This window comes from Trachypithecus francoisi, unplaced genomic scaffold, assembly GCF_009764315.1.
Source record: "Trachypithecus francoisi isolate TF-2019V2 unplaced genomic scaffold, Tfra_2.0 Contig00030, whole genome shotgun sequence".
NCBI classification, from domain to species: Eukaryota; Metazoa; Chordata; class Mammalia; order Primates; family Cercopithecidae; genus Trachypithecus; species Trachypithecus francoisi.
Window position 1 is genome coordinate 26,642 of NW_022680463.1, and position 72,089 is coordinate 98,730.

Consider the following 72,089-nt stretch of genomic DNA (forward strand, 5'->3'; position numbering starts at 1 on the left):
GTGAGGGAGGCTCCGTGGGCGTGGGACCCTCCCGGCCAGGTGTGGGATATATTCTCCTGGTGTGCCTGTTTCCTTAAAGCGCAGTATTGGGGTGGGAGTTACCCGATTTTCCAGGTGTTGTGTGTCTCATTTCCCCTGGCTAGGAAAACGGATTTCCTTCCCCCTTGCGCTTCCAGGTGAGGCGATGTCTCGCTCTGCTTCAGCTCTCGCTGGTCAGGCTGCAGCAGCTGACCCGCACCGATTGTCCGGCACTCCCTAATGAGATGACCCCAGTACCTCAGTTGAAAATGCAGAAATCACCGGTCTTCTGTGTCGCTGGCGCTGGGAGTTGGAGACTGGAGCTGTTCCTATTCGGCTATCTTGCTCCGCCCCCTTTTTTGGGGTCTTGACTCTTTATCCAGTTTGCCAGTCTGTGTCTTTTAATTGGAGCATTTAGTGCATTAACATTTAAGGTTAATATTTTTATGTGTGAACTTGATCTTGCCGTTATGATATTAACTGGTTATTTTGCCCGTTAGTTGATGCAGTTTCTTCCTAGCCTCGATGGTCTTTACATTTTGGCGTGTTTTTGCAATGGCTGGTACCAGTTTTTCCTTTCCATGTTTAGGGCTTCCTTCAGGGTCTCTTGTAAGGCAGGCCTGGTGGTGACAAAATCTCTAAGCATTTGCTTATCTGTAAAGGATTTTATTTCTCCTTCACTGATGAAACTTAGTTTGGCTGGATATGAAATTCTGGGTTGAAAATTCTTTGCTTTAAGAATGTTGAATATTGGCCCCCACTCTCTTCTGGCTTGTGGAGTTTCTGCTGAGAGGTCTGCTGTTAGTCTGATAGGCTTCCCTTTGTGGGTAACCCGACCTTTCTCTCTGGCTGCCCTTAAGATTTTTTCCTTCATTTCAACTTTGGTGAATCTGGCAATTATGTGTCTTGGAGTTGCTCTTCTGGAGGAGTATCTTTGTGGCGTTCTCTGTATTTCCTGAATTTGAATGTTGGCCTGCCCTACTAGGTTGGGGAATTTCTCCTGGATGATATCTTGAAGAGTGTTTTCCAACTTGGTTCCATTTTCCCCCTCACTTTCAGGCACCCCAATCAGACGTAGATTTGGTGTTTTTACATAATCCCATACTTCTTGCAGGCTTTGTTCATTTCTTTTTCTTCTTTTTTCTTTTGGTTTCTCTTCGTGCTTCATTTCATTCATTTGATCCTCAATCGCTGATACTCTTTCTTCCAGTTGATCGAGTCGGTTACTGAAGCTTGTGCATTTGTCACGTATTTCTCGTGTCATGGTTTTCATCTCTGTCATTTCATTTATGACCTTCTCTGCATTAATTATTCTAGCTATCAATTCTTCCATTCTTTTTTTCAAGATTTTTAGTTTCTTTGCGCTGGGTACGTAATTCCTCCTTTCGCTCTGAGAAGTTTGATGGACTGAAGCCTTCTTCTCTCATCTCGTCAAAGTCATTCTCTGACCAGCTTTGATCCATTGCTGGCGATGAGCTGCGCTCCTTTGCAGGGGGAGATGCGCTCTTATTTTTTGAATTTCCAGCTATTCTGCCCTGCTTCTTCCCCATCTTTGTAGTTTTACCTGCCTCTGGTCTTTGATGATGGTGACGTACTGATGGGGTTTTGGTATAGGTGTTCTTCCTGTTTGATAGTTTTCCTTCTAACAGTCAGGACCCTCCACTGTAGGTCTGTTGGCGATTGCTTGAGGTCCACTCCAGACCCTGTTTGCCTGGGTATCAGCAACAGAAGTTGCAGATGATAGAAAATTGCTGAACAGCGAGTGTACCTGTCTGATTCTTACTTTGGAAGCTTCCTCTCAGGGGTGTACTCTACCCTGTGAGGTGTGGGGTGTCAGACTGCCCCTATTGGGGGATGTCTCCCAGTTAGGCTACTCGGGGATCAGGGACCCACTTGAGCAGGCAGTCTGTCCGTTCTCAGATCTCAACCTCCGTGTTGGGAGATCCACTGCTCTCTTCAAGGCTGTCAGACAGAGTCGTTCGCATCTGCACAGGCCTCTGCTGCTTCCCCTGTTGTTGTTTAGCTGTGCCCTGTCCCCAGAGGTGGAGTCTACAGAGACAGGCAGGTTTCCTTGAGCTGCTGTGAGCTCCACCCAGTTCGATCTTCCCAGCGGCTTTGTTTACCTACTTAAGCCTCAGCAATGGTGGGCGCCTTTCCCCCAGCCTCGCTGCTGCCTTGCGGATAGATCACAGACTGCTGTGCTAGCAATGAGGGAGGCTCCGTGGCCGTGGGACCCTCCCGGCCAGGTGTGCGTATAATCTCCTGGTGTGCCCATTTGCTTAAAGCGCAGTATTGGGGTGGGAATTACCCGATTTTCCAGGTGTTGTGTGTCTCAGTTCCCCTGGCTAGGAAAAGGGATTCCCTTCCCCCTTGCACTTCCCAGGCGAGGCAATGCCTTGCCCTGCTTTAGCTCTCGCTGGTCGGGCTGCAGCAGCTGACCAGCACAGATTGTCCGGCACTCCCCAGTGAGATGACCCCAGTACCTCAGTTGAAAATGCAGAAACCACCAGTCTTCTGTGTCGCTCACGCTGGGCGTTGGAGACTAGAGCTGTTCCTATTCGGTCATCTTGCTCCCGATAGTATATATTCTTATTTAAGGCATAAAGTATAAGAATGACTTGTTTATAAATCCATATATATATATAAAACAACTATAGGATCAAAGCTGAGAAGTGTTGTCAGTGTACCTATATTATTGCAAAATTTCTATATTATATTAAAAGGATTACAATAATAGCTCTAGTCTTTTTTTTTTTTTTTTTTTTTTTTGAGACAGAGTCTCGCTCTATCACCAGGCTGGAGTGCAGTGGCATGATCTCGGCTCACTGCAAGCTCCGCCTCCCGGGTTCCGGCCATTTTCCTGCCTCAGCCTCCCAAGTAGCTGGGAGTACAGGCGCTGCCACCTCACCCGGCTAGTTTTTCGTATTTTTTAGTAGAGACGGGGTTTCACCCTGTTAGCCAGGATGGTCTCGATCTTCTGACCTCGTGATCCACCCGTCTTGGCCTCCCAAAGTGCTGGGACTACAGGCTTGAGCCACCGCGCCCGGCCAATAGCTCTAGTCTTTTGGATTTCTTCTGTGCACCTACAAATAAAGGCAAATTTTGTCGTTTTCTTTTTATTTTTCATACTTATTATTTATTTTTCATGTCCTATTGAATTGAGTAGGGCATTCAAGGTAATGTTAAATACAAATTGTGGTAACTGGAAACTAAAAAGTTCTTGACTTGGATAAAAATTTTCTAAATTTCAAACCGAAGTGCAACATTTATGTAAGTATGTGGGGAGGTATTTTACTTTAAGAATTTTCCTATTCCTATCTAGTTTTCAAACATATTTGAATAATGAAAAGATGTTGAATTTCACTTAGTAATTTTATTTTTTTCTGAGATGGAGTCTCTGTCACCCAGGACAGAGTGCAGTGGCATGATCTTGGCTCACTGCAACCTCTGCCTTCCAGGTTCAAGCTATTCACCTGCCTCAGCCTCCTGAGTAGCTGGGATTACAGGCGCATGCCACTATGCCTGGCTAATTTTTGTATTTTTAGTAGAGGTGGGGTTTCACTATGTTGGCCAGACTGGTTTGGAACTCCTGATCTCAGGTGATCCACCCGCCTTGGCCTCTGAAAGTGCTGGGATTACAGGCATGAGCCACCACACCCGGCCCATCTAGTGTTCTTTCTCCATTTATTGACAGTTTGATTTTTTTTCCCTTCAGTCTCTGACTATGCTGTATTATATTAATAGATTTTTTTCTGATTGAAATATTGTTAAAATCCTTATATATTTTACTTGGTCTTGGTCATGATGGTTACATGGTGTATTACTTTTACAAACATCTAAATTTGATTTGCTTTTTAAAAATTAATTTTTAAGGATTTTTCATGTATGTACACACACAAGATTTATCTATAACTTTCTTCTATGGCATTGATCCTGTCTCTTTTGGATAGCAAGGTTTTAACTAATACGCCAAAATGAGTACCTTTTTCTTCTCTTCCAACTCAGAAATAGTTCAAGAGAAATTATCTATTCTACCAATGTTTGGTAAAACTTTCCTTTAAAATGCTCTCAGTCTGATGACTCTTGGAGATGAAGATTTGACTACTTATTTAATTTTAAAATGGATTATTAATTTATTCAGTTATCTATTTCTTCTATAGTCAATATTGGTAATATGGTTTGGATTTGTGTCCCCATCAATCTCATGCTTAAATGTAATCTCCAGTGTTGGAGGTGGGGCCTGGTGGGAGGTGGGGCCTGGTGGGAGGTGATTGGCTCCTGGGGGAAGAGTTCTCATGAATGATTTAGTCTCAGGTGTTTATAGCAATGTAAGAACAGCAGAATACAATTGGTAACTTTATTTTCTAAAAAGTTATTTTATCAAGTTTTAAAATTTATTTTTGTAAAATTTTTTGTTGAATTCTCTCAATTGAAAATTTTATGCCTATAATCATGGCTTTCTTTTATTCTCAATATTATTAATATGTGTTTTCTAATTTTTTCTTAACCAGTCTTGCAAGTGATTTGTCATTATCATTTTCAAATAATCAGCTTTGCATTACCTTATGTTAATTTTTGCTTTGATTTTATTTCTTTCTTATTTTTATTATTTCTCTCCTTCTTATATATATTCTTCCCACCAAGCATCTAAATTAAATGCTTAACCCATCTATATTTCATTTTACATGTTTTATATATTAATACATTTAACATTATAATTTTATACTTAAATACTTTTATGGCTTCATGTCATAATGTTTTATATGTAGTTAATTCATTATTATTGTTTAGTTCTAAACAGTGTTAGTTTTTATTGTGAATTTCTGTTTTACTTATGAGTTAATTTTGGGCACTTAATGTCTCTAATCACACATTTTTTGGTGCTATCTTTGTATATTTTTACAAAATTTGATTACATTTTGATAAGAAAATGTGGTTTATATTATACTAAATCTTTGATCTCATTGAGATTTCCTTTGTGACCTAAAATATCACTATTAAAAAATATTTGATATTAAAAGAATGTCTATTTCCAGTTCTTTGAGTGCAGAATTATATACAGCCATTCCTTTCTATCCCCCTTCTATTTCTTCTTACTCATTTTTTCTTAATTCATGTTTTGCCTGGTATTAACATTGCTGTATTAGGTTTATCTTTAACATATGTGTTTGCCTGGCATATTATTTCTCTTTTATTTTTAATCCTGTAGGGTCTTTTGTTTTAGATATTCTCATACAAGTAGCATATAGCAGGAGTTTTTATTTTATTTTATTTTTAAAAATAGGGTCTTACCATTTGCCCAGGTTGGAGTGCAGTGCTGTGATCATAGCTCACAGTATCCTCTATCTCCTGGGCTCAAGCTATCCTCCTGCCTCATCCTCCTGAACAGCTGGGACACAGCTGTGCACCACCAGATCCAATAAATTTTTAATTTTTTATAGAGACAGGAGTCTTGCTATGTCTCCTAGTCTGGTCTTGAACTCCTGGCCTCAAGGGATCCTCCTGCTTTGGCTTCCTAAAGTGCTGGGATTGTAGGTGTGAGCCGCCACCCCTGACCTATTTTTACAATCATTAGATGATCTCTATCTTTGAATATATGGATAAATCTGTTTACATTTAATGTACTTACTGATACATTTTTTACCAACCTACTTTGAATTTTCATTTTCGTTTTCTATTTTTTTTTTTTTTTGAGACAGAGTCTTGTTATGTAGCCCAGGCTGGAGTGCACTGATGCAATCTTGACTCACTGCAACCTCTGCCTCCCAGGTTCAAGTGATTTTTCTGCTTCAGCCTCCTGAGTATCTGGGATTACAGATACATACCACCATGCCTGGCTAATTTTTGTATTTTTAGTAGAGACAGGGTTTCACCATGTTAGCCAGGCTGGTCTCGAATTCCTGACATCAAGTGATCCACCCGCCTCTGCCTCCCAAAGTGTTGAGATTACAGGCGTGAGCCACCATGCCCACCTTGAATTTTCCTTATACCATCTTCATCTGCCTTTTCGTTTTCACTTTTCTGTTCTCTATTGGATGGACAAAGTTTTCTAGAGTCCCCCCTTTTAATCTGTACTGATTTGGAAGCTACACATCGTGTTTCCATTTTTCGGTTTTTTTAAACTTTTTAACCAACACCCTTAGCTGTACATTTTTCTAACATATTATTTCCTTCCTGCCCCTGAATGTGACATGGGCACATATCAACCATCCATGGAATATTGTATCCATCTTAGCATTGGTTTTAGTTTCTTTTAAAAAAAAGATTTTTTTCACTTAATAGTTAAATATGTTTACTAAAACGGTTTACCTTTTTCCTGATCACTTTTACTTTTAAAATTCTATATACCTATATCTCTGAGTTTACTATTTTCCCCCCTGAAATAATCCTTTAATTATTTTCTTAGTGAGGGTCTATGGGTATTTAACTCTTGCTTTTTCTAAACACAGATTTCCCCCCCATGAGTCTTGAGTTGATAGTTTATCTGTGTATAAAACTTCAGGTTGAGAGTTACAAATTTTTCTTATCAAGTTGAAGATATAATTTCATTGTCTTCCATCATTTATTGTTGCTCATGAGAAGTTCCAATGTTGTTCTAACTGTAATTCTTTTGCAGATAATCTATCTTTTCTCTCCGGTAGCTGTAAACATTTTCTTTTTATTCCTCATGTTCTGCAGTTTTACTGTGACAATTCTGGGAATGGCTTTACCAGTATTTATCCTGATGGGTACTTGGGGTGTACTATCTATTTGAGGATTCATGTCTGTCTTCAAATCCGGAAAATTTTAAATTCTGAATAATGCTTCTTCACCATTTTGTCTGTTTCCTTGTTGGAGAATTCCTGTTGGGCCCTTAGATGGTCTCAGTAATTCTCTGTGGCTGTTAATGCAGATAATCTTTCCGCACTGCGTTCCGGGCAGATTCCTACTAGTTCTTCGCTTCTCTCTGGGTCAGATCTGGGCACGTATCATTCCTTAAGTTTTTTTTTTTTTAACTCAATGCCTTCATTTTTTTTTTTTTTTTCATTTACATCTGCTTTTATTTTAATTTCTCACACTTTTAAAATGGAAGTTATTCATTTATCTCATTGGGCAACTGAACATATCTATTTTAAAGTTTTGCCAGCTGGATCCACACACTTAATTTCCTCTGGGGCATATTCATGTTTTGAAGGTTGATTTTGTTGGCTGTCTTTCTCAGTATTAGATTTCTTCCTCTGTTTTGGAATTTTGCTTTACAGGCTTATTTTGAGTGGGAGGCTTTTGTTTTTGTTTTTCTTCTTTCTGTTTCCTTCTGTGTTCACCCCTGCTGGGCCGGGGGTTTTGTGGTCACCTTTGTGCAGCTGTTCAGGCCTCCTTGCCCTAAACCTGGCGGTGCCACAGTGCTCCTGTCCCACAGTGGCTTTGGGGATATACTGTGGCTTCTTTCCTGTCTTGATCGGACACTGTGTTTCTGTCTTCTTTTTCCTTCCTAGGTTTGTAGCTTATTCAAAACTCTAGCTCCCAGGGGAGAGTTAGCCACAACTTTTAGTTTCTTTTCTGGGTGGGTATTGGGAGCGGGGGTGGGAGTTGGTAAGTGATGCTAGTCCCATACTCTTGAGTGGAGTGTTTGTATCCTTTTTACCCCACTGGAACTAAACTGCAGACTGCCACAGCCTCCTTCCAGAAAAGCCGTCTAGTAGTCCCCCAGCTCCAGCAGAGCCCACTGACTTGCGTTTCTCTTCTGTTTCTGGTTCATGGGGAGATTTATTTTGTTATTTGAGTTTCACTATGCCTTCAGTGCTCTGTGTTTCTACTTAATCTATTTTTTTCCTCTGTATTTGGACTGGGGGAGGCATCTCCCATAAATAGGTCTTAATTAGGAAATGTCATAAATTGAATTATGTTTTAGAAAGAGCTATCTGGGCTGGGTGCTGTGGCTCACTCCTGTAATTCCAACACTTTGGGAGGCTGAGGTGGTAGGATTGATTGAGGTCAGGAGTTTGAGACCAGCCTGGGTAACATAGTGAGACCCCCAACTCTACAAAAATGTTTAAAGAAATAGCTGGGCGTGGTGGCATGCACCTGTCCCAGCTACTCAGGAAGCTGAGGTGGGAGGATCGCTTGAGCTGAGGAGTTCACGAATACAGTGAGTGACGTTTGTGCCACTGCACTTCAGCCTGGGCAACAGAGTGAGACCCTCTCTCTAAATTAAAAAAAAAAAAAATGGTGGCAGGACAGTTTCCCCTCTAATTTACTGCAAAATCCCAAATCTTTACCAGCTGAGAGACAATTACTACTACCCCAGGGTAGGAATTTGCATTTGCAAAGCCCCACACGTGCTGTTTCCTGGGATCCCCAGAGAGACCCAGGAGGAAACAAGGGCACATGCTGTCATCTCATTTTCAGAAAATGAGAAAACTTGGTTGAGTGACATGTTCCGAGTCACAGAGCCAGTGAGTGTGCGGGACAGCAGTAAGCTCTGCCCTCTGGAGGGTCTCTACCCACAAGTCTTGCAGGTCAGTGTCTTGTTTTGGACCAGATTAAGTGGGTTAAATTTGGGAGCACTTGGTAGAATGAGGGGAGACCCAACTTTTTTCCTTTGAAATCTGGTAACTGGTTCAATAAAAGGGAAGGAAGGAAGGAAGGAAGGAAGGAAGGCAGGAAGGAAGGAAAATTAAATGCAAATAATCAGACCACTGTCTCTGTCTGGTTCTCTGGTCAGTTTGTAGTGGGGTCTAGTTGGGTGTAGTTCACACCTTGGCAGGTCGGGAGACCTGTGCCCTGGGGGTGATCACAGATCAGTACATCTGGGAGTGAGGACTGCTGTCTGAACTATTTGTGTTTGTCGGGGCCAGCACAAAGAGGTTCGTGAGATCCCATGGTGCTTTCTGCTTTTTCCCCACTCTTTTCATCTAGGTAAAATCAGATGCCATGTGGGGAACGGAGGGGAAGGAGAATCGTAAAAGGCCATGTGAAGTCTGAGGGCCAGAGGATGCAAGGGAAGGGAGTCTATAGACCCACACACAAGCCTCTGACACGCCAGGCCTCGTGCATGACCGCAGGATGCAGTGTGAGCCACGACAAAACCCTCCATTCCCCAGGGCAATCCTTAAGTCTCGCGGACAGACATGCAGGTAGACACATCTAAGGTGGGAAATTAAGAATAGCATTTCCCTTAGATGGCGAGGAGCTTTGTGGGCTGATTCAGAGCACAGTTTCCAGGCTGGGAAGGCAGGTCTCTCCCCAGCTGTCTCCCTCAGCTGGGCATTCAGGGAAGGAGGCCAAATGTGGCTCTAAGCCAAAAATGGAGTGCCCGTTTTCTCAGAATCAAGTGTCAGCACTGGCAAAACTTCCCTAGTGGTGACCAAAATCGCTCCCTTGGAGGCGTGTATTTTCTGCTTTTCTCTGTTTCAGGTAAGAAAGACTCAGAAAAGGGAGAGAAGGCAGAGCCAGTCATGACACAGAGCCTCAGCAGAGGCTGGTCTCCAGCGTCAGGCACTGATGACATTCACTGAGCCACAGCCTGTGCCTAGAAGGTTTCCGATGTTCACATAGACCACAGACCTTCTCCAGAAGTCACCACCAACAGGGACTACAAGGTCACTGACAAAGAAATATATCAGAGTGCCATTCTAACAAAATAGATTCTTAAAAAAACATGCTGTGATAGAGGCAGAGTAATTACAAGAAGGGTATTGCAGGAATAACTTTTATTGCCTCTGTACTGCTCCCTCCCAAGAATATCTCCCCACATGTCTGTGAATATCTTTGCAACTTCTTGTATAATTCTAGTAATTCTAATATAAGTATTTAATAGACAGTGCAGGTCATTGGAAACCTTCAAATTCCAGTTAATTTGGATACTTTACTAAACATGATTACTGTCCATGTGGCGTAGGCTTCAAAGGAGAAAATTAAATAATGGGAATGTCATTTGATATGGTTTGGCTGTGTCTCCATCCAAATCTCATCTTGAATTGTAGCTCCCATAATTCCCAAGTGTCATGGGAGGATTCAGTGGGAGGTAATTGAATCATGGGGGTGGGTCTTTCCCATGCCGTTCTTGTGATAGTGAATAAATCTCATGAGATCTGATGGTTTTATAAATGGGAGTTCCCCTGCACAAGCTCTCTTGACTGCCACCATGGAAAACATGACTTTGTTCCTCCTTTGCCTTCTGCCATGAGTGTGAGGCCTCTGCAGCCATGTGGAGCTGTCAGTCCATTAAATATCTTTCTTTATAAATTACCCAGTCTCAGGTATGTTTTTATTAGCAGCATGAGAACAGACTAACACATTTTGTGTCTAAATAATATCAAACCTGTGATAAGAATGCATTTGATTAGATGAAGAGAGAGCTCCTAGTGTTGGTTCAGTGAGCAGTGCTGCTGACCTGCAGCCTCAGGGGGCTCAGGGAGAGAACAGGCCTTTCTGCCTCTAGGCGTCCTACAGACCACAGCACCCACCCCATGCCCAGCCTGGACCCTGCAACTCAGTCAGGACCCTGCTTATCAATCCTGGGCACTTGCTAGGTTTTCTCTTCAGTTGCATGCACCACACAGTTAATTACTGAGACGAGGAGAAAATGCCCCCTTCCATGGAAATTATGGAAATGCTATCAGATGTTAAGGATTAATGAGTATTAGATGCAGGTGTGAGATTAGATGCAGCTGAAAAGAACGTGGCATGGTGGCTGGCTGCTTGTTAACAGTCATTGTTAAAGCTGCCAAAACAAGAAACTCTTTTGCTCAGGTGATTTTTCTTAAAAAACATTTTTTTTTCTTCTTTTTCACTAAGCATTCTCGTTTTCTTGCCCTTGTAGCTAATAATCCCGTTGATGAAGGACTTTGCCTCAGAGGATCAGTTTCATCACTGGTAGATTCACAGAGAGTTGAATGACTCACACACAGGTCTCAGCCTTGTCAATCCAGAGTCCATGCTAATTGGCATCCCTAAGAACAGGCCCCACCAGCTTGAAGTAATTTACAACCTCATGTTTCCAATCAGTCATGTATAAGGGAAAGCTTGCAGGAGTGGTGGACACTTTTCAGGTAAGTCTTGTCACTTTTTGCAAAACACACTAGACATGAATCTCAGAACGTTATTGTGCCTTTTTTTTTTTTCGCTGTTCTTGTTGACATTCAAATCTCCCCCAGTCAGCCATGGGGTGATGTTATTCTATTTCAATCACATGTAGGACTCTAAAGCTACAGGGTTGAAGATGCCATGAGATTGCCACCCTTCCACCAGGGGCCCATCCACAGACAATGCATGATGGAATGTGGAGCGTGGGGAGAGCCTCCTTCTGTACTTCGTATATTTGATTAATTAATATGTGAAATAAATCCATGTCATGTACAAGGTGCTAGAACTGACAGGATGCACCTTTTATAAAGGGCTTGTTTTTCCCAGAAGGAGCTTATATTCGGGGTGGGAGGTAAGACTGTTAGTTAATGGATCTGAAATGGATTTCATCATCTTACTGTCATAGTAAAGATATGGGGTCCTGGCGAGAGTCAGTGCTCATTGCTGGCATCCCTGAAGGCCCATCCAGGGACTGGCTGTGACCATGAACAGATTAAGGGCCTCCCTTGGTAGTTGCTCCAGTGGGAGTTGTTGGCTTCTGGGTCTTGGGTTTCAGTGACCCAAATTCACAACAAAAAGGGGATTAATGAACTTGATGTCGAATATTCATTTATGCCGAGAAACTTAACTGTGAAGATTAGGATTCTATTTATAACAGCCCTATATAGAGACCCTCGCCCTGTAGGTGGTCCTTCCCCAGGAAAGAATGTGCATCTTTGTGTGGAATTTCTCAAATGGGAGTGCCTCTCTTGAGGGTGCTGAGGCCTCTTCTGGGAGACTGTGAGCTAAAACTTGCATTCAGCTGAATCATGGCAGGAGGAGAGATGTGAAGGGAGTTTGGAGTGGGGGAGGGCGAATGTTAGATTCTGGAAAATGTCATTGACCATGAAGGCAGTTTTCCACAGCTGCAATTGAGCAAGCTGTTAATTCATTCATCTCAGCAAAGCCAGAAGGAGACGTTCTGGAGGCAGACTCCAAAACCCCCTAACTGGCCACACTTCTCCCAGCCTACTGGGTGAGGCTGGGAACTTTTCCCAAATCAGACTGAAGTTTGCAAATGCAAAGTTTAAAATGCAAATCCTGGTTGAGGTGACACACTGAAATTTATGCTCACTAAATAAAATCATACTACTGGTCAAGTATAAATGACAAATAGCAGACTTGCTTTGTAAACTTTAAGATAGGGAAGGGTGGAGGGAGGGAGTTCGGGGTAGCTCTGGGAGTTGGAACTCAGGGACGGGGAACATCTAGAGGAGAAGCAGAAGAGAAAGCTCACGTTTGCTGTGATGACGGCTCTACAAAGGCTTATTGGTTTACTATGTGCCAGGCACAGGCGGACTACCTAATTCCACTCAGTCGTTGCAACAATGCTATGAAGTACTGATTATTCACTCCCATTTTATTGATGAGGAAGCTGAGGCTTCAGAGGCTACACAGTGAAATTTCTCCCATCCCCAGGAGGCTCTGTGCAGCATTTTGTCATCCCAGCTGCAGGCCTTTGCAGCACAGCTTCGACAGTTTCCACAGTTTTTTTTCTAACCATTCATGTGTTTTGACACAGAGAAAGTTTCATCCCACAAGCGTTATAATTGGGATTTTCATTGGAACTTACACAGCTGTGGCAGCCAGTGCTAAGTGGCCCACAGAGAGTTGCTGAGCATTAAATAACACAGCGCAGTTCAGGCCAAGGAGCTTGGGAGACTTCCTGGAAGGGGAAAGATGTGAGCTGTGAGTGGGACCTTGGCGGGAGGACGCAGGATGAGGACGTCTGCATACAGGAATGGGGAGGAGCCGTGGATGACTGAGACTTTAGGAATGAAGATATTAAAGAAATTGGTGGCTACTTTGATAAGATCAGGGATGAAGAAAAGGAAGTGAAAGAAGTTCTGGTAATGCTTGACTAGAGGATGGTGATACCGTCTCCTTTTCCTCATTGGAGTCAGATGCAGGCTCTAAATCCGTCCTTTAATCATTAACACTCACCTCCTGCTCTCCTTTTATCTATTACTTGCTTTACTTTTCTGCTCAGCATCATCATACAATATATTTATTTATTTTATTGCCTTCCCTCAACTAGATTGTAAGGTCCCAGTGCAGGGATATTTGTCATTTTGGTTCATTGCTGTGTCCTCAGAACCTGGAGCAATATAGGACTAAGTGTTTTCTGTGTGTATGTTTATGTATTTGCATATATATGTACATACTATACATATGTGTGTGTGTGTAGCAGAGCAGTTAGTCCTGTTTTATGTTTCATATAGCTTTTAATTCTTTTTATTTTCTTTTTTGAAACAAGTTTCGCTCTTGTCACCCAGGCTGGAGTGCAGTGGCACAGTCTCAGTTCACTGCGATCTCTACTTCCCAGATTCAAGCAATTCTTGTGGCTCAGCCTCCCGAGTAGCTGGGATTACAGGAACTTGCCACCATGCCTGGCTACTTTTTGTATTTTTAGTAGAGAGAAGGTTTCGCCATGTTGACCAGGCTGGTCTCAAACTCCTGAACTTGAGTGATCAGTCCGCCTTGGCCTCTCAAATTGCTTGGATTATAGGCATGAGCCACCATACCTGGCCTACTTTTTAATTCTTAAATAAGAAAATTTCACACAAATAGTAACTAATTTATTCTGCTAATTGTCAATGTAGCAGAAACTGTTCAAGTACCCACAAAACCACTTTATTTTTTACTTTCAACAGAATATTCAATAAATTACATGAGATATTCAACACTTCAATATAAAGTAGGCTCTGTGCAAGGTGATTTTGCCCAACTGCAGGCGACTGTAAGTGTTCTGAGCACATTTAAGGTAGGCTACCTAGGCTAAGCCCTACTGTTTGGTAGCTTAGCTGTATTAAATGCATTTCAACTTACTATATTTTCGACTTAAAATGAGTTTATCAGGGGTTACCCCATTATAAGCCAAGGAGCACCTGTATTTCCAAATCAACATTTGGGGAATGAAAATATTTAGGACCCAGGGGAATAGAGAGGCCTGAGGAGTCTCTGCAGGTCTTGCTTGTCTGTGGCCGCATGGGAAGAAGGGACTCAGGTGATTGCACACCGGGTCTGACACAGATGCCTGGGGGCAAGGACCCTGTGGAGTCAGCAGTGGAAAGCTGTGGGCTGGCACTGAAACGAGCAGCTGCTGCCATGTCGCTGAGTGGATATGGGGTGCCAGTGCAATCAGTCATATCACTGAGCCCTGATAGAATGGTGGAAAATATATACTCCCAGCAACATGATTCTGCCAGTGCCTAGAAGAATATAAATGGACATCTTCTATAAGGAGAAAGTAAGGAGGCAGCATGGCTCCTCAAATCTTCCTGCATTGAATTACAGCTACAGAGAAAAGCTTTCAGTGCAAAGAAGCTCTGCATTTAGGCAGACTTAGGTGATTTGTTTTTGATCTCACCTGTTTTCTGATAAATATATCTGGAATTAAAAATTTCCTTCTCAGTACTGCATTTGTTTTATCACATACATATTGTTGTGCGGTATTTTTTCCTTTATTTTTATTTGGCCTATAATGATTGTACATATTTATGGGATACAGAATAATATTTTGATGTGTATACATTGTGTAATGATTAAAACAGGATAATTAGCATATCTATCCTTTCTCTTTGTTGTGAACATTCAAAATCCTCTCTTCTAGCCTTTTAAAATTATACCATATTGGCCAGCTGTGGTGGCTCACACCTGTAATCCCAGCACTTTGGGAGGCCAAGGCAGGCAGATCACCTGAGATCAGGAGTTTGAGACCAGCCTGGCCATCATGGTGAAACCCCAACTCTACTAAAAATACAAAAATTAGCCAGGCGAGGTAGTGGCAGCCTATAATCCCAGCTACTTCGGAGGCTGAGACAGGAGAATCACTTGAACCCAGGAGGCAGAGGTTACAGTTAGCCTAGATCGTGCCTTTGCACTCCAGCCTGGGCAACAAGAGCAAAACTCCATCCCCCGCCCCCTGCCACCAAAAAGAAAAAAAAAAAAAAAAAAAAAAAAAAAAAAAAGGAAAAGGTATACCATATTACACTGCTGGTGGGAACACAAGCTAGTACAACCACTGTGGAAAACAGTATGGGGATTCCTTAAAAACAAAAAGTAGAACTACCATTCGATCCAGGAATCCCACTAGTGGATATCTACCCAAAGGAAAATAAGTCATTATATGAAAAAAATAAATGCACATGCATGTTTATAGCAGCACAGTTCACAATTGCAAAAATGTGGAACCAGCACAAATGCCCATCAATCAATGAGTGGATAAAGAAATTGTGGTATATGCATACACCATGGAATACTACTCAGCCATGTAAAGGAATGAAATAATGGCATTTGCAGCAACCTGAATGGAACTGGGACTATTATTCTAAGTGAAGTAACTCAGGAATGAAAAACCAAACATTGCATGTTCTCACTCATAAATGGGAGCTAATCTATGAGGATGGAAAGGCATAAGAATGAACTTTGGGGGCTCTGGGGAAAAGGTGGGGGGTGTAGGATAAAAGACTACAAATTGGGTACAGTGTGTACTGCTTGGGTGATGGATGCCCCAAAACCTCAGAAATCACCACTAAAGAACTTATACATGTGGCCAAATACCACCTGTTCCTCAAAAACCTATGTAAATAAAAAAAAACATAAAATAATACTATAAATTACATTTGACCATATTCACCCCAAAGTGCTGACATGAAGTATTTTTTATTGATGTTCAGTTTTAGTATTTCAAAATCATAATTTCTTCTTCATATAAGATGTATTTAGTGGTATGTTTTTTTGTTCCCAGACATATGGACTTTTAATTTTTTTATTAGCTAACATTTTTGTTAATTTCTACTTTTGTTAATAATTGTTAATAATTTCTACTGCTACCTCATTGTGATAAATAAACACAGTTTACACAATGCTATTTCTTTTTCTAAAACTTATTGAAGATTACTGTGTGAGTTACCTGGTCAATTTTTACAAATATTATATGTATGCTTGAAAAATTATATTTTTAAGATTCTACATTTATCTAATATTTCAAACTTATTAGTCATGCTATTTAGATCTCCTGTGTATGCAAACCTTTTGCAGCTTGATCTATCCCTTTCTGAGATGAACATGTTAAATCTCCTTGAACATAAATAAAGGCTATACTATCAGATACATATATGTTCATGATTATTAAAACATTTTGATCTGTTTTTTCCTCTAAAGGAGTATATGTCATTCTATATATAGGTATATGTATATATGTTTTTTCATGATGATTTTTGCCTTGAATTTTGTTCAATACTAAAATTTGTTCCACAATTGTGTACATATCCACCTGACTTTTCATCTTTACATTTACCCTATTGCCACAGCCTAATGTCACTTAGCACCTATGATACTGGGAATGTACACAATCATTTCAACCAGCTTTCTCCCAGAAGCCCACACTTAGGCCGTGTGTCAGCAAAAATAGCCCAACTGTGTGTATGATTGCTTCTTCATGGTGCAAACTTCTCATGTTGTTGCAGTTGTCTGGAAACACCTAGACCATATCTAGAACCAGAGCTGCAAAGAAGTCTGAGAAATGCAGTCTGTGTTTGTGGCATTAATGTTCCAGAAGGCATTTGGAAAAGAAGTTGAGCAAGTCAGTCCATAGTGTCTGCCATATTTGATTATCTTAACCCCATGTAATCTCTGCCTACTGTAAACTCCTAGGGATTTTGTGCTCTGTAACATGTTTTAATCCTTTTTCTTCTATTATCATAATTATTTGGTCGCTAGTGAAGTTTATTTTGTGTATTCTTTCAACTGGACTGTTGAAAAAATATTTGAGGACTTTTTGACCTTAGAGTACCTGGGAAAGTATCTTAAAATATCACATAAACAATAAATATTTGCTTATTAAACAATGCAATTTCAAGAGACTGGATTTATAAAGGTATGTTGTGTTTTAAGAAATTTTTATAGGTAAAACCCAAGAATTTATAAATCTGAACACACTTCAAGAGTGTGATTGCTTTATAAGGGAATTCTTCACATTAACAAATTTTAAAAGGTTTAGCACAGGTTACACAGAAACAATTGCACTTGTAGAAGACTTCAAATGCGAAATGTGGCCATTACTTACAGAAAATCACATTCCAACTGGACATGGTGGCTCACGCCTGGATCATAGGCCTGTAATCCTTTGGGAGGCTGAGATGGAAGGATTACTTGAGCCCTGGAGTTTAACATTGACTTGGGCAACATAGTGAGATTCTGTCTCTACAAATAAAAAAAATTGCTGGATAGGGTGGTGCATGCCTGCAGTCCCAGATACTCGGGAGGTTGAAGTGGGAGAATCATTTGAGCCCAGGAGGTCGAAGCTGCAGTGAGCTGAGATCGTACTACTGCAGTCCAGCCTGGGTAACAGAGTGGGAACCTGTCTCAAATTAAAAAAAAACACAAAAAACAGAAAATCACATTACATGTGACATATAAGTAACGCATCTGTAACATAAAGCACCATGTACCATTAGAATATTTAGCAGTAGAGTAATTGAACTGAGAGAGACAATATGTCACCAAATGCTGACAATAATATATCAAACAGAACAAAAAACCAGCATTTACAATGACTTGAAATCACAAAAATCATCTTAAAGATGATTGCTTGTATTGTTTATAGCACATTCATATCTGATCTCTGAAACACATTTCAACATGGTGTATCTGAGTGTTTAGACCACATGATGATTTCTGCCTATCATTTTGACCTTCGTCTGGATTGGTGGTGTGGGGATGTGTGTTTGTCATTCACACAACATGCAGAAAGTCCATCTACTGAGAATCTTGGCTGTTTCTCTTCCCATCATCACTGCCAGTTGCCCTAGTTTAGGTGTGCACTCTCTCTCTTTTCTTTTTGTTTTTTCTTTTCATGGCTTGGACAAATGTGATAGGCTCTTATGTCTCTCTGCTTCTATTCCTTTTCCCCTTAGTATGTTGGGGGAATGCTTTGGGCTACAAGAAATAGCATTATTTGACCTAAGCTGACTTAAACCATAAAAAACTTACTATGGACCAGACACAGTGGCTCACGCCTGTAATCCCAGCACTTTGGGAGGCTAATGAGGAAGGATCACCTGAGCCCAGGAGTTGGAGACCAGCCTGGCCAGCATGGTGAAACTCTGTCTCTGCTAAAAATACAAAAAGTAGCTGGGCATGGTAGCATGTAGTCCCAGCTACTCAGGAACGCTGAGGCAGGAGAATCGCTTGGGAGGTGAAGGTTGCAGTGAGCCGAGATCATGCCACTGCACTTAAGCCTGGGCTACAGAGTGAGACTACGTCTCAAAAAAAGCAAAAAAAGCAAAGCAAAACAACAACAACAACATCAAATTTATTATGTTGAATACCTGGGAGTCAGGGGTGGAGCTGGCTCAAGGCAGCTGAGTCTGAGTGATGCCCTGAAGAGCCACGGCTCACTTTGTGCCCCTACTCTACCCTTCTCAGCCTCAGTTTCACTATGGAGCCATCTGTGGCAGTTCATGGCAATAGCGATTGCGTGTTTTGCAAAGAGAAAGGGAGAGAGAGGGACAGAGACAGAGACAGACACAGACACAGACACAGAGAGATCTCCCCTATGCACATAATATGCATCATCCTCTTCAGGTTGATTGGCCCAAATAAGTCTCTTGTCAGTCCCTGAACCAAGAACAGTTTTATCAGAGCAATGCCATATATTGAATGACTTGGACTAATCAGGGTCGACCTTTGGAGCTGGAGCTGGAGTAGCAAGACAGGGTCTATGCAGGAATCAGATGGCATACTCAATTCCAAAAGAATTCAATAAAGAGGCACATTAGTGAGGCACAGGGAGGGTGAAGAGAGTCAACCAACAATAGTGACGCTGTCAGGGGACCCGTAAGTGTGGGATGCTAGTGCCATCCCTGTGCCTGAGGGGCAGGGAGAGGGAATAATGTTACTGACACAAAACAAAAGCTGTAGCCATGGGAGGGGCCCACAGACAGACGCTGTGGACAAGGAGGGACACACAGCCATAGCCAGACCAGGAGGTGGTAGAGAGAAATGCCCTAGAGTCTCTTTTCTCCCAGATGCTTGTGCTTCCCAAGGCTGGACCCAAACAGAAGCCAGAGGGCAAGGAAGGCCTGGTGATGTGGAGAACAGGATAGAGAGGGAGGAGGCCAGCTCTGGAGGGACAGATGCAGACAATCAGCACAGTGGCAGAACAAAATCTGTGAGGCAGGAAGACAGGGGGCGTAGGAGATAAGTGGCAACCTCTGTGTCAGGGGGATCACTCAGAAATGCACATACAATCACTTAAGTGTCCCACTTTCCCTGTTTCAGACTCCCCCGCACCCTTACCATAAAATCTTCATCGTGCACTTTAGGATGTCACGATCCAGCTCTGCTTGCCTTCCCAGCCCCATTTCTCCCCTCTTTCCTTCAGGTGCCCTGAGCTCCAGGCGTATTAAACTCCTGCAAGTTTCTTCTTCTGGTTTAGTACATTTGCCGCCTTTGCACAAATTGTTTCATCTGTCTTCCCACTTTGTAGCCTGGCTAGCCATTGTTCCCCTGGGACTAGTGAAGCATCCCCTACTCTGGAAGCCTCCCTTCCCCAGTCTCCCCCAGGTTGGGAGGTCTCTTTCCCTGAACCCACATGGTCCTGGGGTTGACCCTGGTCTCAGCTGACCACACCACAGGGTGACAGTTTACTCCTCTGTTCTTTCCAAGACCGTGAGCCCCTCCGGGATTTGATTTTTCTTTCCCATATCAATGAGGAGTTGTGGAATAAATGATTTCATGCAAATGAACATCGATTTCATTCAGTGCTACAGCCTTTATCAAGGTCTCAAAGAGCATCGGATTTAGGCCTGGCCTCAAGTCCCGGTTCTACCCTAAAATTGCTGCATGACTTTGTGTAAATCCTTATCTTTTTGAGACGATTTCTTCATTTACAGAATGGAGATAACTTTTTAGGGATGTTTTGGGACATGAATGTAATAATTGTAAACCTTCTCATACTCACTGCCTGGCTCTTAATCCTCTCCACGATCCAGTTTCCAAATCGCCCCAATCTAAATGGCCATGCCCAGCCTTTTACTACAGACCATGTTCACTATACAGGCACCTTGACTATGGTCCCAAGGCCACCAGCCCCACCTCCCAGCTTCTGAGAGCTTGCCATCCATTGCTCTCCTCAGCCAAACTTTGCCCTTCTCTCTGCCTGCAAACTATACTTAGGCTGATGCTTTAGGGAACTACATCAGATAAACTGTTTAGAAATCATATATAAAGCCAAAGGGGGCAGGGCGCGGTGGCTCACACCTGTAATCCCAGCACTTTGGGAGGCTGAGGCGGGCAGATCACGAGGTCAGGAGATGGAGACCATCCTGGTTAACACGGTGAAACCTCGTCTCTACTAAAAATAATACAAAAAATTAGCTGGGCGTGGTGGCGATCGCCTGTAGTCCCAGCTACTCGGGAGGCTGAGGCAGGAGAATGGCGTGAACCCGGGAGGCGGAGCTTGCAGTGAGCAGAGACCGTGAGCTACTGCACTCCAGCCTGGGCGATAGAGCGAGACTTGGTCTCAAAAAAAATAAAAATAAAAAAAGTTAAGGGGGTTTTTTCACTGGAAGATGATATCTTATTTTGCTTGAACATCAGGTTTTGTTCTGACACTTCTAGCAAATAAAAATAAGGTTCAAGCCAAGACATTTTAAAGAACCAGTAATTACCATTACAAAATGATTACAAAGACTGTTATTATTATTCTCCATGTTCACTTCAATTTGACATTTTGCCACAATTGTTTGGGAGGAGAAGGAATAATGAATGAATCCATTATTTGTCTTCAGCATGGCCAAGAGCTAGGTGATCCGATTCCCACTTGGGCATGCTTGGCTATACCAACACTCCCCTCCCACCCATCCTTCCCACAGTGGGTGTGAAGTCCTCTCCCTTCCCCATTATTGTCAAACCATCCATTTGCCTACTTTGATCTTGCTTGTTGCATGGAAATAACTTTATTTAAGGATTGTCAGTCTGTATAAAATTCATTGCAAAACTGGATGGTATTACAGAAATAATGAATGTCCCATTCCACTTCAGTCCAATTCAGAAAATGGAACAGAAATAAAAGATTCCAAAACTATGAAATATTTGAATTTAATGAAGCCCCTTTCACCCTCCAGACCCCCAGTTTTCCAAATAAACCCCTAACAAATAGTCCGTGTGAGCCTTGTCAGGCAATTTTAATATTCATTGTCCCATAGCAGCACCGAATCTAAGGAGAGCAGCATAAGGCATTTACATAATTGCACAAATTAGAGATACCCCAGAATGAAAGGTTTCCTGGTGGTTTTTCTCTGCTCTTTCATTTGCTGGTTACAAAATTAGGAGTGCTCCTGCTGTGCTGCAGCGTCTCCTCTCCTGGACTGCGTGCAGAGCTCCACTGCACCACACCCCTCTGATAATGGCTATCTGGGGCACCTGAGTGGGTGGCCTATGCCCAGGGCTCCTACCTGGGGACAGGCTGCTCCTCTAGCCCAGGTGGCTCCTGAGCCAGTGGCCACCTGGATGCACGCCTCCTTCTGTGCATGCCTCCCCACGCCTCCAACCCAACTCCAGGGTCTGCGAAGTGACAGCCAGAGATTAGGCGAAACCTTGCATGACACATTTGTATGAGATAGCTTATCTTTCCCTGCCTTTGTTTATAAATTATCCTTTTAAAAGTCCTGGAAGGTTAACTGCCCTTGAAATGATTTGCTGGAATCTCCTTCTGCAGATTGAAAACAGTTAATGTCTGAACATTTTTAGAGCATGGGTAACTAATGGAAATACTTGATTCCACGTAGTTTAACAAAGAGTTTGTTTCTTCTTTCAGAGATGTTGGCTGGTTTAGTGGAAGGAGGATTAAGAGTCTGCAGGCCTGGTTGAAGGTGCTGCACTGCTCCCTAACCAGCTGTGTCTCCCTTAGCAAACCTTCCCTCCCTAGCTTGGTTTCTCATTTGTCAAACTGCAAAAATATAATGTCCACCTCAGCTGTTTTATGTGATACCTGTTAGAATCAGGGAAGATAACTTTATGTTAATCATAAAAGAACTTTATATTATGATGAAGGTATAAGTCAGGAACCCCGGACTTAGGTGCTGACTCTACCATGTGCTGTGCGGTCAAATGCAGGTCAGCTCAGCTATCTGATTTCATTTTTAATTTGCAAAATAATTTCCTCATTTGTCTCCCAACTAGGACAGTGTGAATTCAAGTTCTTTGTAAAATTGCAAAAATAGTAAATCACATATACTCACTAGGTGTCAGAAATTGTACTAGGTGTACAGTATATTCTTTATTCTTTATAATATGTATTGTTATTTGAAAAATATTATTATTATATTTTCTATTTTAGATTCACAGGGTATGTGTGCAGGTTTGTTACATGGGAATATTGTATGATGCGAGGTTTGGGCTTCTATTGATCCCATCACCCACATGGTGAACACGGTACTCAATAGGTAGTTTTTCAGCCCTTGCCCCTCTCTTTTCCTCCCTCTTTTTAGATTCCCCAGTGTTTGTTGTTCCCATCGCTGTGTCTGTGTTTTTTGTTTCAAGAGATGGGCTCTTGCTATGTTTCCCAGGCTGGTCTCGAACCCCTGGGCTCAAATGATCCTCCCACCTCGGCCTCCCGGGTAGCTGCCATTGCAGATGTGCACCACCATGCTGGGCAACAATGTATTCTTTTATCATCACAGTGACCCTTTGAGGGGAATAATTATTATCCCAGTTTCTAGCTAAGAAAACTGAGGCTCTGATAAGTGGAGCCAACGTTCAATCACACATTTGTTTCACTGCTGAGCCTGTTTCTAATCACTGTCCACACAGCAAGGATTATTATTTTACTTTTATTGTTTCAGCTAATGACAGTGACATAATGAAGGCACAGAGGATGTTATTTCCTCAGAGATAGGGGTTCTTACGGTTGACCGGGTAACATTCCATTTACAGAGCACCTTATGTATTCCTCAATTATAATTGCATTTCCACAAGAAATGTTAAGTCCCTAAAAGACCGTGAGAAGGCAGAAGACCTCAGCAACCTTGATCCCACTCCTAATGAGTTAGCTCTACTGCTTAGTACAATTACTGAGTCATCCCTGCCAGATAATCAAATATAATTTTTTTTTAAGGGACAGGGTCTTGCTCTGTCGCCTGGGCTGGATTGCAGTGGCGCAATCACAGCTCACTGTAGCCTCCTGGGCTGTAGCGATCCTCCCACCGCAGCCTCCTGAGTAGCTGGGATTACAGGCACATGCCACCATGCCCAGCTAATTTTTATTATTATTTTGTTTTGCAGAGATGGGGTCTCCCTATGTAGCCCATGCTGGCCTCAAACTCATGGTCTCAAGGGATCCCCCCTCCTCATCTCCCTCAAGTGCTGGGATTAGAGGCATGAGCCACCAGGCCCAGCCTGTGAATATGTTCTGGATATAAGTTAAGATCTTTTGGAAATGAATTTCTCACTTACTAGATTCTTACTTTAGTACAGTGAATGATATCTCCTCTCTGTTGCCTTTGGTCATTTATATTAATAAAATGAGGAGGAGAGCACAGGGAAACACAAATACATTACGCAAGGCTCTCTGACAAAGGATTTTTATCATAAAGGGCTGAATTTATAAGCTGAGCATAGGTACTTGTTATTTATTTATGTGTTTATTCATTTATTTATTTTGGCTTTAGAGTATTCACTTCCTTGTTATTGGATAATAACTATTAGAAGATAAATTTGTCACTCCTCCTTCTGGTCCCTCCTGCACTTACTCTGTGTCTGATAGCATTGGCATTGGTGGGTTAGTGGGGAGTGGGGGGGTGGTGATTTTCTATATAGCCCACACCTGATGATTCTTCATGGAGAATAGTATAGACCAGAATTAGGAGGATTGGAGGTAAGAATGAAAATGACTTCAGAAGGAAGAAAAAGGTTTTCACTCCATCGAAGTGATCTGTTCTCTAAGGATCCACCACCCAACCAGCCACTGGCTGAGCACCGTCAACATTCTCAGCACTAGGGATGCAAACGCTCTTGGTTGGAACTTCCTTTCTAGTGGGAAGGTGATCTTGGATAGGGGGTGGCGGTGGGAGCAAAGGGATGGAAATTGCTCACTTGGGCCAGGTGAGGACAAATAACTTTCAGGGAAAAAGAGCAGAAATCTCTTTCAGGTAGAAGAGTTGTTTGATCAAATAGGTTCAGATGCTCAAAATTTGTGGCGACCAGAGGGGAGGAATTCAGTTAAGACATCCTTCTACTGAGGATAAACAACATCTTGTGTCTACTATGTGGGCTTACAATTAACCTAACTTGGAGGGAGTTTAAATCCTGACTCATAGTTGCACCCTTTATGAAGGAAGTCTCAGCAGAAGAAGTCATGGCTTTTGGGGTGCTTTATTTGCAGAAACTAGACTCAGGGCAGGGCTGGGGAAGGTGGAATGGCAGTTATGGGTCATAGCCACAAAGACCCTGCTGCAAATATGTCATTAAAAGCAGGGAGCTCGGTTGCCTCAAGCCTTAGGGTGAGCCTAGGATCTTCCTTCAGAGTGCTATGCTTCTGACTTTTGTCTTTCCCTCCCAATTCATGTAGACTCTTTTATTTGTTGTTTTTTGACTTCTCCTATAGGCCTGATATAGGAAGAAAAATGAAGACATGCTCAGCGAAACTCATTTTGACATGCACCTTTTAACATTCTGCAACTACCTTGGCTTTTGACGTATGATTTTTCTTCTTGGTCACTTTGCAAGCCAGGGACTTCTGGCTGGTGATGCCCCACCAGGGCCCTGCCTGCATGCTGGCATGCCCTAGCTCACCCGTGTTACAGCTTGTACCTGCGTTCAGCAGTTCCCAAGCTCCTGTACCACGCCCAAGAAGAATGAGGATATGCTGGACATTGAAAGGTAAGGAGGGTGGGGAAGGATTTTATTGAGTGATAAAACAGCTTTCAGCTGAGAGGGGATATGGGGGTGGTCCCCCTACCCAAAGGTGGGAAAGATCCACGTGTGGCTGGGTCCAGGGCTTTTCATGGACTCAGAATGGGGAGTGTGTGCTGATTGGTTTGTGAGTATGTGACAAAGGTTAAAGTGAAGACACCACTTAAATGTGGGCATGACAGTGTAGAAAAACCAATTTAAGACAGGCCGGGCGCATTGGCTCAAGCCTGTAATCCCAGCACTTTGGGAGGCCGAGATGGGTGGATCATGAGGTCAGGAGATCGAGACCATCCTGGCTAACACGGTGAAACCCCATCTCTACTAAAAACTACAAAAAACTAGCCGGGCGAGGTGGTGGGTGCCTGTAGTCCCAGCTACTCGGGAGGCTGAGGCAGGAGAATGGTGTAAACCCAGGAGGTGGAGCTTGCAGTGAGTTGAGATGCGGCCACTGCACTCCAGCCTGGGCAGCAGAGCGAGACTCCATCTCAAAAAAAAAAAAAAAAAAAAGACAGACTGGATTAAGAAAATGTGGCACATATACACCATGGAATACTATGCAGCCATAAAAAAGGATGAGTTCGTGTCCTTTGTAGGGACATGGATGCAGCTGGAAACCATCATTCTCAGCAAACTATCGCAAGAACGGAAAACCAAATACCGCATGTTCTCACTCATAGGTGGGAACTGAACAATGAGATCACTTGGGCTCGGGAAGGGGAACATCACACACCGGGGCCTATCATGGGGAGAAGGGAGGGGGGAGGGATTGCATTGGGAGTTATACCTGATGTAAATGACGAGTTGATGGGTGCTGACGAGTTGATGGGTGCAGCACACCAACATGGCACAAGTATACATATGTAACAAACCTGCACGTTATGCACATGTACCCTAGAACTTAAAGTATAATAATAATAAAAAAAAAAAAGCCAATTAAAGAAGAGTAGTTATACGTAAAATAGGTGAAGGGTGGGAACCAATGAGAGGAAACCACACCAAATGGGGAAGACAAGTTCTCAATCTAGTCTGAGGATTTAACTGGTAGCTTGGCTTTCAGGCTTTGAACTGTCTTTGTCTTGGAGGTGGGGTTTCACCAGGACCCACCCCATCTGCCCAGACATTTGGTTGCCTCCTGTCACTATCACTTTCTTCTGCTCTCAAAAAATAGTCATGTCCTGCAGAGAAAATTCAGCGTTGGTGTGAATGCTGGATATGTAGTCTCCCTTAGTCTTATTTTGTGTTTGGTAGTTGATTCATGACTTTATGTCAATTCAAAAAGTACTTTCTCAATTTGTCAAAGCCACTGCATATTTTTCTCCCAGGAAAGTGCAGGCAGTAGAACTATCAGTTTCAGCTGGGTTTTGCAGAGATTCCCAGCTAGCAGCTCTTCTTGCCTTTTCTCATCTAACTTCAAACCTGGGATGGGTGTGGTGACATTGTTTTCTGAAGTCATAATCAGACACCCCCTGTGATTTCATGATCAAACACCCTCTATGATCCCATAAGCACACACCCCTATAATCCTATGAGCAGATGCTCCCTGTGATCCCGCAATCAGGTGTCCTTGGAGCTCCCTCAAGAGCCCCTGGGCCCCACCTCTTTCATCCCATTACCTGGCACTCTCAGAACCCCTCGCGAATTCCCCCGTTTGAGCACTCGTCTCCAACAAGCATCAGAATTAGGGGGAACAAAAAGTAACTCTTCATCAGGAACAAGTTGTCTTCAACTGAAAGGAGAAGGGTACAGGGAAAGAGAAAGAAATCCCTAAAGGCATTATGGATTTCACAGCTCTAGGGTAGATACTTGGAGAAATAAAAGCTCTGAGCCACAGTCTACATATAAAATGGAATGTAGAAAAACTACCCCAATTCTTACCCTTTCCATTCCCTTCTCTTTTCTCTTTCCTCCCTCTCTTCCTACCTTTTCTATTTGTTCAATGCGTTTGCTGTTCACAAGGCCTCAGAGAACACTGTGTTTCCAAATGGTTCTCTAAAATGCAGAGGTCTAGTTATATAGTACCATTAGAATCTTCCCTCTCAACACAAGCTAACCACCTAGAGTCCTGACATTCATTCATGGATCCCTTTGTTCATCTCATTTACTGAGTGCATACTTTGTTCCAGTCCTAGTGTTTCCAAAGGAATAAAAGCAATGACAACTATTATTTGTTGAGTATTTTCCATCAGTAGACATTATATTAAGTGTGTAATAGGCAAAATACATTCACAAAATGGTCCCAACAGCTTAATTGTTACTGCCTGTTTTCCAGATGAAAACTAAGGTTTCAAGAATTAAATCACTTGGTCAAGGGCAGCAGGGCCCGGGCTGGCACACAGCAGTTTGAGGATGGACTCTAACCTTGCTGTATGCTGTGCTCTTTCTAGGATTGGTTCTCCAACTTTAGCTGCATCAAAATACTTGGAGGGCTTTTAAAAACATGCATTTCTAGCCCCTGCTCTCAAAGTCTGTGATTTATAAGCCTGAGAATTCCCATTTCCAACAAGTTCCCAGATGTTCTTAATGGGGATCCCACTTTGAGAACCACTGCTCTTTAGGGAAGGTGAAATGTACCTTGCAATTAATTTGCAGCTCAAATTCATGCTACCTGTAGATGGAAGAACCTGCTTTCCTCACCCGGACTCCAAATGCTACCCTTTTCCTGACCTGTATCCGCAGTTGTGAAGTCACCCTGGATTCTACTTCTTCCTTCTAGCGTTCTAAGAAAATACTCTGGGGAGAAGACCACTTTGACTTGAGGTGCTGGTTGCTGTTAGCGACTGGCTGAAGAAGCTACTCCATGTGGTTCAGGGTACTGGGAATGAAAGTGGTACACAATACAGACTGGTAAAGAATCCGCACATTCACTTCCGCTCAATACACCAGCGTCAGACTCTAGTTGTACTAGAACACCATTCTGAATCCTGAAAACAGATAGCAAAAACAGCAGCTGTATGGGGACTGTTTATTTATGGAATCCCTCATGTAAACAGAGTAAGGGTGATGCATCATCACTTGGCCCATAAACATGACTGTGCTCTGGCAGAGGCCTTGTCCTCATCTGAGCCCACTGACCTCTTCCTGTGTCTGCAAACAGTGGCAAAACAGAAACAAGGGAAATAGGAGTGAGGAAATGGTGTTTATTTGCAAAACATGGAGAGAACAATTGGCATTGCGATTCCCAGGACGAGCAGGACCCCAGCAGCTTGCAGAGGCACCAACTTGAGGGGGTGGTTCTGTTCTCTGGCCCTGAAAGTATGCACTTTCTGCAGCCTTGAATTTGTCCTGCCTCTAAGGAAGTTATTTACAGTTTTGCACAGTGGGATAGTTTTATGAGCCAACCCTCTCATTTTTATGAGGGTTCCTGGGGTAAAGCAGTTATACAATCTTACACCAGCACACCAACTTCAGCGAAGAACAAACAATATAAAGTAGGCCATCCAGACCCATAAAGCAGGCAACACTGAACAGTCGTGATTTAAGTTCAGTTCAGTGGTGACCTGGCTTATTACGATAAGATAGAGGAATAGACAGGGCGTACGCAGACAGAGCGAGCAAGTGAGTGGGAAATAAATAATTCATTGTCTCCTTCCAGAAGGTGTAAGTTGAAGGGACAGAAATCTTGTTATCAGAAAAAGGACTAAAATTCAATTGCTAGAATGTTCTTTCAAATTACTTTTCAGATTTGTTGGTTGAAGGAAATGACACCACCTTCTACCAAATATTTCGTAAGCAATCCATCATCAACACAAAGCTTTCAGATTTTAACATGGCTTTCTATGTATGACAAACCAACTTCTCCTCCGTGAACCTGTGGAGAACGAGGTCTCTGGGTGTGCTTGTATTTACAAATGAGTTTGCTAAGCTTTGACTTCATAAGAAGACAAGGTTAATTAGGAGCTAGACTGTGGATCTTAAATTTATCAGCAGGCTAAGTAGCTGGTGACTGCCCCAATCAGAGTCAGCTTCAAGGAAATGAAACGGGACTTATTTACATTTAGAGTGATGCCCAGCTTCTTAATCACCTCAAAGCATTTACAGATTAACTTTACTACCAGCAGTTCAAGAGGCAGGATGAACCCTGGGAAGGCGTGTGCTCCTCTGTCTCCCTCTTCTTCTGGAGCTGCCGATTCCTTATTTCAGCCTGTGTTCCTTGCATGTATCTTTTTGCTAATCCCTGGAAAGTTTCTTTTTGATGCTGTTCTGCGAAATAATCTGTGGTTTATTTCATAAGCCTCCTGATAAAGCAGTTTTCTAAAACCTTACCAGAATTGCTAAGGGTCACCAGCATGGCCTGGTATATGTGCATAATATAAGACAGGAATCATTCTGGTAAACTTTCTTTGACAGAAAATGTTTCTATGAAATTGTTGGGTTATTATGGATTGCACATGCTGGATAACAGAGGTGCCCCAGACTTCTCACGTGGCTCTGTGGTTGCTTATAAATGAACACTGGTAAGGATTAGATAAATTTTGGATTAGAAATTTCTAGTTAGCCAACAAAAGTGACCAGAGCAGTTAGGATGATAGATACATATATCAACGGCAGTTTCAGTCACATTTTAGTTTAACACAATCTCCAATTCAATTTGAAATTTTTATTACGGTATTTTAATCTGCAGTCTCTAATTATTTTACAGTTTCTGAACTCAGCAGAGGATGATAAGAGTTGCTAGTGGGCTGTGAGTGATAATAATACCTTCCCTGCCTTATCCAAATAACTGTTGTAAAGATTTATAAGATTTTTTTTTTTGTCAACTGAAAGGAGTTGTGCAAATATAAGCTATTGTGACATTCCATTATTTAATATTTTAATAACATGTTTGCCCATTTTTTGTTTTAGTTTAAAAAATTGAAACTACATAAAATACTATCTCTTTAAAATCATTTTTTTCTTTATGCAATAAGCTACTATGCAAAATCTTTAGAGAAAACTGTTTTCTAGAAGGGATTAGTGAAAAAAATGGACCTAGTTTGTGCGTTGTCAAGAGTACCTTTTTGGTTATACAGGGAAGAATGGAATATTTATTTGCATTTAAAGGATGCAGATGCCTTATATTTAGAAATCCAATATACGAGGAATTTGGATAGGAGGGAGACCCTTCCTTCTTGCTAAATGACAGCAGCTATGAGACCAAGAAATAGGTTTTTGGGGTTTCAACTTTGACCACAGAAGTCAGTTGCTTATTCCAGCAAAAGGTGGTACACTTGGGTTCTAAGAGCCAATTCTTAAAAAGTGAGCGGAAGCCAGCGAATCTGGCTTTGTGTCTTCATTATAGGCAGAACATTCTATATGTTACTGTTCATATGGTGCCAAGTCTGCTGGAGGAAGATTGGCAGCTACACCTCTTGGGCTTTCCCATAACAAGATGTTCATCTCTGGAGGCTATCCTGGAGAGCCAACTGCACATAAATCCATTCTAATTAAATATGCCACTCTCCAGGGGGAGATGCCTTCATTACAGGACTTACTTCAGGGGAATATAGATATGTGCATATCTATATTTTAGTGATAGACACCAGAGTCTGTTTGCAAGCAAGGGAATATACCATCCCCCTCTTTCCCCTCTCATCTTACATCTTGCTATCTAGAGACTCACGTAAAACAAATCCCTTGGGATTGCACTTACTTTCAGATATGTGAAGTTAAGCCCTTCTCAGACACACACGTCTTCCCATTACATGTACAATGAGAAGCTTTCTCTAACTCCAAATCCAGTGGTGCCATTTCCTAATTGAGGCACCTGGCCCAATTAGGAATAAATGAGTACTTGCTGATGAGAAAGTTAATGAGCAGTTAGTTACAGACACAACCAAGAAGCATTTCTTTTAAAAAATTTTATATATATACATATATAGTTCATAGAAGAAATGTGAGGCTACAAATAAGTGGTCATCTTTTTGCTTGTTTTTAAAAATGAAATATTGTCTGAACTGAGATGTCAAGTCTTATAAAACTAAGTTACCCCCAAACCCCAAACTGACTCATTAACCAGACTCTGCCTTGAAAATAGCGAGGTAAAAGAGGATTCTGGAAGCACATTCCGTGCTTGGAAACAGTGTTGCCACCTTCTTCTCCCATTCCCTCCCTCCCATTCCTCCTGGGAAGGGATCACAGGCAACAAGTGGCAAGAATATTCAGGTCAGGTTGGTTTTTGTTTTGCCTCCACTACACCACCAGTGAAGAGGAGTAAGACACCGAGACGCTTGAAAAGCCATGTCAGGCCAGGCGCAGTGGCTCACGCCTGTACTCCCAGCACTTTGGGAGGCTGTAATCCCAGCTACTTGGGAGGCTGAGGCAGGAGAATTGCTTGAACCTGGGAGGTGGAGGTTGCGGTGAGCCGAGATGGCACCATTGCACTCTAGCCTTGGCAACAAGAGTGAAACTCCATCTCATAAAGAAAAGAAAAGAAAAGAAAAGAAAAGAAAAGAAAAGAAAAGAAAGGAAAAGAAAAACCATGTGACCTTCTACCCCAAGGATTTAGCTATTGTAGGATATCAGGTACCTGACAAGAGAGAAATGAATCACGAGGCACACATTTTTAAAAAGTCTACATGTAATCATACTCAAGACTTTTGAGCAAGTACTCAAAAGCAGACTTTGACTTTTACATGGAGAATAATTTACTTTTTAAAATGTCTTTTTATGTCAAAAGCAATCACAACGAAAGCAAAAATTGACAAATGGATCTAGTTAGACTTAAGAACTTCTGCACAGCAAAAGAAACTATCAACAGAATAGATGGAAACTATACAGAATGCAAGGACATATTTGGAAACTATGCAACTATAAGGAATTTAAACAAATTTATGAGATAAAAGTAAGTAACCCCATTATGAAGTGGGCAAAGGACATGAACAGACACTTTCCAAGAGCAGGTGTACACACAGCCAACAAGCATATGAAAAAAAGCTCAATATCATTGATCGTGAGACTAATGCAAAGATGCCATCTCAAACCAGTTAGAATGGCTATTACTAAATAGGCAAAAAAAACAGGTGCTGGTGAGGTTGTAGAGAAAAGGAAACACTTATACACTGCTGGTGGTAGTATAAATTAGTTCAACCATTGTGAAAGACAGTGTGGTGAATCCTCAAAAGCTAAAATTAAATTACCATTCAACCCAGCAATCCCATGACTGGGTATATACCCAAAGAAATGTAAATCATTCTACCATAAAGACACATGCACACAAATGTTCATTGCAGCACTATTCACAATAGCCAAGACATGGAGTCACCTAAATGCCCATCAACAGCACACTGGATAAACAAGACATGGTGCGTGTGCATGTACACCATGGAATACTATGCAACCATGAAAAAAATCAGATCATGTCCTTTGCAGGAATATGGATGAAACTGGAGGCCATTATCCTAAGCAAACTAATGTGGGAACAGAAAACCAAATACCACATGTTCTTACTTATAAGTGGGAGCTAAATGTTGAGAATACGTGGAAATAGAGATGGGAACAACAGACCCTGGGCCTACTTGAGGGTGGAGGTTGGGAGGAGAGAGAAAATCAGAAAAAAATGCCTACTGGGTACTATGCTTAGTACGTGGGTGATGAAATAATCTGCACACCAAACCCCCATCACATGAGTTTACCTATATAACTTGCATATGTACCCCGAACCTAAAATAAAAGATAAAAAGTTTTAAAAAGTCAAGCCACATCAGAGTGCTACATATTTTATGATCCCATTTATGTGACATTCTGGATAACACAGAATCAGGAAACATCATTGGTTGCCTTGGGCTGGAGGTAAGGAAGGGGAATTGACTATAGTGAGGCACAAGAGAACTCATAATATGTGGTATATCAAAGTCTGTCTTTAAGAGAATGTTCTGAGCTAATGGAATCCTTCTACGTACTTGTGGTGGTGGTTACAGAACTTTATATTTTCAAAACTCATGGAACTGTACACCTAAAAGGGGTAAATTTTACTGTATGTAAATCAATATACCTGACTTTAAAAAATAAAAAATAAATAAAATATCTTATTAAATGTCTGTTTTCAAATAAATATAAATTATATTAGAGGAATTTACACTCAGGTGAGGAAAAAACACATTGTTCTGATAACACCTGAGAAAGGAGCTCAGCCAACTGTCCATTTCATAGCATGTAAACCTGCTGCTATAGTATTTTTCTGCTTCTATGAAAGTTATCACTAATTTATTTGCCCCACATTGATGATCTGTCTGCTCTTATGTATTTAGATGGTGTGCAAATTCTCTGAAGTTTTCCCTGGAGACAGTATCCAGAAACTTGTGGTGAAATTGGATATTACTACCTTGGTATTCTCATGTTGAGAATACCAGTGAGAAGGCTTACTTCTCACTAAGAATACTTAGTGAGAAGGCTCACTAAGGGGCCTTCTTTTTGGTTGACAAGGCTGATATTTCTGGGTTCCTGACAATGAGAATGTGTGCAGAAGGTCTATTTCAAATTGGGGCAATGACCGTTTAGTCCCATGTGCACTTTTACTTTTCTTTTTTAAAAAAATTTTACTTGAACTTTGGGAATAATACCCTTTGTTCTCAATTAAAATAGTATCCTGCAAGAATTTCTATTTCTGAGTAAGAAGTAAGTCAAGACGAAAATAATCCATGTGAAATGACTTCCTGAGAAATGACTTTTGAGAAAGATTTTTAACTAATATTCCATGGGATCACTGAATTTCTTTTGATTTATTGATGGTGTATTGTAAATATGACACCCTGTCCTAACATGATAATGACATGTCTTCCTTCCTCCGATAATATGTGGTATATTAAAGTCTGTCTTTAAAATCTGCATTTTGAATTTTGGGAGGGTACTCTGTGTGCTTTTGCTGAAGTCCTTGGCCTAATATTTATGTTGCATGTTCTAAGATAAAGCCTGCAAAATTGGCTTGGCTGATGATCGGGCATAAGTATGAGTATAAACATGTTTTCCAAATGATGGCAACACTGAATATCATGAGGGTTTAGTCAGTGGAACTACAGGAGAATGTTAAGAATGAAGTCTTGACCATACACAGCACACATGCCCTTTTCCGATGGGGTATGGAGGACACAGAGCTCTGATAACAACACTCATTTAGGGTCTCCCAACCCTGCCTTCGTCTAAGGGACTAAGCATGTACCTAAGTCTTCTTGGTAGTAAGTATATACGCATCATTAGGAGCAAACATTGGTTTCAGAAGCAATGCATCACATGTTGAAGTAGCAACTGGCTTGATAGAAAAGTTATGAAAAAAATATGGAATTGAATTCCAGCAATTGCATTCTAAGCTGTGCGCCGCCAGGTAAAACAGCCTGGGGACACTTTTTAATCAAGTCAGAGATTACCTTAGTGAAGGGAAGCAAGGAAGAAAATGATTTAAAAGGGAATGTGGTTATTATTCTTGAGAATCTTAGAGTCTAACAAGGGGATGAAACAGACTTGATGGTTTTAGAACATGATCAAACAATGTCAGTAAATGAAAATACACTTAATGATTACCTAAAATTTATCCTAAGTTTTTTTTTTTTTTTGTTTGTTTTTTTTGAGATAGTCTTGCACTGCTGCCCATGCTAGAGTGCAGTGGTGTGATCTTGGCTCACTGCAACCTCCGCCTCCCAGGTTCAAGCTCCTGAATAGCTGGGATTACAGGGACATGCCCCCATACCTGGCTAATTTTGTATTTTTAGTAGAGATGAGGTTTCACCATGTTGGCTAGGCTGGTCTCGAACTCCTAACCTCAAGTGATCTGTCTCCCAAAGTACTGGGATTACAGGCGTGAGCCACCGCGCCCCGCCTATCCTAATTCTTTTCATGTAAAAAAGATTGTCTTCCTACTCTGGCAGAGGAAGTCCGTGTTGTGCAACCCCCGTGGCTCTAAAAGGTGCTTGAGGCTGGAGCTGAGAGCCAAGTGGACTCTTGTTTTGTCCCCACTTCTTGCTAGCTAGATGGATTTAGGGGAAATTTCTTAAATGTTCTAAGCTTCAGGCTTTTGTTTTTTGTTTTTGTTTTTCTCTAAAATGGAGCTAAAACGAATAGTCTCTTTTTCATAGGTTTTTTTAAGCATTTGCAGACCATAAGGCTAAGCGCGGAGAACACACATCCTTGCCTCCTCTCCAAGGCTAAGTGGGGACTAGTGGTTCTGGGCTGGGGTGATCGGAGCTTCCAAGGAGAATCAAGCTTCAACATCTTCACCCATACCAGCTGCAAAAGGGAGGGTTATCCAGTTAGCTGGTTGAAGCATCACTCTTATAAAGTAACTGCTTCTCCTTGCAGGACGCTGCATGGAACATCTCCAGCCCCAACCTGGAGGAGGACAAGAGAAGAGGCTGTCAAAGCAAAGAGAATTCTGCCTGGAGCCCCTGGAGTCACAGAATGGGTGGGAATAGGTCAGTTGAGATAACCAAAGGTGTGGCATCTGCCTATTGGCAGACGCCCTGGCCCCAGTTTGTATCTTGCCTCTTTAGTCATCACTGCTCATGTTCTGCTAAGATGTTTGGTCACGAGAATAGGAAACATCAGTGAGTCCTGCTGCAGAGCCACTTGAGAATCATGAACCAATGGCCAGGACAGGATAAATTCTGGGGCTTAAGCCAGAATGCCAACAAGCTTCGGAAAGGTCTAACCTGAGGTTCCTGTTCTAGCTTGGGTAGTTGGCTCTGCTTTCAGGGGAAAATGCTGTGGATGACACTCTTTCTTGTCGCTTTGGGGCATGAAGTGCCTGTTGGCTCCTCTGGGTACTGGGAAGGATCCCTCCACCATCCCTTAGGGGATCCTCCTGCCTGACACTGATCTTGAAACCCGGCTTATCTAAGACCTTATTCTTGTGTGATATTGCCTGATATAAACTCTTCTTACTTCCCCCACTCCCACATTCTTAGACTTATTTCAAAGTTGTAATCATTACTTACTTTAGAATAAAAGTGCAGCTGAGAGTGCAAATGTCTCTCAATTGTGAATCAAGAAAAGCAATGCCAGATGGCAGCGCTGGCTTAGTTTAGGATGTAGGAACCCAGACTATGCAGAAAGTCTGCTCTCACAACAAAGGCATAATGAATACTCCTGCTGGGGTCTACAGAGTTCTTCTTCTTTTTTTTTTTTTCTTTCTTTTTTTTTTTTTGAGACTTAGTTTCGCTCTTGTTGCCCAGGCTGGAGTGCGGTGGCGCGATCTCCGCTCACCGCAACCTCCACCTCCCGGGTTCAAGCGATTCTCCTGCCTCGGCCTCGTTGCAGGCATGCACCACCATGTCCATCTAATTTTGCATTTTTAGTGGAGACAGGTTTTTCCATGTTGGTCAGGCTGGTCTTAAACTCCTGACCTCAAGTGATCCACCTGCCTCGGCCTCCCAAAGTGGGATTACAGGCGTGAGCCACCGCGCTGGGTCAAACCTGCCTTCTGCCCCAGTTAAACGACAGGATGGAGTGGCAGTGGAGAAGCTGTGGGTCCGGGTAGTGGCAGGTGGGTAGGCTGTCAGGAGCAGGACCAGGACTGGGTTTAGGGGATGTCCCAAATTGAGCGGTAGCCTTATTTCGGGGAAAAAAAAAATCCTTAAAACTCACCCCACAATAGTCTCCCTCCGAGAAGCAGCTGTCCCCTGGAGGTATCAGAAAGCTGCACAACAAAGCCGTCTGGCTCAGTTTTGCAGTGGTCTAACCTCAGTGTGCGTAAGACATCTTCTCCTACTGTTTGTTTCTTCTCTCACTCACTCTGGTTAAATGATAGATAAATCAGCTTGGCAGGAACATTATGTTTCTATTCATTTGCTGGAGTGCTGGGCCCACAGAGCAGCCCTGATAGTGTTCAATGCTAATACCGCGACCATCAGGCAAAAAGCCCTTGAGCCAGGGGTGGCATTTGGAGAAGACAGTGGGAAGTAGGGATCTGTAAATATGTACAAGCTTGGGCACATTGCTCACCTTTGCCATTAAGTGGCTTCCAAAATAGACTGTATCCTGAGAGGGATTTGAATGGAGACATTCTTCCTGAGTGGGAAAGTATGTGCAAATTGTAGTGAGATCAAGCTGCGAGGACAGGAAATCTCACACAGGGAAGCCGACAGAGTGGCAGCGGATGAGCAGGCTAACGGAGTGACAGAGCCCAGGGGCAGCGTGGACGCTGCCAGCATAATTATTCCCGGACCTCGTCACCTTAGCCAGCTTGGCACCTGGGCCGTGGTTGCAGGTGGAGGATGGAATGCAGCCAGCCAGCTGGATACTGCCTTTCCAGGGCTGTCCTGGGTGCTTTGTTTGCTCTCATCCTGGAATGAGAGATGGTGGCTCCTGTTAACCAAAACACAACATAGGAAAATCATATTTTTTAAGATGTTTAATTTTTGTGGGTACGTGATAGGTGTATATATTTATGGGGTACATGAGATGTTTCAATACAGGCATACAAGGCATAGTAATTACATCAGGGTAAATGGGGTATCCATCTCCTCAAGCATTTCTCTTTATGTTACAAATATTCCAGTTATACTCTTTCAGTTACTTTTAAACATACAAAAAATTGTGGACTGTAGTCACCCTGTTGTGCTATCAAATACTAGATCTTACTCCTTCTATTGAACTTTATTTTGTACCCATTAGCTATTCCTCCCACCCCCACTCCACTACCCTTTCTAGCCTCTGGTAACCATCTTTCTATTCTCTGTCTCCATGAATTCAGTTGTTCTTAATTTTTAGCTCGCACAAATGAGTGAGAACATGCAAAATTTGTCTTTCTGCACCTGGTTTGTTTCACCTAATACAATGACCTCCAGTTCTATCCATGTTGTTGCAAATGACAGGATCTCATCCTTTTTAATGGCTGAGTAGTACTCCACTGTGTACATGAACCACATTTTCTTTAATCATTCATCTCTTCACAGACTCTTAGTTTGCTTCCATATCTTGGCTATTGTATTGTGAAAAATAATAATTTTTAAAATAGACCACATTCTATTAGCTGTGATTAGCTGTGAAAACAGACTTGCCGCCGTTAGAAAATAGCCAGTCATTCAAAAATGCATATTTGCATCCTCTAACATGCCCAGCATAGTAGTTTGAGTCATTGCCCTTGGGAATTTAAAAGGCCACACACTGAGAATGCCAGTCCGCAGGGACTTGGGGTGAATTTCTCCAAAGGCTTGTGTGTGTATGTGTGTGTGTGTGTGTACGTGTTCTCCCCAGGGCCCTCAGCAGGGTACTGACCCCAGATAGCCCACAGTGCTCTGGGCATCTCAGCATGGCTTGGGCAATAATGGAAAAAACAGGAGGGCAGACACAGCTCCTGTTGTGGGAGCCAAGGACACTGGAACCCTGCAGTCCCTGGCAAAGCCCCCTTTCATCCTACCTTCCTCAGAGACCTCTGGATTTCACAGTCCCCAGGGCCCCTTCCTGTGGCTGCCTGGCCTAGGAGGGACTTCGGAGAGGGAGTGAATAACAGCCGTGCACAGCACCCCATTGGTGACAGGCTTCCTGGTTTATGGGGTGGATAGAGGTTTCCCACCTCATGGTGTGGTGGGAAGGGGTACATGGCAGAGCTTACAGTAGTGTTTGCAGCATGGGGTCTGCCCCTGGATTCCTGCCCTGCCAGTACCCAGCTCCTGGGCCCACCGAACCCAGCTCTGATTTAGTTTCTCCATGGAGGAACCCATGGAAGATGGATCATGGAGGCCAATTGTCTCCATGACCTGAGGATCCACTGAAGCACAGGTGGTCTTCCAAGGCCTTCGGAGCCTGGGTTCTTCTAGCTCTTGTCTATAGCTGCCTCGCTTCAGTTTATTAGCAGTAGATAATAATAATTCCTTGACTTTAAAGGGAGAGCATTTCAGAATTTTCAGAATCTTCTTGCACAAGTCATTTGATCTTCATGGTCAGCTTTTATGGGGGATATTATTTTAAAGATGGAGCTACCAAGTCAGGGAAAAAAGAGAGAACTTCATTCATGTGTTTGGTGTGGACGAGTTATGACTTGAACACAGGCTGGTAAGTGCCAGCCCTGTGCCACTGCCCCAGAAGGGCCTGGAAGCCATGAGGCCCCGCAGTGCAGCACAATGGTAAGGTCTGGGCCCTGTAGCCAGGCTGCCCACCACCGACTAGCCATTCATCTGAGACAAGCATGTTCATCTCTGCACCTCAGCCTCTGCATAAAATGGGACTAGCACCCACCTCATAAGGTTGCATTAATACATGCTTGTTAGTACAAGTTGGTGTCTATAATGATAGTAGTCCTCTTTTGGTGCTTATTAAGTACCTGGCACTGTGCTTTGCACTTTATGGCATTCATTCATTTAATCATCACAGTAACCTTAGGGGATAGATACTCCTTATTTTCCCATTTCAGAGATGAAGAGACTGAGGCGCAGAGGCACAGGTAGACTAAGTCATTTCATAACAGCAGGAAGACCAGGGACCATGCCCCCCAGGCTTCTTCTTTTTTTTTTTTTTTTTGAGATGGAGTCTTGCTCTGTAGCCCAGGCTGGAGTGCAGTGGTGTGATCTGGGCTCACTGCAAGCTCCGCCTCCCAGGTTCACGCCATTCTCCTGCCTCAGCCTCTCGAGTAGCTGGGACTACAGGCGCTCGCCACCATGCCCGGCTAATTTTTTTGTGTTTTTATGGAGATGGGGTTTCACCGTGTTAGCCAAGATGGTCTCCGTCTCCTGACCTCGTGATCCACCCACCTCGTCCTCCCAAAGTGCTGGTATTACAGGCATGAGTCACTGCGCCCGGCCAACACCAGGCTTCTTTTAAAACAGAGGTTGGCTCCCAATAAATACTCAAAAAATATTGGCTGCAGCTGGGTGCAGTGGCTCACGCCTGTAATCCCAGCACGTTGGAAGGCTGAAGTGGGTGGATCAACTGAGGTTAGGAGTTCCAGACCAGCGTGGCCAACATGGTGAAACCCTGTCTCTACTAAAAACACAAAAAGTAGCAGGGTGTGGTGGTGGGTGCCTGTAATCCCAGCTAGTTGGGAGGCCGAGGCAGGAGAATTACTTGAACCTGGGAGGCAGAGGTTGCAGGGAGCTGGGATCACGCCACTGCACTCCAGCCTGGACAACAGAGTGAGACTCCATCTCAAAAAAAAAAAAAAAGAAAAAGAAAAACAACAACGACGTTGGCTGCTATGGCTATTGGGGTTGTTGTCGATGTGGGGTGGTATGATATCTGGGCCCCACTATCCCAGACACCTCCTCTGCAAGTTAGTTCCCAGCGGCTGAACACCACAATCAAGACTTCAGTTTGGCTAAACAGAATTTTGTCTCCTGTTAAAATGCAAAGTCCCCCTGGAAAGGCTTCCATTAAACCTGAACTTACTTGGAAGCCCTAGTGTCAGTGAGTTCTTTTTTTTTTTTTTTTTTTTTGAGACGGAGTCTCGCTCTGTCGCCCAGGCTGGAGTGCTGTGGCCGGATCTCGGCTCACTGCAAGCTCCGCCTCCCGGGTTCACGCCATTCTCCTGCCTCAGCCTCCCGAGCAGCTGGGACTACAGGCGCCCACCACCTCGCCCGGCTAGTTTTTTGTATTTTTTAGTAGAGACGGGGTTTCACCGTGGTAGCCAGGATGGTCTCGATCTCCTGACCTCGTGATCCACCCGACTCGGCCTCCCAAAGTGCTGGGATTCTAAGGCGATTATCTGGGGAAGTTTGATGGAGGAGAGAGAGAGAGAACCTGACCATACTGCTTGGAGTGGTAATGAGGGACAGTGGTGGAAATGTGGCAGAATGAGGTAGAAATTAGGTAAAAAGGGAGGATGAGGACTCGTCTATCTTACGCCTTTTCCCAGCTGTTAAAATGATCCGTATCGCATAGGACCTCGTTAGAGTTCATTCTCGGAGCACTTTTTTCATGAATTGTTTTAGGGCTGTTACGTGTTGGGAATCACAGACTAATAGGGCTTCTTTGACAGATGAGGAATTCAAAGTATGGCTAGGTCACACTGCTAGGCAGTAAAAAACCCAGAGCCAGCACCCTAGAATCCTGCCTGCCTGTATGAATACCATTTATTTTGCTATTCTCTGATAAGCTTTACAAGGAGTTATCGTATATGACCTTTGCAATAAATTTTAAATTTTCAGTGTTGATTTTTCTTCTTGGCCTCAGCTTAGCAGTAAGGGTCAGGAGTTCTTCCTTGCTGGTTTTGGCACCAAGGCTGAGCCTTTCTGGTGGAGGGCTTGTCATTTAACGTGTAGTTTCCAATCTCCTCTCCTGAAACCCAGGTTTAATGATGCTTCCCCGCCTTCCAGGTATGTAGTGAGGGTTAATTAGATGATGCTTGCACAGGGCTTTGAAGATTAAAGCAGCATGTAATTGTTATTACATATCATCTCTTCCAGAAACCAGGAATGCTTCTACTTCAGGGAACACTTGAACGTGTCTCCACTTGTATCATTCACTTTAGGATAAAACTTGTCAGGCATCAGTGAACTAATGATACTGTGTAGCACACCGGGGATCAAACAGTCCAAACAAACAAACACTCAGAACTCCTTGGATCACCAGGAAGCAGCTGTTGGTGGGCTTGGTGATGGAATGAGCCCACCCATTCAGCGGAGAGCTGCTGGGAAGTTTTCCCCCAAACTGGGTCCCCAGCATGAGAAAACGTGAGACATTAAGAGAATGTCAGGGCTCCAGAGACCAGAAAGTGCTGGAACAGACAGGAGAGGCACTATGTGACATTTTGGAGGAGCTGGGGCAGGTTATGGGAGAGGAGGGTAGCAGAGTGAAAGACATTTCTTACAGTGTTTGAAAATTATTTCAAGAGCCTCCTAATGGGTCTCCCTCCCTGTGGTCTGATTTCAACACACCAGTCCATGTACCTTCACTGCCAAGCTAACTGTACTTCCATCAAGCAAGTCCATGGCTTGTCAACCTTCAGGGCCTTCCTCTTGCCTAGAAAATAAAGTCTAGTTCTTTTAAAGCCATGCTATGGCCTTGCTGTGACTCTTGATTTTCTGCCTCTTGTTGATTTTCCTTCATGCTCTTCTTCCCTGCATGAGAGCTCTCTTCCCAACCAGCTCATGCCACCCCATCATACTAGGGCTAACATGCCTTTCCCACCCTGCACCTTTACCAGATGAATCCTTGACATTAGCCCAGCTGCTCTGTCCCTGCTGATTCTTTCCCTGATTCTGCAGTTCCCAAGAGCGCCCTCCTTTTAGTTAGCTCTGTTTGCTGTTCATTTACTTAGCACTTATCTACATTTTGTTATATTGGCATGTATCTGTTAATATGAATATTTCCCTATTTGCTATTTGGACTGCAAAATCAGGGACACCAGGGCATTGTTTCATATAGTCATGCAGAGTACTCCATGGGAAAGTTTTTTTAGAGTTGGGGTCTTATTCTGTTACCCAGGCTGGAGTGCAGTGGTGTGATCATGACTCACTACAGCCTTGAACTCCAGGATCAAGCAGTCCTCCCCCATCAGCCTACCAAAGCACTGAAAATACAGGCATGAGCCACCATACCTGGCTAGGGTCAGCAAGTTTTAAACTCCACTGGGGGTTAGTATCTCTAATACTAACACAGTGCCTGACATACCTTAGGGGCTTTCCCCAGTTATTTACTGCTGTGTAACCAATCACTAAAAGTTAATGGTATGCAATGCCAACAGTGATTTATTATTATGACCTCTCTTGGTCCTGGGGATTGAGTTGGCTCAGCTGGATGGTTCTGGCTTGGGACGTCTCATGTGATTGCAGTCAGATGGTGACTGGGCTGGGTTCATCTCAAAGGCCTCCCATGGCTGTTTCCTGAGCTGAGAAGACTTGAAGAACTGCAAAAGCTGATGTTCCTCAGGTATGCCTCTCTGACTGTATTTGAGCTCTCCAGGTGGTCCCTCTAACATGTCAGCTTCAGGGTAGATGGACTTTTTGCATGACAGCTTAGGGCTCCAAGGCACATGCCCCAGAGAGCCCTGCAGAACTGTACCCTCTTTCTAATGCATCTGGGAGTCAAGCAGCAGTGACTCCACTGTATCGTGTTCATTCACAATGTTATATGCCAGTCGCTATTCAAAGGCAGGGGAATTAACCTCTTTGATGGGGGAAGTGTCAGAGGATTTGGGGGCATATTTTACAACCACCAGTTCTCAATACACACTTCCTAATTGATTGAATGAATAAATGAATGGATGAAGCGCCGTTTTTATTTATTTATTTTTTATCACTTCCAATATGAAAGAAAGACAATGTGATAGTGTACTGAAATTTTCTTACTATCTTCTTCAACATAACAAAGATATTTGTTTATTTTTAACATGTTTACAACTCATGAGAAAGTATGAATTTCTTTTGTTCTTCTTATAAAATCACATTATGTTATTAACTGGAATTAATGGGTGTGGACTTCATTTCTCTAGATATTAATTTCCTTCTGTGATTGCCTCAAAAATACCCAACAATATTAGCTTTAATGAACTTTTGCTGTTATTTAAAAAAAATGTTTTTTAAGAGTCCAATGTCATTGATACCTCTTAATTCTTGTTCATCTCATACTAATGTACTACTTTGCTAGGGCAAGTTAAGCAAGATTTTGGAAACTTCATCAAAGTTTTTAGATTGCTCTGGGATTTCTAAGAGTAAAGCAATCAATAAAAGAATGACAATTTTGTTGTTGTTGGTTGTTTTGACAATTTTGTTTCATTTTAGGTTTAGGAATACAACTGCAGGTTTGGTGTATAAGTAAACTCATGTCATGGGAGTTTGGTATATAGATTATTTCATATTTCATCACCCAGGTACTAAGCATAGTACCCAATAGGCATTTTTTTCAGATCTCCCTTCTCCTTCCCTCCACCCTTGAGGTCCCAGTGTCTGTTGTTTCCATCTTTATGTTCATGTGTTCTCATCATTAGCTCCCACGTAGAAGGAAGAATATGCGGTGATTGGTTTTCTGTTCCTGCAAATGAAGGATAATGGCCTCCAGCTCCATCCATTTTCCTACAAAGGACATGATCTCATTGCTTTTGTGGCTGCATAGTATTCCATGATGTACATGCATCATATTTTCCTTATGTGATGTGCCATTGATGGGCATTTAGGTTGATTCCATCCATGTCTTGGCTATCATGAAAAGTGCTGCGGTGGACATTCACGTGTATGTGTCTTTATGGCAGAAAGATTTATATTCCTTTGGGTATATATCCAGTAATGGGATTACTCACACTGCTTTCCACTGTGGCTGAACTAATTTATGCTCCCACCAGCTGTGTGTAAGCATTCCCTTTTCTCTACAACCTCACCAGCATCTGTTATTTCTTGACTTTTTAATAGTAGCCAAAGGATGACAGTTTTGATGTTGAGAAGATGAGCTAAGTCTCTCTCATTCCCTGGCATCCTAGGTCTTCTAGGTCCAGTTGCTCATGTGGTTGTCCTTGAAGAATCTCATAGCCTCCAACATTGTTCTTAGTGAACAAGAGAAAAGCTTCTTCGGGCCTAATGTATTGGACATCAAAACTATGACTCATCTATTCTGATGGCTCTGGTGGAAGTCATTAGAACACGAGCATCTCCATCTGATGCTTCCTGCCTTTGCCTCCAAACCTGAGCCTGCATCTGAGCCATGTGACTGAAACAACTTAGAGGAAGCCTTGGTTAGTCCATGGCTCTCTAGTCCTGGTCACTGACTCAGTAATATTTCCTATTTACCTCCTCAGTGGCAGGAAGTATCACACCTGGAAGGTTCTGTAGAGGAGAACACATTGATTAGAGTTGAGTTTTGTATGATAAGGTGCTTTCCAGCCCAAAAAGTAGTGGAGATTGACAGCTGGGATAAGGTAGTATCAGTAAGAGGAAATGGCTGGGCTGAACTTCCGGGAGTGTGACCTGGGCCTGAGAGGGAGTAAAGGCAGTCCCTGTAGTGGAGCAGAGGGTCTGGAGGGGGTTGAGACAGTGAATGAGTCAGAGGCAGAAGCTGGGTCAGACTGTGAAGGTCTTTGAAGCCCTGCTAAGGGCATTGTTCTTTATCCTTTAGGAAATGGGAAGCCATGTGTGGTGGGAGGAATTTTAAGAGGGAAGCAATGTAGATTCATGTTTGAGATAGAGAATTATAACACTGGCAACAATGTGGAGGGATGGAAGACTGTTTAAAGAAAAAAGGAGAGAAACTAGAGTGAGGAAGACCATTTAGAGGGCAGCTTAGTGGTCCAGGAAAGAGACAATGAGGCCTGACCTTCAGCTGTAAGAGTGAGAATAGAGGCAGGACACAGAAAGAGAGATTGGGAAGGCCCACCTGACAGGACTTGGGGTCTGGTGTGGTTGAGAGAGAAGGGGGAGCTGAGAATACATGTCTTGGGTGGCTGACAATGTCACTAACAGACCTAGGCATGTGGCGACAGGCATAGGTCTGTGGGGAAAATCAAGAGTTCAGGACTTGGGCCAGGCACAGTGGTTCATGCCTGTAATCACAGCATTTTGGGAGGCTGAGGTGGGAGGATTGCTTGAGGACAGGAATTCAAGATCAGCCTGGGAAACATAGTGAGACCCTTGACTCTACAAAAAGTGAAAAAAAAAATAGCATGGTATTGTGTGCCTATAGTCCCAGCGACTTGGAAGGCTGAGGCTGGAGAATTGCTTGAGCTCCAGGTGTTCAAGGCTGCAGTGAGCTATGATTGTGCCACTGCACTTCAGCCTGAGCAACAGAGACACCTCGTCTCTCTTTAAAAAAAAAGCATACAAGAGTCAGAGCTGCACAAGATGAGCTTCAGGAACCTTAGGAAACACTCCTCCTGAGGCAGGGCAGGTGGAGTCATTGACTTCAGGGGGTCTCCCCCGTTATACGGACACAGAATCGTTTTGCCACCTGTCACTTCCTTGTGCTTTCTTCCTCTGCTCTTTGAAACTTGGTTAGTCAGACCAGGCCCACGCCTGGGAGCTGGTTAGAAATGTGGCCTCCAGCCCCACCTCCACCCTCCGGAATGGGAATCCACACTTTAACAAATCCCCAGGTGATTCCCATGCGAAGCGCTGCCTTAGAACTCTCTGGTCTCTCTTGTCCTCCACCTCCTTCTTTGCCCACATCTTAATAACTTTATTGAAATCTCAAATGTAAAAGGATCTTCTTATCTTCAGTTTCAGATACTCAGTCCTGGCAAAGCATTCTGATTGGTGATGAGGGACGCACTATTCAAATGGCAGTGAGAGACCTACTGCTGATCACTTTCAGGGGTCCTGGCTGGCTCATGGAGGGAGGGAAGCTCTGTGAGGACAATGTTGTTAGTAATAATTTCTTCTGCTAGATGCCAACTGAAAAACAAGTCCCCAGCCTCTGGGGCAGGGGCAGTTGGCAGAGGCAGAAGGTGCTGCTCATTCTAAAGGCAGTCTTTTGCCCACTGAACATACTCGATCCTAAATGAATTTCTTCTTATTGATTTTGCTATAATTGGGGCAAAAGCTGCTGCTAAGAATACACTCATTTACCTTATGTTGTGTTGCTTACAGAGTGCCTGCCTTTATTTCTCTGCACCTTCTGTCACTACTCTCAACAGGGTGGATGGAAACCTGCTAGGTCAGTTTCCAGACAATATTTATGCAGTCTTTTTTTTTTTTAAAGTACTCTTCTAGGTCTCTTTGTCCTTACATAAATGGATGGATACCAAGGAATTACTTTTTTTTCATGGTACTGACCTGCAGGCCAATGGGGTAAGTGAAATTATTTTATATTGACTGTTATGTAGAGGATCCCTTCCTGTGCTATGTGAGGGGGAGTTAAGAATGTTGAATGTCATCCCAAGGGCTAGCAAAAATGCATATTACAGTCTTCTCTACTTAACACAGCTGAGAGACAAGCTGTTCTCTTTCCAAACACCCACAAATATCTGGATTTGAGATTCTTTATGTGCCAGTCACATTTAGGCTTGATTATTTTTAGTCTGTAACATATCTAGGAGGATACAGGAAACTTCTAACTGGCCACTCTTTCACAAATAATGGCAATGAATGCGGTGATCTCTCCCTTGGTTAAAAGATCTAAAATATAATAAACAATGGTACTGGTTTGCTTCCATAAGTCCCCAAAATATTTTCTCCTGTATCCTTGCAATGAGTAAAAAAAAATGGCCTCTCTGTCATTTTAGAAGTTAAGAATTTTTAAAAGTATATCATTTTCAGTACGAGTCACATTCTGCTTCTGAATAGCATGTGCCTATCTTTTGAAGACATTAGGTTGTCTAAAAAATAAAACCAAAATTCTAATTTTCTTAGTAGAATTCAATTCAAGTCACATTTCAAGCCATTTCTCCTTTTATGACAACTCTAGCTACTGGAATTTCATGATTACATCTTGAAACATTAGCTTAGGATCATTAAAAGAAACACCATTTTAAAATAGCTTACAACCGTAAAAAAAAAAGGATAAAAATTTAACTGATCGTACTGCCACACCACATAAACACACACATATGGGCATGTGCACACACACACTCCCTCGATCATGCACAGTGTGTAATTCTGTGACAGGCAAATTAGCTGGCTGTGTAGTGATTTCGCATATAGTCCTAGTTCTTACATTTGTTTAGACCTAGCTCATTTCCCTGGTGCTTAAGCTGTTAGCTTGCATGCAAATACCTGCTCTGAGGGGGCTGAGGCCTGCACTGCTTTGGGCCTAAATTGATTGCTGAAGTTACAGGACTGAAATGCCTCAGGTAAAAAATTTAGTCAAAAGAAAAACATTAAGTCGACAGCTATGTAAAGCATGCTGCCTGACAGCTGGGGATGCTGGGAGGATGGAAAAGCTACCGCAAATAAGGTCAATGGAATTAACACTCAATTACCCCTTGACTATGAAAGGGCTATTGAAAGGAGTTGCCACTCATCCCAATACATTTCTGACTTCAGTGAATTTTAGGTTAACCCCCTTTTTACATTAACTATCCATAAATTAAAGACAACCGATTTATTTTTTTTTCCTCCTCCTCCCTCAGTTTAAAAATGTTCTCTTTAGTATTTATAGCTGCTTTGGCCTTTAAGTGCAGAAAATTGCATTAATATGACCAATGCTACTCCTTGTGCCACATTAAAAGAATAATTCTAATCTTAGACTCTTTTTTTCTCCCCCTTTGTCTACTAAGCTCATTATCAACTGCCTGGCTTCCTATAGGGTACTCAGTCTCGTGTGCTTAGCGAGTGTCCACCTTCTCCAGATGAGTATCTAAGAAAAATATATATGCTCTAAGCTTGACCTAAATATTACTGTAGAGTACTCCAGGTTGAACTGAAATATTTTTAAATCAACATTTGTTTTTCCATTGATTGTCCTTGGCAATCAATCATCTTTTGACCCCTGAGTAATAAATCATTGTATGCATAAACCATGCTTTAATATTTTCCCCTTACTTTGCTATGATAGTAATTTTAGTAAGTATCTCTGTGTTTATTGAGTTATCTGGGGGTATATATCCAGAAATTCCTGTGTTATAGAATATGTGCTTACAAAATTTTACTGTCTGTTTCTAGCTCATACCAAAATGGCTGTAATAAATGTTTGCAAAGTCACAGCGCATGTGATAGTTCCTATTTCTCCACAGCCTTGCTGACGTTGGCTATTATCTGAGTGTTTATTTTTTATCAAGGTAGCCGTCAATTGATGCCTGTAAGCTGGAATTTCCTGAAGACTTATTATGGAGTAGGCACATCTCTTCCCCATTGTCCCAATTTCTACTTCAGAAATCAGGTTCAGAAATCAGAAACGGGTTTCTTCTCTTGTTTTTACTAATTTGTGGGAGTTTCTTCAGAAGCCTGGGTATTAACCCTTTCTTGGTTATATACAGCAGAACTATGTTTTCTCCATCTGTCATCTTACTTTTAATCTGCAGTGTATTTTGTAGAGTAGAAATCCTTAATTTTGATGTCATCAACTTGTTTCATTTCCCTCTTTAGAGTAGTATTTTTTCTGACATGTTTGAGAAATCCTTCCTGATCCAAAGTCATAAAGCTATTTTCCTGCTTCCCTCTCCCTCAGTACTTATTTTATATAAAGGTCTTAAATCCATCTGGATTTATTTTTGCTTATGGAGTGAGGTAGGGATATAACTGGATCATTTCATGACAATGAGCTGATTTTTCCAACAGCATCAATTAAATGATCCAGTTTTTTCTCTGCTTATGTGTGATGCTGCTTCTATTATTACCCACTTTTGATAGGGTACAGGTCTGGTTTCAGGCTCTCCATTTCGTTCTCTTGCTCAATTTTTCTATAACTGTATCAAAAATGTAGTATTTTCATGATTTGGCATGCTCAGTGTCTTAATGTCTGGTTGGGTAATTTTAACAACATGACTCTTGTTTGCCAGAATCCATCGGAGGTTTTGATTGGCACTGCATTGGTTTAATATAATACTTGGTAGCTTTTTGCGTTTTATCTCTGCACGTATAGAATACTTTCTCCAAATAGCACAGGAACTCTGCAAATTTCAATTTCAAAGTGTTCAAATTTATAGAGAAGGAATGAATTTCTGTGCCACATTAAGTTTTAAATTATTCAGTGTTATGAAGAATTACCTGTGATGGTGGTTTTGAGAAACTCTTATCTCATGAGTCCTCATTTGTTGATATGTGAACTCACCTACTTGCTGAATGGTTATTGAGCACTGGCTGTGTATAAAGCACAGTACTAAGTGCTGCCAGTAAACATTTCTAAACTTCTATGTCATTCGCAAGTTTTGCATGAAGTTGCTGTACGTATTCCTTCATTGTTAGTAGACTTAACTACTGCTTGAACAGTGAGACTTTGGGGATCTATAGTCTGTATTAAGAAACTCTGCTTGTATTTTTAATAATGATGTTTACACTGTCAGAAATTAACGTTGTCAGATTTGGATCCAAATGCTGGTAAATATTCTCTGGAGGTCTGGACTTCAGTCCATTCTGCCACCAGCCAGGAGGTCGGTTAAATGGTCTGAGCTCCCATTTCCTCATCTGTGAAATTAAGACATAGGACCAGATGTTTTCTACAGTCTCATTCACCTCTAAAATGAATTTATGAGTCTCTGACAAGTAGGACATGGAGGTTCTTTGATTACACATGAAAGGGTACCTTTGGGTCTTGGTAGTGAAGTAACTGCCTGTCATGGGATGGAATAAGATCCTGAGGTAGGTTGCTATGGAGCAGAGGTCTGCAGGAGAGGAGGATGTGGGTCATTGAAGAATACGAGGCCAGGATAATGGCAAAGAAATACAACCCGTATGTGAAGGTGGAGGGTAGATTTTTCTGGTTGAAATATATCTGAGCAAAGGCTGAACATCAGTGAGAGGTGAGAGTATCAATTGTTGGCAGACCTTAAAATAATAATTAATAATGCTATCAATAATTAATTATTATGTAATTACAGAATGCTATTAATAATATTATATAATGCAATTATATGACATTATATTTAATAATAAGTATAGCATTTGTCTACTTATGCAATATAAAGTGAAGTCATACATTATCCATTTGGCCCTAAGAATCCCATCTTTATTCATGTTAAGTATTCTTAGCATTATTTTGCACCTGAGGAAACTGAGGCACAGGAGTTCCAACAGCCTGTCCACCAGCTTGTCATAGCAGCACTGGCACTTTATTGTCTTCGGACTCCCCAGACCCCACAGTTTCCACCTTACCACAGTGCAGAGTTTCAATCTGATGAGATAAGCATGCAGAAAGGGCCTGTGGTGATTTCTCTATCTAGGGACTCAGAATGAACTATCTTAAACCTGAAGGGTTTATTTCACTATCTTAAGTAACCAGGGCTCCGATGGAAGCCCCCTGATTAAGGAAGAATTACGCTCTACCTTGATTTTTAAAACATTTCAGTTTATACCTGTTGTTGAGAGAAACCTTGCCATCCTGGGGGCTTTTCAGACTCTTGACTGACCTCTCCAGATCAGACAGTCAGTGTGAAGTGCAGCAGAGAAAAAAACAAACCTTGATTTCCTTCCTTCATATTCATGTCCCTGTGTTTTGCAGCTTCCTGATTTCATAGCATAGGAGAGTTTCAATTAGTCAGCATATAATTGACACATTTTTTAGTTCAATTGGCCAACACGGGCTCTTATCTTAAAATAGCATTTAGAAAACAGATGGAAATGGGCTTTGAGCCTGGCAAGTCTATCCAAGCATCTGGAAAACCCCTGTTGTTAATCAGGGCATGGCTGGGAGCCGCAGGTTGCACATCTTGTAGCCTTTATGTAGGGCTCACGGCCTGTTTGTCGTGATTTACAGAAAGATGGTTTGGATAGCACTTCCCTAGAACTAGCAGGGATTCTAGCAGTACTCATCAGAACTTTAGATGCTTGAATTTAGATTTTATTTTTTAAGACCAAAAAAGATTTCATTTTTTTCTTTTAATTCAAGCTCATCTTTCTTTTTAAACCACATTCATTTTTAACATCCTAAGAAATGGTTTCTCAAGAAAATGAAAAAGAAATAAAACAGGAGAGATTCTGTAATTGGCGGCTTTAAGTTTTCCAAATGTGTTGAGTCCATTCTAGTTACTATGTTACTTATTTTTATATTGCCAGACTTCCCTGGGTATCTCAAGGGAGAGACAAAAAGGTAACAACTTTGCTTTCTATTATGGGAAAGGGACAATTGATACAGATGGCAAAAAAGTGCATCTTTATGATATGGTTATATGAGGTTTTTCTGTTTGCAAACTAGACTTTTGATGGTATGATAAAATTGTAAAAAGTTCCTGCTGCCTGTCAGCAGAGGTTTTGATTTGTTGTTATTAGAATATCTTAGGTGATTTAAATGCTCTAGCTGGGTTGAGAGACATTGATGCCTGGATCATCCCTGACCTGAAGCTGCTCATTTCCTTAGAAGCCAAGTATGGTAATAGACTAAGGAGGGCATTTTTTTAATAATTAAAAATTTAATATGACTCAATTTATTTAATTTTATTTTCAGTTAATGGAACAATTTTAGTTGTACAGAAACATAGGCAGAGAGTACAGAGAATTCCCGTATACTCCCCTGCACTCAGTTTTCCTGTTACTAACATTTTACATCAGCATGGCACATTTGTAACAAATGAACCAGTATTGAGTCATTGTTAATTAAGTGCATGGTTTATTCAGATTTCCTTAGTTTTTACCTAAGGCCCCTTTTCTTTTTCAGAATCCCATCCAAGATATGGGATCCCCACATTACCTTCAGGCACCATGTCTCCTTGGGCTCCTTTTGGCTGTGACAGTTACTCAGATTTGTTTTGGATGATCCTGAGTGCTTTGAGGGGTACTGGTCAGGCAGATTGTAGGATGCCCATCTATTGGGATCTGTCTGATGTTTATCTGATGATTAGGCTGGGATTAGGGATTTTGAAGAGAAAGAGCACAGAGATAAAGTGGCCATTTTCCTCACATCATACCGAGGGGACATTATCAATTGTCAGTGTTGACCTTGATCACCTGGCTGACATAGCCTTTATCAGATTTCCCTGCCTTAAATTTATTCTGCACTTTCTTTCTATATTTTATTCCTTGGACGGAGGTTTCAAGGGAATGTCAGTATTAAAAAGCAGAGAGTTATAGTTCCCCCATTTAGAGTGAAGTATCTACATAATTTATTTGGATTTTTTATGCATGTGAGATTTGTCTTTATTTCCCTCTTTATTAATTTATTAGATTACATCTTTATATCAGTATGAGCTTATGAATGTTTATCTTACACTTTGAATTATAATCCAATACAACTTGATTTTGTGTTCAGATGGTTCCAGCTGTGGCCACTGGGAATTCTTTTTCACTGGCTTCTGTCCCAGTGACAAGCCCCCTCATTATGGTGGGATTTTTAATTTTTTTTTTTAGTCATTTTTCCAAGCCACCTTGGTTCCTTTATTGGCGAATGGTATTAGAATCCCAGATCTGGGAGCTCAGTTTATTTTTAAGAAATTGAAATTCCACTGGGTAAAAACTCTTAACTTAGCCTGGTCTGCTAATGTGTTGTTCTGGTAAATGGAATATTTGTATCAACTGGGATTATTCCATTCATATTATGACATTTTGGAGGAATTTGTCCTTAATTGCTCTTAAATTCATTCAAGTATAAATTGTGATATTGGTTTGTGAATGACATGCTCTCGAACATGTTCAGAAAGTGCAAACAAGTTAGCTGGGTCTGTTGCACTCTAGGTTTGGTCAAGTATTTGTTTTCAAGGTTTGCTTCGAGGTAAATAAAACACATTTTTTAAATCCTTCTTCCACCCACAACTATGACCCCCCAACCATGATATAAAATGAGAGGGCAACACATGGATGAAGTTCTGAGACCTTTGTGTTACAGAGTCATGAAATCCCTGGTACTATTTTTAACACACAACTCCTGTATTTTAGTAAAAAGTGACAGCATTTTGGTGTGATAGGTCACTGCTTAAGAGCTAGTAGAACCGCTTGATCATAACTCAATGTAAGTATATGCACAGGATTTGAAGAAAATATATCAACATGTTAAGAGTGCTGCTTGGTTTCCCATGGCCTATAATTGACTTTTAACATTTTCATTTTTAGTATTTTTCAAATTTAAGAGAAAATGAGAATAAATCAAAATGAAAATTGAAAACACCCTTTTCACTTTAAGGACCTATGCATAGGCATCCATGGGGCCCCACCCAGCTGTCCCACCAGCTTCCTCAGGGTTTGCTGTCCTGGTACCTTTTATCTTGCACTCTGCTCTTTATCCACCCTACAGAATTGCACAGGGCTGGAAAATTGCTTGTTCACTTAATTCTTCTCAGTATAATTTTGCATTTTGAAAGTAGAGTTTATCAAATACATGAGTGACTAACTGGCAGAAAGTGTAACAGAGGAATCTTGTGTTTTATTCTGGAGTCCGTGGCCTTTGTTGTCCCCATATGCACAACTGAAGGAGTTCATGCCAGATACTGTCATCAATGCCCTTTGACCTTGCCCAAATTGCTTCACTCCTGGGCCCCTGTTTCCATGTTTTGAAAAATTAAAATTTTGAACGGTGTAATTTGTAAAGTCATTTCCATGTTGAAACATGATGTAGAAGGAAAACTTTTTTTGGATCATTTTTAAATTTTGTAACGATCTACAAGATAGTTTTGGGTGATTATTTTTCCCTTTTTTCACTTGGACATCGTTCCTAAATTTTTGATGAAATGTTTTTCATGATTAATTCTTCCCTCACCAAACAATATATAAGTTTACTCTTTGGTTGAAGGAAATAACACATATTTAATTTTATTTTTCACCTTATGTACTTGTTCATTTGTCCCTTATTAAGGGACAAATGAGGAGACTGGTCTTCCTTGGACAGAAGTTTTTAGGGCAGTAGTTTTTAAAGATTTTTGGTTCAAGGTTCATACTACTGCCATTAAAGACTCAAGATAATCAACTCATTAAGTATTTGGGAGTCAGAAAATGTCAAACTTTTAGTCAGTCACTAGTGAGCTGTTAAGTATTTTTGCTAAGCCATTACTTTGTATCAATGACACCTATAGAATCTTATTTAGAAAGCACTAATAACAAAATTGGTAGAAGAGAACTTAGAGATCATCTTATCCAACTTTCTCATGTTAAAGAAGAAATGGAAGGTGAAGAAGTTGGGCAGCTGGTTCAAGATTCTAGAACTGATTAGTGGTGGAATTCCTATAATCCCGCCTACTCGACTGGTAGAAACTACACCACAAATCCAACGTTCAGTTTATAACAGATGCTAAAATATGGGTAGCGTGGGGCAAGGGACACATGTTATGCTCGTCACTAGATCCGTATTGCTTAGAACACTGCTTGGCTTGTTGTAAGTATTTGTTGGATGATTAACACTGAATAATGATTCATAGAACACTCTGAGAATGTCTTGGGCTTACCAAATGCACCTTTGTAATATGGCACTCAACGTTCATCCCATTAGTTTTTGTTGAACACTCAAAATATGTCAAACATTGGGCTAGCTGCTATGGCTACAACTTTGAACAAAAGTGGATATGGTCTCTGCCTTCAGGGAGCTTGCAGTCTCATTGGGGTGACAGAAGAACTACAAAAATAAAGGTAGAATTACAAATGGAGCAAGTGGTGCAAAGGAGAACAGTCTCTGAGGAGCCACCATAGAGGGATCCGAGTGGTCAGGAAGGATGGAGAAGCTTCTCTGGGGAAGAGGCTCTGGCCTGCAATGTCAGAAAGGAGGAAGCATTGCGTAAGTGAAAAGAGGGAGGTTCCCTCCAGTTGTACTTGTTTATGCTGAGATTGAAGATAATTGAAGAAGAGTTTTGGGAGCGTGTGGTGTGTGCGTATATGTGTGCACATGGGAGAGACATGATCAGAACTGACTTTTACAGAGATAATGCTCCTAAGCCATAAAATAGTTACCGTAGTGCTCTGAGGAAAATCTGCTATGGCTATACATTGTCAACTTAAGAAAGTTTTAGTCTAGCCTGATGGTTTTATATATAATATAAAATCCCAAGTGTTCCTGTCTTTAGGTGATTTTCCCACTAAATTGTCTTTCTGCACTCCCTTTTCCTCTGTCACTATTTTACCTAATAAAATAACACACACAGAAGTGCCATCACTTAGGTTGTGGTCCTCAACCATTAGAATGCATAAGAATTGCCTGGGCCAGGCGCAGTGGCTCACATCTGTAATCCCAGCACTTTGGGAGGCCGAGGCAGGTGGATCACCTGAGGTCAGGAGTTCAAGATCAGCCTGGCCAACATGGTGAACCTCGTCTCTACTAAAAACACAAAAATTAGCTGGGTGTGGTGGTACATTCCTGCAACCTTAGCTACTCGGGAGGCTGAGGCAGGAGAATCACTTGAACCTGGGAGGTGGAGGTTGCAGTGAGCCAAGACTGTGCCACTGCACTCCAGCCTGGGCAACATAGTGAGACTCCATCTCAAAAAAAAAAAAAAAAAATCACCTGAAGAGGTTCCTTACAATTTGGATCACTGGGCTGCACCCTCCTGATATTCTGGATAAATTGATTTGTGGGGGGAGGGGAGCTCACTGATTTGTCATCTGACTCAGCTATTGTGTCCCCTATGAATTTTTCCTGCTTTCTCAAATTGATCTCTTCCAAATTCTCATAATAATTTGTTGATTTATCTTCCATAGTCATTGCAGTGAACCTGAAATATCAGAAAGTATATGCATACTTGTTTCTTTGTTGTAGTTTTGCAAATAATTATCTTTCTACACTGCATTACACAATCACAGCACATTAGCAGTGTACTACTTCAGTAAATAAAGTTAATTTTATAACAAGGGCAAAAAAAGGTCCTTTTGGCAGTGGTAGAGTCCATAGTTTGGGAAAAAGTCAGAGTGGATTTGAGCCTCAGGTTGCTGAAGTTCAAGTGCAGACAGTGGAGTTGGAGAAAGGCAGGAAGGCTGGCGATGGAGCAGAAGAGGAGGGTGAGAGAAAGAGCAGTGTCATGGCTTCCTCTTTATTTCTGCCTTGAGCCTATGGATGAATTATGAGGTTATGACTTCTTTACAGTAGAGAATATTGGAGGATAATCAGGTCTAAAAGCTGGATGGGAACCACAGTGAAGAAGTGGATATTGAAGATCATGCAAATGACGTACTTGAGCTTTTCTTGAAAAATTACCTAGATTGCCCTCAATAATTTTAGAGTTGATGTTAAGGTATTTTGAAGAATTTTATAAAGTTATACATACGTTTTTCTTTCCTTTTTTTTTTTTTTTTTTTTTTTGAGACAGAGTCTCACTTCTGTCACCCAGGCTGGAGTGCAGTGGCATGATCTTGGCTCACTGCAACCTCCGCCTCCTGAGTTCAAGCAATTCTCCTGCCTCAGCCTCCTGAGTGGCTGGGATTACAAGTGTCTGCTACCACACCTGGCTATTTTTTTTTTTTGTATTTTTAGTGCAGACGGGGTTTCGCCATGTTGGCCAGGCTGGTGTTGAACTCCTGACCGCAAGTGATCTGCCTGCCTTGGCCTCCCAAAGTGCTGGGATTACAGGTGTAAGCCACCACGACTGGCCTACACACACACTTTTGTACATTCCCACCAGGCCACTGAGTACAATTACCATGTGATAGACGTAGGAGGGAAGCAAGAGGGCATCCTGTTCACTTTTGAGTTGAGGGAATGGAGGCCTGGACCTGACTTCCCTAAGGGCCCCCGTGAGTGAGTGACAGAGTTGAAAATGCAACCTTCTTCTCAGCATAGGATCTCTGCATTGCACCAACTGCCTTTTAATCCCCTTGTTCCTTGTTGCTGAATAAAATTTGAATTTTTAACATTAAGTATTTGAGTTGATTTCAGGTTTCGGGAAATCCTATTAAAAAAGAAAAAAGAATCCTTCCCTTCCCGCCTTATTGTTTCTTGGCTATCCTTAAGCCTCCCTGGGGAACCTGGAGGCTGATGAGAATCCTTCAGTGCCAATCTATCAGCTCTGTCTGGGGCCACAAGACTTGAACTTAAATCCAGTATTTTATCTCATGTTTTGTGTCTACACTCCGGAAGTGTATTAAAACACATTGGCATGTGGCCTCTTGACAGGGACTGTGCAAAATATTCTGTAGCCATGAAAGATCCCAAGAAATATTCTATTTTGCTGATATTGTAGAAATACAGGACAGAATTTTAAAAAGTCGACTGTGTATTTGCTTTGTTTACATGGTACAATTGTTTTGCTAAACTAGTCATATTTATCTTCCCCTTTGGCCCTATCTCAATTGGCAGAGTGGAGAGAAATAGAGATGTGAGAGGCTGTTATCTAGGTAATTCCATGGAAAATCTATGTACTTTTTCAATAGTTGAAATGTTTCATATTTACTAGAAATAAAAACCATAAGTTAGAAATCCATTGTTTTCTTTAGTCGCATACATTAAACTGAAGGAGTCAGTCCATGACAGGGTTAGGCTGATTATTTTGAAGTGGATTGATCCAATTTGACTATTCACATACTGGAATTTTAAATCACCTAGACAATAGTTAATTTTATCATGTTTCCACTTTACCTTAGGCAAAAGAAGAAGGCCCACTACAGATGTACAGAGTTCATTTGAACCATGTGAGTGTACAAATGTTCCTGCGGCTTCTCCCTGTGGACCAAGGTCAGGCGAGGGCAGTACCCACACACTCTCCAGGGTTAGCTGCCTTCTCCCTCGAGCAGTCCTTATGTAGTGAGGGGAGCTGAGGGGCATTGTAAGGGTCCCAGACCTCAAATATCTTCCTAACTTCCTCTTTCCAGAATGTTTGTGTGTCTTGCCTTTGTGTGTCAATCTTTTCATAAAACCCAATAGATTGAAATCGTATCTCATGCCCTTATCAGAAATGGAGGAGGCAGCAGTCTGTTAATTGTAGCATGAGAACTGGTGATTGATATGAGTCCCGTAGGTGATACTGGGGTGCTAACAGGGTCATTGGGAAGCCAGTAATGAATGAAATGCACCTGGTCCTAAGTTTTCCTAACGTTGGCCAGCTGAACCTACAACTCAATGCTTCAGTTTGGGAGTGCATGTTGGTAGGATACCCCAATCACAGAAAATATACTTACTCTTCAGGTCTTCCTTTCTGTTTATATAAAGTGGGAGGCTGGGTACATGACCTCTGACATGTCCTCTGGGACTCCCTGGGACCTTCCTTTTAAATGATGTAGTTGACAATGAACTCTTTGGAGAGGCAGCTGCTGCTGGCCAGTGTGTTGCTGGCAGGGTGTTTTCACCCAGACGCTGCTGGATGTGATGGAGCAAATGCTGTAGACACACGTGTTCTCCTAAGCTGCAGCAGTTTCACGCCATGGCCTTCCTCAGTGAATCTGGTATCATCAACGCTGGACATCTGCTAATAATTTATGAAGTGCATGAAAATATTATTCTTTATTTATTTATTTTTGAGACAGGGTCCTGCTTTGTCACCCAGGGTGGAGTACAGTGGTGTGATCACAGCTCACTGTAGCCTCAACCTTCTGGGCTTGAGCGGTCCTCCCACCTATGCCTCCTGAGTAGCTGGGACCACAGGCATGTGCCTCTACACCTGGATCATTTTTACATTTTTTTATTTTTGTAGAGATAGGGTCTCACTATGTTGTGCAGGCTAGTCTGATCCTCCTCCCTCAGCCTCCCAAAGTGCTCAATTACAGGCTAATTTTTTTTTTATTACTTTTACTTTTTGTAGAGACAAGATCTCACTATGTTGCCCTGGCTAGTGTTGAACTCCTGACCTCAAGCAGTCCTCACACCTTGGCATCCCAAAGTGTGGGGATTACAGGTGTGAGCCATCATGCCTGGCCTGAAAATCTTACCGAGAGAAAGTTTTGGGGAAAAAAGCTGCATTCACTCAGGCTAATAGGCTAGAAAGACGCAGTAACTCAGGAAAACATGCACTTGTGTGGTTAGAGAGCAAACCTGTGTGAACTATGATATAAATGTGAGTGAAATAGTAAGTGGGTTTGAAGCTTTAGGAGGAGGTATGATGGGTTGAATTCTAAAGATTTAAATGGAATTAAGAAAGAAATACATAATATATTTTATCTTCTCTCATCCTTTTTTTGTTTTCCTGAAAGGAAACAAAATCTAAATAACAGAAATAGGACAAAAAAAAAAAAAAAAACTCAACTTTTCCAGTAAAGGAAATATGTAAGACATAATTATAGAAATGTCTATAATGGTTTGAATTTTTGCAGGGTAATGGTGCACATTCCCAGACACATTATTTAATCATGATTATCTTGGATAGAGTCAGGTTTTTCTTGACACCGTTTGCTTCTTTCCATGGTATCTGGGGTAAACATCTTAAATTGGATCTTTTACTTCCTAAAAATAATAATCACAGGTTTTTACATCCCTTTTCATTTCTGATACTAAGTCAATGTGAATCCTTACATTGCATCTGCAGTTTGACTAGGACTATATCTCTACATGAAAGTTTCTTGGGAAATGATTATTTGACAAAATTTGTTTTTTGTTTGAGCATTTAGTAGGATATAGAAACAACTAATGACCTGCCCAGACAGGCACTCGACATTGTGCAGATGTCAATATCCATGTCATTTAGATTGGATTACACAATGGAATTGATTTTTAGCATAAATCAAGCCTAACACCTACCAGCCACTTATCAAAAGAGTGAATCACATTTGAAAGAAAGAGGAGTCGTGTCAAAGTTTTTGTAAATATATGATGCTGTAATTTTCTAAATCTATTCATGAGACTATTGGCTCAAGTTTGGGGGAAAAATGCAACCACTTGGAGCCACTGAATTCCAGGTAATTGAGAAGCCATTGCTGTCACGCTGTCAATAGAAGTCCCGCTGTCTATCTGAAGTTCACCGCAGCTGCTGGTGCTTTCGCCCCCACCAGATTTCAGATGAACTGTCATGGACACTCAAATGAACTAGAGCTATCTCTTACATAGAAGCAGATGTAGCAGAAACCAAAAGCAAGTCAAAACTATCACTCGTACACAATTCACAAACATTGCCTCTTTTTGTTGCCAAAATAATCTATGTTTGGGTGATGTATTGCTAGGGGGCAGGGTTAAACATTCTGTAACGTTTATTCCAAACTAACAGCTGAAAAATGTTCCAAAATTAATAAGGGATTACATTATCTTTTAAATTTCTTGTTCAACAAATAACATTACTTTTCTGTTAGGCAAAAATCTAGAACTGATCAAGATGCTATTATTAATTACTAACAATATTGCGATCAATAAAAAGATGCTTTTAGTTTGAAAACCTTTTAACCTTTTCTAAGACTCTTTAATTTACTAAAGCAGACAGTTGAAGAGTAAAAATTAAATTAAATTATTTAATTTAAATTAACAATTTAATTAACAATTAAATCATTTATTTGTCTCTATAAGACATTTTCCCTGCAATAATTGTTTTGGTACCATGAATAATAAATTGAGAAAAGCAAACTACTCTTTTTAGAGCCTGTTATGGGCCAGTCACTTTCAAATGCATCCTGTGGGTTATGAAGTATTATCTTTATTTTTTAAACAGGGAAGATTAGGCTTAATGTGGTTAAACTGTTTGCCCAGACTCTTACTATTAACAAGTCCTGAGGTTTGTACTCACACTTGCCTGACTGAACATGCCATTCAGACAGGGCATGAGAAACATCTCCTCTGTCACCAACACTCTGAAAGAAAGTCAGCTATTGAAGTCCAACATAAGCTACTGTGTATTACTTTTCTTCCAGGAGTCTCAAATTACCGATGGACAATCTGGTGTGATTGTTACTATCTCATGCTTATTAAACAGAGTCACAGTCTTGGGGCCAGTGGAGAGAGGAGCAGTGTAGCACTAAAGGACATTACCAAAGTGCATTAGAGACATTCTTAGAAGCCTGTTGAAAGGAAGATTATTCAGCCTCCCCCACTTCCCAGTAGCAAAAGTACAATTTCTAGGTCTAACAATCACCCCTTTCAGACTTTTCTGAAGTTGTGGTCTCTCCCAAAATATTAAAAATTAAATAATATAGTAAGAAATAGCTTAATCTTTCAATACGGACTCTGAAAGTTTCTTTTCAAAGCGTGATAGGATTTGACAGAGCAATGCCCAGCTGTCTAAGTTCAGCACATGTAAAAATCCAGGACAGTAACAAAGATAAAGTGTTTGTCATGTGTAGATTAAACCACAAACAACAGCAAGCTATAGTAAGGTTAATGTGAGATGTGCAAGGCAGTTTCCTCTGTATTTGGATGAAGCGGATGCGCTGTAAATAAATTCAGTCATCTCAAACTTTTATTTCTTCATCTTTGAAATGTTAATTATCAATTCTAGCCATTACTGAGTGTTTGCATGTGTATGTGTGTATATGTATGCATGTGTAGGTGTATATTCTGTGTGGGTGTGTTTTTTGTCTGTGTGTATTGAATAATCAAATGATTAATTGTTAATTATTCATTAAATAAGAAAAAATACCAGAAAAATAAAGCTTATTCCAACTTTTATAAAATAGGAACTAGAAATATGTGATATCATTGAAGACTATATTAAAGATTACATATTTTTGCTGTATAAATGTCTATTGAAACAAATTTTTCCTAGATTTATAGAAATAGTGAAGGTGATTTTAAAAATTCCAAATTCTTCATAGGAAAATAAAAATTGTACTGTGACCCGCTTACTAGCCACTGTTGGCAATGAGATAATTAGAGGCAATAAATATATTAACATTTTGTAGCTCTAATATACAAGTTAATAAAATAACATCTTGACATTATATAGAAGTTAAAACTCTTAAAGTGGCTTTGCTATGTAGCAGGTGCCCAAGAAATATTTAAATTCAAATTTAATTTTTGAATGGTTAGTCAGTGTTAGACACTTGGGAAGAAACGTTTACACCCATGATCACCTAATAATTTCGATGTGTTTTTTTGTTCCTACTTTACAGATAAGAGACTTGAGAAAATAAGATCTAAGTAATATTTCTTGCTTTGATTGCTAGGAATCCTAGCAACTAATTAAAAACCCGACTAGCATTGTAGTTTTACATTTTGTATATTGTTAATTTTGTTCATCTTTTCTTACATATTCTTACATTATTCATGTTATTTTTTAACCTGTTGTATGTCTCTCTATAAATTACCTCAATTTCTTGTTTTCTCTTTTGATTTTGTTGTAAAAAGGGAAAAATTAACTTGATGATTAAGTGACATGTAATGCTAATATTCACCTCAGCTGTTGTGTTTTGCTAATTTTTGACAGTCGTGGCTGGAACTCAGGCTTCCTGACTCCACTCCTCCAGGGCTAGATTCTCAATGATCATAAAAGTCTCAGGTGAAATTACTCCTTGTAAAAACTACAACTCCACCCTCAAATAATCCATGAAGTGGTTGGTGAGAGACAGAGAAGATGAAGATTTAAAACAGAAAACAAACATACTAATGGACCAAGAAGCCATTCAAGCAGCATCCAGGAGCAGAGGGGACGGTCCCAGGTTTGCTTCCTTCCTTCCCTTCTCTGGTCAACCCCTTTAAGTCTGCAGCCTGAAGTTACAGACCAGACCTCACTTAAACCGAGTGAAAGGAGAGGAAGCAAGTCTGGCCACGCAAGGCTCCAAATCAGAGGGAGTTTCTTTCAAACAGGGTGACTTGGTTAACAAGAGGCACTTTTCTAGACATCAAAAGGCAGACACAAATGGAAACAAATGCCAAATGGACCTAATCAACCCTAATTGAGCATATTTTGTCAACACACTGTCAGGAGACCTTCTTCTGTAGACACTGGTGATGTCAGGCAGCAACGTGGACTTAGCCAGTGCAGCTGTAAACTTACAGCATATGAAGTTTAAAGCAGTGGGCTGATTCTGAGAACCACATTGCAGATCCAGAGCTGTCATTTGCTGTGGCTTCTCTGTCATTTGTACCTATGTGTTTATGCAACATCTATCAGACAAAATTATTTTCAGTGTATTGACATTCTCCAGAAAAAAAAAGAGAAATGACTTTAAAAAGTATCTTCCACACAGGTGTTTATTAAGTGTTGTTGGGCATATAAATATGCAAATGAAAGAAAAATGACAAAGTGAATTGAAATGATGCCCAATGCAAGAATGTTGTAAATTTTTGTTCAACAGAGAGGATCCCAATTTGGTGAGAAACATAACTGCTTCTTTTAATGCAGAAGTGCTGTGTCACAGAGTTTTAAGGATGCAGAAACTCAGAAAGCTGTGACCTTGGATGTCATTTTTGCTGGAGAGAACCAACATGATATGGAACAAATTATAACACTGAGAATATTTCTCTTGGAAAACAGAGACAGATCTGTGGTTTTAATAGATTAGCAAGTAAGCGTGAGTTCTGCATGCAAGCACAAGCAAAACAACGACTTACTAGATCATCAGAGGAAACTCCGGAGCAGCAGCACACAGTAAGGGCTGAGCTGTGTTTCTTGAAAAGTTACAGCAAGTCAGAGGAAGGAATGTGTGAGTCATGAAATCACAGGTAGCATCTAAATGGCATTGGAGAGGGAAAGGAGAGGGGGTTACGAGAAAAACATTTTAGGGTCTCGGCTGGGGTAAAACTAAAAGAGAGGCTCTGTGGGGAAATCATACAAACTAACTTATAGAGGAAGTAGGAAAAAATCAAATTGTTGGAGCACAAGATTTTGTATGTTTTGTTGCAATGCCACTGACAATTTGAGGCTGCAGGCAGAGGAACCAAAGATGGTTAATAGTGCCACAGCCATTTCTTTGTTATTTTAGTAACATGAAACTGAGAAAGAATTAAAGGAATAAAGAAGACTTATATTCCTGACTTAGCATCAGATTAAAAACAAATTTTTATCCATTTTGATAAATTTTCTTAAACGTAATACAATTGATGTGTTTAAGCATCATTCTTTTGGCCACCTCTCCCTGACAAAAGAACCCAGAAATTGGAGGTATCAGAGGAGGGCTGGAGAGGTTGGCAAGACTGGAAACCTGGAGAAGTGAGGAGAAGCCAGAGGATGGATTTAAACATTCCTGTAACCCATCATCATTATCAATGAGTTTCTCTTCGGTTCCCACATTCTTTTCTTCTTTGGCTCATGTGTTCACTCATCAGATACTTATTCTGCCTTAACTATGGGAACATACTGCTCTGGTATCTGTAAAGGATATTACATAAAATAAAGGAAGAAATCCCAAGGGTGCTAGGAACTGTGGGACGATTGAGATACATTCGCTTACTTTCCTGAATTCCAATTGTGTATTGAGTGGAATGTAGAGGCATTGTTTTGTAACTTTGGCAAGGATAGCAATCCCTTATTTGGGCAAGTTACGTAAATTTATTAGGGGTGAAACTGTGAAGTGATTTGCATCCTTGTAGGGCCAGAAGATTGAGAAGTGGCTTCCTTCTAAATTCCCACTAGACTTCCCTTCCCCCAGTAAAGACAGAGCAACACACCCCCCACTCCCTTCTCTTTTGTTGTCCTGGTTGTTGATTTTAGAAGAAAGAGTAATGAGGACTTTGAAGGTTTATCATAGTGGGCAACAGGAACTACTCAATTTAATCTGTTGTCCTTTCTCTTAATTTTAAAATTACAATTCTTGCACTTCAAATAGGCTTTGATCTTTTTTTCTAACTAGTCTTTGCAGAACTACAGTCTGGATAATTTGTGTCTAGTGTATATCCTATTGATACAAATGTCAGGTGTACATACACCCACTTATTGGGTTAGTCTAATTTATCATTACCGGATTTTCATGTCTAGCCTAGGGCTGGGTTGTAAGAGAGACAAAGTACTTCCACATTTTCTTCTGCTTGCCAAAAATTTCCCTGCATTATATTACGTTGAGTCTTTGATTTTTTTTGTCCTCAAATCTTGCTTGACTTTATTTGTGAGTTGAATTCTTTTTGTATTTTTATTTCCATTTTGTTCTGAAAGACATTTTAGAAAGTATTCTTTATTTATTGAGGATTTGCAAATTATTTAAGGCAGCATTCTTCCAGCAACTGGAGTGCAGTTTTTCCCTTATGTTTTATGCAAACACTTTATCTTCAAAGGAAAACCTAACAACCCTTTGTATTTACTAGAAAACTGCAGATGAACCATCATGTTTGTTAAGTAAGTGAAGATTGTGCAGAAAGCTCCTGGTCCATCTTACAGGCAAGGACACAGACTCATGGGGACATCTTGCAGCTCACTCTCGATCTCCAAGCCCGCTAAGCTGAGTGAGCTCCCTGGACTCTCTCCCAGGATGTCACTGTGTTGTGCTGCTTCAGCCGCTGCTGTCTTCTGCTTTAAACACCTTGTGCAAGACCCTCCCGCTTCCTCTGCTCCAATCACTCTGGGTCTGCTGGTCCTGCCTGCTATGGCAGAGATAGAAGAAAGAAGTACCTCCTGGATGTGATTGTGTTCTGGGAGGCTAAGAGGCTCCCTCTGGCTTTTCCCTATCCCGTGGAGATGTCACCCCTGTAATCCCAGCACTTTGGGAGGCCAAGGTGGATGATCACTTGAGGTCAGGAGTTTTAAGACCAGCCTGGCCAACATGGTGAAACCCCATCTCTACTAAAAATAGAAAAATTATCTGGGTGTGGTGGCACATGCCTATAATCCCAGCTACTCAGGAGGCTGAGGCAGGAGAATCACTAGAAGCTGGAAGATGAAGGTTGCAGTGAGCCAAGGTCGTACCACGACACTCCAGCATGGGCAACGGAACTATCTCAAAAAAAAAAAAAAAAAATTGCCTCTCATCCATTGTGCTCTGTGCTTACCTCTTCTGCAGTGCTGTCTTAGTGACACAAGGAATGATGAACAGACTTCCCTTCCTGGGGCCTCTCTATACATTTTGCCTGCTCTGCATTCCCCTGCTCAGACATTAGACTGATAAACATTTGGGGAATGGAAGAGGGAAGAATTCTAGAACCCACTAAGGAGGCATGCATGAACATGCTTTTCCCCGAGACTTACTGACCTCAGGTAAACAGTCAAATGGTTAACTACAAATCTGATTTATGTCCTGACAGAGACTGAAAATATGGGGGGTTTGCCAGAACTGTGAGTTATGCTTTGCATGTTTGTTTCCCCAGCAGCACTGGCTTTCTTGACTTTATTTTTCTGTCTTGACTCTATCTTCACTCATCAAGTTATGACCTCTCAGTCACCCAGACTTGCCCTTGGTGATGCAAGACTTTCTCTCTTTCTCACCGTGGGGAACAGCATCGCTCCGCTCCATCCATCCTGTTTCACGCCTTTCCAGCTTAGTTTTAAATCCTTACTGATTAATTCTGTAATTAAATGATTTAGATTATTTTAGGGATACAGAGGATAAAATGTCAATAGAAAGAGATCTTACTGAGCTCTGTGTTTAAGGACAAAACTAAATACTAGTAACAATTATTTTGTCTGCTTGACTTGTTCACAAAGTATCTTTATGAAGGTACTTATTCATATGGTAGCAATGCAACCAAATTATGCATATGGCATAAGCTAAAATTTACCTTCACAAATACTTATTTGATGAAAACATGTTCTCAAATTTTACGTGTAATTTATTCACTGATAATTAATGTAGCACTTTGGCCCGCTATGTAACATTTTGCAGTTGATCTATTTCTGCAACTTCCATTGGCAGTGTCTGTGAACTAGGCTCCCATGATATGATGTGGGGATACATTTTCCATAACTGGTGTCTGGTTCCTCGCTCTTGCTTGGTGCCAGTTCTCTCTGTGAAAAGAGAGGTGCTCTAAGAATAGCTAATGATTCTTTATTGGATGTTTTCGAGAATGATTCCAGACCCGAGGATTCCCAAATAAGATGTGAATACTGAAAATACCTTATACCTTTAGTGGTGCCTATAGTGCACCCATGGGATAACAGAGACTAAAAGTGTTTTCTGAATTTGAAATTCTCTTTATCAGAGCATTCTTTTATAACCATCTCTATGTGCATTCAGCAAACATCTACTGGTTTGTTGCCAGGCACTGTGCTAAGTATTGGAGGTAGAAAGATGAAGAACATGGAAACCCTGTCCACAAGTTTACAATGAAGTAGATCAGAAACATGCACGAAAATGATTACCATTCCATGCACCATGTGCCACCACATGTACATATACGCACTCACATTCAGGGCCGGCTTTATGGGTGTATGATTTGTGTTGTTGCACAGGACCCTGTGCTTAGTTAGATGGGGCCCATACTTGGTCTAATCCTCCACTGTTGCCATGTTGAAATTCTTCACAACTTTTGAACAAGGGCTTTATATTTTTATTTTACTATGGGCTCTGCAAATTATGTAGCCAATCCAGCTTATAGTCATACCTTCTTCTTTTTTCTTTTTTTTTGACTCTTGGCTCTGTTTAACACTGTTAGCAAACTCAAGGGTTTGAACAATCCCCTGTGCAATAGAAATAACATATTTAACATGTTTACACATCAGGCTTTGGGCTTTTATTGATGTTCCAGTAGTGTAGCTTTTGTATTTCTATTTTAAGAAAACAACCTGTAATCCCAGCACTCTGGGAGGCTGAGGTAGGTGGATCACGAGGTCAGGAGATCAAGACCATCCTGGCTAACACGGTGAAACCTCGTCTCTACTAAAAATACAAAAATTTAGCCAGGCGAGGTGGCGGGCGCCTGTAGTCCCAGCTACTCAGGAGGCTGAGGCAGGAGAATGACTTGAACCCGGGCGGCGGAGCTTGTAGTGAGCCGGATCACACCACTGCACTCCAGCCTGGGCGACAAGGCGAGACTCCGTCTCAAAAAAAGAAAATAAAACAGTATATCTTAGACCCTGGTCACCAAGACACAAAGTTAAATTTGAAAATGTGGTAATTAGGCCGGGCGCGGTGGCTCAAGCCTGTAATCCCAGCACTTTGGGAGGCCGAGACGGGCGGATCACGAGGTCAGGAGATCGAGACCATCCTGGCTAACACTGTGAAACCCCGTCTCTACTAAAAATACAAAAAACTAGCCGGGCGACGTGGCGGGCGCCTATAGTCCCAGCTACTCGGGAGCCTGAGGCAGGAGAATGTCGTGAACCGGAAGGCGGAGCTTGCAGTGAGCTGAGATCCGGCCACTGCACTCCAGCCCGGGCGACAGAGCGAGACTCCGTCTCAAAAAAAAAAAAAAAGAAAAAAAAAAAAAAAAAAGAAAATGTGGTAATTGTGGTAAATGGATTTTCTTTTTTCATTGCTTTAGTATACATGTTTTCTCTTTATTTGCATCAACTTTTATTTTAAGTTCCAGGGTACATGTGCAGGATGTGTAGTAGGTTCATTACATAGGTAAACATGTGTTTGTTGCACAGATCGACTCATCACCCAGGTATTAAGCAGAGCATCCATTAGCTATTCTTCCTGATGCTCTTCTGCCCCCATCCCTCCCTGACAGGCCCCAGTGTGTGTTGTTCCCACCATGTGTCCATGTGTTCTCATTGTTCAGCTCCCACTTATAAGTGAGAACATGTGGTATTTGGTTTTCTGTTCCTGCATTAGTTTGCTGAGGATAATGATCATGTCCCTGCAAAGGACATGATCTTGTTTCTTTTTATGGCTGCATAGTATTCCACAGTGTATATGTGCCACATTTTCTTTATTCAGTCTATCATTGATGGCCATTTGGGTTGATTCCATGTCTTTGCTATTGTGAATAGTGCTGCAGTGAACATATGCATGCTTGTATCTTTATAATAGAAAAACTTATATTCCTTTGGGTATATACCCAGTAATGGGATTGCTGGGTCAACTGGTATTTCTGCTTCTAGATCTTTGAGGGATTGCCACACTGTCTTCCACAATGGTTGAACTAATTTACATTCCCACCAACAGTGTAAAAGCATTCCTTTTTCTCCACAGCCTCGCCAGCATCTGTTGTTTCTTGACTTTTTAATAATTGCCATTCTGACTGGTGTGAGATGGTGTGTCATTGGGGCTTTGATTTGCATTTCTCTCATGATCAGTGATTCAACATATCTTTGTTGAGTGCCTAATAACTGTCAAGCACTGTTCCAGGTGCAAGGATGTATCATTGGGCAAGACAGCAAAACTCTCTGCCCTCATAGAGTTCATATTCTAGTTGGTGGGGAGAAAACTTAATAATCAAGTGACGTTATGTTACATCATGTTTGAAGGTGGTAGGTGCTATGGAAAAAGCAGAGCAAGGGAGGGAACATCAGTATTCAAAGAGGGAGTCCAGTTTGAGTAAGGTCAGGAGCTGTGGTGTAAAACGTCTTTTCCGTGTGTTTGTCTTTAATAGCGTGACTTTACTATTATAACTAAAGAGTTTCACAAAGCCATGAGAGATATGTAGAAACCAATGAGGTGTCATATTACTATCTTTAAGAATTGGGGGCGAGGCATGGCAGCTCACACCTGTAATCCTAGCACTTTGGGAGGCTGAGGCAGGAGGATTGCTGAAGCCCAGGAGTTTGATTTCTTCTGCACCTCAGCCCCAAATTTCTCTGGTTAATAATTAATCTTGGTCAACTAAATTGGAACAAGCTGGAAACACCCATTTGTTTGGAAATCCATAAACACTGTTTAACCCTGGGAATAATGAGCATAGTTATAGATATAATTAAGTAAACCTGACCCACAATACTCTATTTAACAGAGTGATACCCCATCTCTACAAAAATGTTGTAACAAATTAGCCAGGTGTGGTGGTATGTGCCTGTGGTCCCAGCTACTTAGCCTGTGGTCCCAGGCTGAGGTGGGAGGACTGTTTAAGCCCAGGATGTTGAGGCTGCAGTGAAAAAAAAAAAAAAAAGAAAGTGGAGGTCTTCACAGAACAGGAAAAAATAAAATAAAAAAAATTCTTGAATCCGATCTACTGAAATCAGATGATACAGCCCAAAGAAGCAGAGAAGGAAGTTAACTGTGCCTGAAAAGAGATGAAAAGAGCTCAAATCTGAGGGAAGAATTAAGTAATATGGAATTTTAGTCCAGGGTTGTCAGCTGGGAGGCCTAGTCTTCTGTATGATGTATAGATTCACTGATACAATGACTAAGATTCCACACGATTTATCAGTTTCTTGGGTAAGAAACTGATTTCTTGTGCACCTCAGCCCCAAATTTCTCTGGTTAATAATTAATCTTAGTCAACTGAATTGGAACAAGCTGGAAACCCCCACTTGTGTGGAAATCCATAAACACCATTTAATCCTGGGAATGATGAGCATAGTTATAGAAATAACTAAGTAAACCTGACCCACAATGCCCTATTTAAGAATCATCTATTTGTACATGTTTGGGCAATTTAAATAGTGGCCAAATCAAGATATCTAACAAATAGGCCTCATGATTCAAATGTAAAATATAGTTGATATCATTGTGCTTCAAAAGTTCTAAGTTTACTAACTGTGTAAACAGTTTTAATATATTAATAAAATCTAAAATTTGTCAAGCTTATGCATTAAATTTATTTCATTTATAAAAATATATTTTAGAAAGGTTCTAGTGCTTAGAGGCAGTTGAGGAACATAAGAGAAATCAAACATGTTACATTTTGGTATGCAGTTTAAGGCAATTAATGAAGTTATAGAAGACTCCTTATGAATGGTTTCTAAATTTATCATATTATACATAATATGTTATACATAATTAAGATATATAAGATTATAAATCTTTAAAGATCTTTATTGAATTATAAATTAAATTTAAAAGGTTAGGTAAAATGTAAAGAGTTTTGATTAGTATCTTTAATAAATCATAATAATTTTAAAGTCCAAAGTAGCCATAAATAGTTTTCCCTGTGCCTAAAGGCTTTTTCCTACCGTTAAGGACACCTGAGTTAATTTCACCATTTGAGCTAGAGATCGTGATAGCAGTTGAGTTTGGGAATCCAACTTGCAGTTTTTTAAAAGGCCTAACTTGCTCTTTTGTTAATTATAAGACAAACAAGGCAGGGCTGGTGAAGATTCTCTGTTTCCTTTAAAATGCGTGGTTATGAAGGATTTTTCAGAAACTAAAAAGATTAATTTTTATCCAAGTAATACTCCAATGCTTGAGATTCCTATAATTAAAAATACATTCATTGAACACAGGCGATCCAAGACTTTTGAGGGATAAAAAGAAAGGTTCTTTATCCTACTGGATTTTATAGTCTTTTTTTTTTTTGAGATGGAGTTTCACTCTTGTTGCTCAGTCTGGAGTGCAGTGGTGCCATCTCATGTTACTGCAACCTCCGCATTGCTGGTGCAAGCTATTCTCCTGCTTCAGCTTCCAGAGTAGCTGGGATTATAGACATCCACAACCATGCCTAGCTAATTTTTGTATTTTTAGTAGAGATGGGGTTTCACCATGTTGGCCAGGCTGGTCTCAAACTCCTGACCTCAAGTGATCTGCCCATCTTGGCCTCCCAAAGTGCTGGGATTACAGGCTTGAGCCACCATGCCTGGTCACATTTTATAGTATTGTTAGGGAGACAGGTATATTTAATAATGACTAAGAAAGAGTACAGAATATGATAAGTGCCAGGAGGAAAATCCAGGCGAGATCCAGGAGTGGAGCACAGAATTTCGTTTAGGGAGGGTTTGGCAAGGAGGTGTGGAAGTGTGTTCTGGAGGAGCAGCCTTTGAGGTGGATGTTGGAGGATATTTAGAGCACCTACAGGTAGAGGTGAGGTGGGAGGGCAGGCAGCCACACAAACCAGTGCTGCCAGAGATTCAGGGACTGGGACGTGAGAGGCATGTGTAGGGAGTGATGAGTGTGAATGGTGTGGCTGGAGCC